Source organism: Gopherus flavomarginatus, chromosome 12 (assembly GCF_025201925.1).
Source record: "Gopherus flavomarginatus isolate rGopFla2 chromosome 12, rGopFla2.mat.asm, whole genome shotgun sequence".
Taxonomy (NCBI): Eukaryota; Metazoa; Chordata; order Testudines; family Testudinidae; genus Gopherus; species Gopherus flavomarginatus.
Window position 1 is genome coordinate 2,136,859 of NC_066628.1, and position 68,682 is coordinate 2,205,540.

At 61.1% G+C, this 68,682-nt stretch overlaps 3 protein-coding genes and 1 long non-coding RNA gene across 7 annotated transcripts; 1 reads left to right on the forward strand and 3 right to left on the reverse strand.

The window, feature by feature from the left end:
- Positions 1–7,391: 7,391 nt before the first annotated feature.
- On the reverse strand, positions 7,392–13,352 carry LOC127032384 (antigen-presenting glycoprotein CD1d-like). 2 transcript variants are annotated; one of them, XM_050919635.1, is made up of 6 exons: positions 12,960–13,352; positions 12,438–12,716; positions 9,739–10,020; positions 9,039–9,335; positions 8,130–8,229; positions 7,929–8,049 (listed from the first exon to the last, which is right to left on the reverse strand). In XM_050919635.1, the coding sequence occupies exons 1-6, from the start codon at positions 13,006–13,008 to the stop codon at positions 8,010–8,012; spliced, it is 1,047 nt and encodes a 348-aa protein (XP_050775592.1). In that variant the 5' UTR covers positions 13,009–13,352; the 3' UTR covers positions 7,929–8,009. The 2 variants fall into 2 exon arrangements, with proteins under 2 accessions (XP_050775591.1, XP_050775592.1); XM_050919634.1 differs by lacking the exon at positions 8,130–8,229 and having other exon boundaries at positions 7,392–8,049.
- Positions 13,353–14,837: 1,485 nt separating this feature from the next.
- On the forward strand, positions 14,838–18,491 carry LOC127032426 (uncharacterized). Of its 2 annotated transcripts, XR_007768806.1 has the most exons (3): positions 14,838–15,498; positions 16,088–16,339; positions 17,120–18,491. It is a non-coding gene; the product is annotated as an uncharacterized LOC127032426 (long non-coding RNA). The 2 variants fall into 2 exon arrangements; XR_007768805.1 differs by lacking the exon at positions 14,838–15,498 and having other exon boundaries at positions 15,804–16,339.
- A 13,397-nt stretch (positions 18,492–31,888) lies between these two features.
- On the reverse strand, positions 31,889–36,818 carry TNF (tumor necrosis factor). 2 transcript variants are annotated; one of them, XM_050919666.1, is made up of 4 exons: positions 35,904–36,818; positions 35,249–35,291; positions 34,352–34,411; positions 31,889–33,785 (listed from the first exon to the last, which is right to left on the reverse strand). In XM_050919666.1, exons 1-4 carry the CDS (start codon positions 36,081–36,083, stop codon positions 33,349–33,351), a joined length of 720 nt encoding a protein of 239 aa, XP_050775623.1. In that variant the 5' UTR covers positions 36,084–36,818; the 3' UTR covers positions 31,889–33,348. The 2 variants fall into 2 exon arrangements, with proteins under 2 accessions (XP_050775623.1, XP_050775622.1); XM_050919665.1 differs by having other exon boundaries at positions 34,352–34,414.
- A 7,664-nt stretch (positions 36,819–44,482) lies between these two features.
- LTA (lymphotoxin alpha) lies at positions 44,483–46,233 on the reverse strand. Its single transcript, XM_050920899.1, has 4 exons — positions 46,081–46,233; positions 45,347–45,392; positions 45,138–45,203; positions 44,483–44,889 (listed from the first exon to the last, which is right to left on the reverse strand). Exons 1-4 carry the CDS (start codon positions 46,231–46,233, stop codon positions 44,483–44,485), a joined length of 672 nt encoding a protein of 223 aa, XP_050776856.1.
- Positions 46,234–68,682: the final 22,449 nt, after the last annotated feature.

Consider the following 68,682-nt stretch of genomic DNA (forward strand, 5'->3'; position numbering starts at 1 on the left):
ACTGGGACAAGCACTTACCCCGCCTGCTGTTCGCATACAGGGAAGTGCCCCGGGAATCAACTGGGGTCTCTCCTTTGGAGTTGCTGTACGGGGGAGTGAGGCGACCCCTGGACTTGCTGCGGATGAATGGGAGGGGAAGGCCTCCCCCCTGGAAAGTCGGGGTGCAGTATGTACTGACCTTCCGGGAAAAGCTCGCAGAGCTCGTGCGCTTGGCCGGGGAGAATTGAGCCAGGGCCCAAGGGAAGCAGGTCTGGTACGGCTGCCCAGCGCGTGCCCGTCCCTATGGCACAGGGCAGCAGGTGATGCTCCTCACCCCCGTGAGGAAGAACAAGCTCCCGGCTGCCACGGACGGGCCCTTTCAGGTCAGCCAGCAGCTGAACGAGGGAGCCATGTGGTGGAGCTGGCTCTCTGGGAACCATGTCAGCGTGGTGATGCCGTACTGGGACAGGGAGAAGCTGGTGCTGGCGTGTGGGGCCAGCTGAACGAGGGAGCCATGTGGTGGAGCTGGCCCTTTGGGAACCATGTCAGCGTGGTGACGCCGTACTGGGACAGGGAGAAGCTGGTGCTGGCGTGTGGGGCCAGCGGGCGGAGCAGGGAGAGGATCCCCTGGTGGGACTCCTCCGAGACAGGGGCTGGCCCTTCGCTGCGATGGGCTCCCTTCTCCGACCCGCTAACCCCGGCCCAGCAGGCGGAGATCCGAGGGGCAGCTGTTCTCGCACCGGCCTGGGCTCGCTGACCTGGCTGTCCCTAGGAGTCCACCCTCCGGTAAGATGCTCCTAGCTTCAGGATTACGACATGGAGGGGGTCCCCGTTAAGGGGAGTGCCAACATGACAGCCAATGCTTTGTCCTGGAGATGGTCCGGAACTGCCCCAGGCCACTGGCTAAGTGACCCTGCTCAGTTCGGTTTTAGAGGGGGGAGAGATGTGACAAACTGGGTTTCATTCATCTCGTTATGCTGCATGTGAGTCTTACTGTCCTACATTAATACAGTGTGTGCCTCAGTTTCCCTGTGTGCTGCACCAATACCTTGGGGTGGGAATTGGGGGTGTGATTTTGCTGGAGTGGGGGTGCAGGACCCTCTGGCTTTCCCAGGACCCCGCCTGGGTGGACTCGCTGTGGGAAGCACACGGTGGGGTGGGCAAGGCTGAATGCTCCAGGGTCAGACCCAGGTGAAGCCGTGTGGGCTTCTTGCCCTGAGGACAGGCGGCCCCGAGAGGAGGCTCCCCAGAGTCCTGCCCGGCTTCGCGGGGAGCAGTTCCTGAGCATCGCCCGGGGTCTCCGTGACCAGAGGAACCCGGATTTCTTTGGGGTTCGGATCCTGTTGGGAGCTGGGTGTCTGGGGGCTGGAGACAGGGGACCGGCTGATGCCACCGGCTTGGAGGAGTTTTATGACCCAGTTGTTTCAGTGACAGCTCTGGGGAGGGTCGGCCGGTGCTGAGGCCAGGGCCATCGGGGCCCCCCACCCCTGTGCTGTTCAGGGCAGCGGCAGCCCGGAGAGGGGGACCTGCACCCCCAGAGCAGGGATTGAGAGGGGGGCTGGGCCGTGAGTGATGGGTCCTGGTTAAGCCCCACGGCCCCAGGGCGGGACTGGCTGGCTCGGGGGCAGGGAACGGGATACGGGGCCTCTCCCCTGCCGGTGGCGCCAGCCCGGTCCCTGCCCCACCCCAGAGGGGCCGTGTCTGTGCCGGGCCAGGGGCTGTGCAGAGCTGCGGACTCACCCCTGCGGCGCCTCCTGCTGGTGCTGTGCGGGAAGTACCGTTCCAGCTCCGGAGCCCCCTGCAGGCCGCCGATCCGCCCCGGCCCCATGTCCCTCCCTGGCAGCACCCCACTGCTCTGGGTCTCCCCGCCCTGGGGAACCCCCATCCTCACCCCCTCAGTCCTGGCTACTGCCCGGTCTCCATCCGGACCCCACGCTCCCTGGGGCGCCCCCGCCCCCCCTCGGTCTCCATCCAGCCCCCCCGCCCCTGGGGAGCCCCCGCCCCCCCTCGGTCTCCATCCAGCCCCCCCGCCCCTGGGGAGCCCCCGCCCCCCTCGGTCACCATCCAGCCCCCCCGCCCCTGGGGAGCCCCCGCCCCCCTCGGTCACCATCCAGCCCCGCCACCCCCTGGGGAGCCCCCGCCCCCCTCGGTCTCCATCCAGCCCCCCCGCCCCTGGGGAGCCCCCGCCCCCCTCGGTCTCCATCCAGCCCCCCCGCTCCCTGGGGAGCCCCCGCCCCCCTCGGTCACCATCCAGCCCCGCCACCCCCTGGGGAGCCCCCGCCCCCCTCGGTCTCCATCCAGCGCCCCTGCCCCTGGGGAGCCCCCGCCCCCCTCGGTCTCCATCCAGCCCCCCCGCTTCCTGGGGAGCCCCCGCCCCCCTCGGTCTCCATCCAGCCCCCCTGCCCCTGGGGAGCCCCCGCCCCCCTCGGTCTCCATCCAGCCCCCCCGCTCCCTGGGACGCCCCCGCCCCCCTCGGTCACCATCCAGCCCCGCCACCCCCTGGGGAGCCCCCGCCCCCCTCGGTCTCCATCCAGCCCCCCCGCTCCCTGGGACGCCCCCGCCCCCCTCGGTCACCATCCAGCCCCGCCACCCCCTGGGGAGCCCCCGCCCCCCTCGGTCTCCTCCAGCCCCCCCGCCCCCTGGGGAGCCCCCGCCCCCCTCGGTCTCCTCCAGCCCCCCCGCCCCCTGGGGCGCCCCCGCCCCCCTCGGTCTCCATCCAGCCCCCCCGCCCCTGGGGAGCCCCCGCCCCCCTCGGTCTCCATCCAGCCCCCCCGCCCCTGGGGAGCCCCCGCCCCCCTCGGTCTCCATCCAGCCCCCCCGCCCCTGGGGCGCCCCCGCCCCCCTCGGTCTCCATCCAGCCCCACCGCCCCCTGGGGCGCCCCCGCCCCCCTCGGTCTCCATCCAGCCCCCCCGCCCCTGGGGAGCCCCCGCCCCCCTCGGTCTCCATCCAGCCCCCCCGCCCCTGGGGAGCCCCCGCCCCCCTCGGTCTCCTCCAGCCCCCCCGCCCCCTGGGGCGCCCCCGCCCCCCTCGGTCTCCTCCAGCCCCCCCGCCCCCTGGGGCGCCCCCGCCCCCCTCGGTCTCCATCCAGCCCCCCCGCTCCCTGGGGCGCCCCCGCCCCCCTCGGTCACCATCCAGCCCCCCCGCTCCCTGGGGAGCCCCCGCCCCCCTCGGTCTCCATCCAGCCCCCCCGCTCCCTGGGGAGCCCCCACCCCCCTCGGTCTCCATCCAGCCCCCCCGCCCCTGGGGCGCCCCCGCCCCCCTCGGTCTCCATCCAGCCCCCCCGCCCCCTGGGGAGCCCCCGCCCCCCTCGGTCTCCATCCAGCCCCCCCCCCGCCCCTGGGGAGCCCCCGCCCCCCTCGGTCTCCATCCAGCCCCCCCGCCCCCCCCCACGCTCCGCCCCCGCCCCAGGGCGGGACCGGCCGCCGCCTCCTCATTCCCCGCCCAGCGCTTCTCCCTTGGCCCCGCCCCTCCGGCAGGGCAGCCAATGGGAGGCTCCGCCGAGGGTCAGCGTCACGAGTTTCCGGGCAGAGTCAGCTGGGGCTGCACGCGGCAGCGAGGAAAAGAGGCGGGAAACGGGCGGGGCGCCGGAGCGAGGCCTCAACGGCCACTGAGAGCGCGGCAGGGGAGGGGCCACGTGTCACCCTGCTGGGTTGGGGGAGGGGCCAGGTGTCACCTGAGGGAGGGGTCGGGGGAGGGGCCACGTGTCACCCTGCTGGGTTGGGGGAGGGGCCAGGTGTCACCTGAGGGAGGGGTCGGGGAGGGGCCACGTGTCACCCTGCTGGGTTTGTGCAGCTCCAAGCACCAGCCCAGAGGGCTCGTTTCCATCCTTCTCCCTCCTAGGGGACAGAGCAAGGGCCTGGGGTCAGGCTGCAGGACTGGCCCGGCGCCTGCAATGGCCCCATGGCCGCCCGGGGGCAGCGCTGCCCCCCAGTGCAGATGGCGGCAGAGCAGGACACCCAGCAAGGGGCCGGGGCCCAACCCCCTTTGTGCTGGGGGACTGGTGGGGTGGGGCTCAGGGGAAGGGTCGGGGCTGGCCACCAACAACCCTGTCCCGGCTCCCTGGGTTTGGAGCCGCTGGCAGCCCTGCCCCACACTGTGAGCGTCCGTCAGCGAGTCCCCCCGGCTGGGCACCCCCGAGAGACGTGTACCCCAAAGGGGGCAATGCCCCCGGCGTGGGCAGGGACTCAGGCAGCCTGTCACAGCGGGCGGGTTTCTTAGGTGATTGGCACAGAGCAGGGGTCCCCAACGCGGTGCCCGCGGGCGCCATAGCACCCACTGGGGCGTCTAAGTGCGCCCTCATACTGGCCGGCGGACAAGCATCCGCCGAAATGCCGCCGACGCCCCTGGATGATGCCACTTCTCGGTGGCATTTCGGCAGATGCTCGACCGCCCCCATGGCCCCCCTTGGCGGGTGGTTGGGGACCACTAGCACAGAGCATAGGAAGCCTCTGCAAAGAGGCAACGGCCATTCCCCCCACACCCCCCAGGGAACAATGCAGCCTGGTCTCTCCCTCCGTCCGGACAGGGAACAACCAACCTCCCCCCCAGCTTGGAAAGAAGGTGCCAGCTGGGTTCTTTGAGCCGTTACAGGGCAAGGTTCAGTCCAGCTGCCCAGGAGGGATCAGCGGCTGCCCCCACCTGTCTGTTTCTGACACCCCCATGCGCACACAGTCATGCTGCAGAACAGGGTGTGTGTGGGCCGGGCGAGTGCTGGCCCCACACTGGGGATAAACTCCTCCTGGCATTGGCAGCGCTGCGTCCACACTGGGGATAAACTCCTCCTGGCATTGGCAGCGCTGCGTCCACACTGGGCTGCCGGCGGAGCCGCACTGCTCGGGCCCTGCCGTGCAGACACAGCCCGCGGTAGCAGGTGTCTGGATGGGAATCTGTCCATCTCTGGGTGTGGCTCTGGGCTGCTGCACACTCACCGCTGCTGTAACCGGCCAGACCCCACTCCCCTCCTACACTGGGGACAGAACCTAGGAGTCCTGGCTCCCACCCCTGCTCTAACCACTGGACTCCAGCCCCCTCCCAGAGCTGGGGCAGAACCCAGGAGTCCTGGCTGCCACCCTTGCTCTAGCCCACTGGACCCCAGCCCCCTCCCAGAGCTGGGGCAGAACCCAGGAGTCCTGGCTCCCACCCTTGCTCTAACCCACTGGACCCCAGCCCCCTCCTAGAGCTGAGGCAGAACCCAGGAGTCCTGGCTCCCAGCCCCTGCTCTGACCCACTGGACCCCAGCCCCCTCCCGGAGCTGGGGCAGAACCCAGGAGTCCTGGCTCCCAGCCCCTGCTCTGACCCACTGGACCCCAGCCCCCTCCCGGAGCTGGAGCAGAACCCAGGAGTCCTGGTTCCCAGTCCCCTGCTCTAACCAAATGGACCACAGCCCCCTCCCGGAGCTGGGGCAGAACCCAGGAGTCCTGGCTCCCAGCCCCTGCTCTAACCCACTGGACCCAAGAGCTGGGATTGGACCCAGGAGTCCTGAAACCCTCACCCCACTCAAACTCACTTCCCCTCCCCAGCCAGGACTATTATCGCTGTGTTACCGCAGGGCCGAGGAGCCTGGCCGTGCCCAGGCCCCCCTTGTGCTCGGTGCTGCACAGATGCAGAACAAAAAGACAGAACCTATCCCTGGAGCCTGGGTCCCTCACATCCAGCTCTGGGGGGGCCCTGCCCCCAGCAGCTCTCTGCCCAGCCAGTGACTTGGAGCGGCCTCCTTGGCGCCCCGCGGGCCGTAGTCTTGTCAGGGCTCCCTGGGGGTAGCTGGGCCAATGTCCCACGGGCAACCCACTTGCTACCCGGGCACCCCAGTTCAGCCTGAACGCCCTGCCAGGGCCCTCCTGGTGCCCACGCCACCCCGGGACGGGTTCGGTCACAGAGATCCCCTTGGGACCGTCACCTGACGTGCTGAATTTACCTCTGAGCCTGTTTCCCTGCCAGCCTGGGACTCCAGAACCCTGCCCTGGTGAGCCCGACACGCCAGCCTGCTGCAACCCAGACCCAGGCCTGGGCCACCCCCAAACCCGCAGGCTTTAACCAAAAACTGCTCAGCAAGTCCCCTGTCTGCAGCACTCGGACACCCAGCTCCCAGCGGGGTCCAAACCCCAAATCAATCCCAATCAATCAAAAGTATAAAGAGGAGGATTTCAGCGGCTCCAGGTAATAGCAACCAGAACAAAGTGAGTCACCAATAAAACAGAACACGCAAGTGTGAGCCTAACACATGAAGACAGTGAACACGGGTAAATCTCACCTGCCGAGAGGGGCCAAGAAGCTTCTTTCCCAGGCCACACTCCTCTGTAGCCTGGGCCCTTCCCTGCCCCGGGGCAGTCCTTGCTGGCTCCAGCCGGGATCCCAGGGGAAAAGCAGGGGCGGTCTCATGACTGGCCCCCTTTGTCCTGCGCCCCCCCCCCTTTTATAGTGTCGGCCCAAGGCGGGAATCCTTTGTCTCCGGGCCCCACCCCCATTTCTAAGTGCCAAGCCCCAGGTTCAATATGGATTCCAGAACCAGGTGACATGGCCCCATGTCTGGTGACACTTCCTGCCCCCCTGGCTGCACACGGGGACCCAGCAAGGCCTGGAGTAAACAGCTGTTTGCCACCCATGGGCCTGGCCAATGGGAGCCAGCAAGATTCCAAGCCCCCATTACCGGCCCCCACTTGGCATAAGTACAGTCGGAGCCCAGGGTCATCGTTCCCATTCCTCGGTAGGGACACAAGCCTGACCCGCTGTGACGGTGCTGCCCTTGGGAGCCAGCTGAGGTCACTCAATCAGGGTGAACTCAAACAAAATGGGGCAGAGAAACCCCAAACGCTGGTGGTTATTCCAATACTTAGATTTACCAACCAGCACAAAACAGCTTCTATAGTTCCTTACTGGTCACTTAGAAGTCCAAACCACACAGTTCCCTTAAAGTGCCCAGCCTCAGGCCTCCGTCCAGACACACACGTCAGATACGATGATGATTCCTGAAAATCTTCTCTCATCATATAAAAGAAAAGGTCCTTCCAATCCCAAAGGATCGGCCACACACCCAAGTTCAATTATCACTTAGATCTTACCCACAATACATGCTACAGCCAATTCTTATTAACTAAGCTAAAATTTATTAGAAAAGAAAAGAGAGAGAGTGTTGGTTAAAAGATTAATAGACATATAGACTTGAATTCAATTCTTGAGGTTCAGATACATAGCGGAGATGAGCTTGTAGTTGCCAAAAGTCCTTTTAGAAATAGTCCAGATGTTATAGTCCGATTTCCATATTCAGGGTGGCTCCAGTCAGTGACTGGGGATCTCAATCCTTGTGGCTTAAGGTTTCCCCCTCTTGAAACCCAAAGCAGATCTGAGATGAAGCAGGATCGTGTCCCAGGTTCTTATACATTTCTAGCAGCCTTTCGGCCTCAGAAAACTTAACTCCTTCTCCCAAACGTCCTGGCAATTAGCACAGGGTAATTTATCCATGAAACAGTTTAGACACAGGTTATCACAACCTTCAAAGAGACACAGACAATAACACTATTTCACTCAAGTATCATCTTAAATGTTAATATTCCTGTTTTGATCTTTGAATTGACGCTCTAGCAATAGACAAGACTTGTTTGCTGACATCCCAAGACCTGAGCAAACATCTCCCCTTCTACCTCTAGCAATGCCGGCTGCATTTCAAAGCTCTGTTCATTTGCAGATCTTCCTAACCAGTTCTCAAGGTTCAGCCATGGGTCAGGTCAGTCTGTGAGTTAATTAACGCTTTCTGGCCCTGTCACCTTTCACTGGGATATTATTTTATACTGATAATGTCACACCCCCTCCCACCAGTGCGATGCCCCCACACAGCAGATTGGAAGCTCTGTAACGAGACCTGGATCCCAGCAATCCCACAGCGCCCCAAGTGTCCAACGCCCCCTGAACGTCCCAGAGGGAGGAGAGTCCCACCCCACACCCCGGGCCCCGATCCCACAGCACTTTGATCCAGCCCCAAGGTCCATGTCCCCAGGGAGGGGCCGATCCCCATGTCCGGGCCGGCGCTGCCCCCTCAGGGCCTGGGCTCCCCTGGTCTAACGTCCTGACAGCCCCTGGAAGGAGAGAGCAGAGGGGATGGGTTAGGGGGTGCAACGGCCCCACCCACCCCCACCCCAGAGAGGGGAGGACTCACCTGCGTCTGCTCCACCTCAGCACCGCGGCCACGGCGGCTACGGCCAGAACCCCCAGGGTGATGCCCACGGCCAGGCCGGGGCCCCAGGGCCTGCTCTGCTCTGTAAAACGGGGGGTGCCGTGCTGGGACCGGGGACAGGGGTGTGGACCCTGTTCCCTCTGCCTCCCCTGCAGCCTCCCCTGTACCTCCCACACCCAACCTACTGCCCTCAGCCCCCCACCCTGTTCCCTCTGCCTCCCCCGCAGTCTCCCCTGTGCCCCTCACCCCCTGGCCCTCAGCCCCCCACCCTGTTCCCTCTGCCCCCCCGCAGTCCCCCCTGTGCCTCCCACCCCCGACCTACTGCCCTCAGCCCCCCACCCTGTTCCCTCTGCCTCCCCCGCAGTCTCCCCTGTGCCCCTCCCCTCCTGGTCCTCAGCCCCCCACCCTGTTCCCTCTGCCCCCCCGCAGCCCCCCTGTGCCTCCCACCCCGACCCACTGCCCTCAGCCCCCCACCCTGTTCCCTCTGCCTCCCCCACAGTCCCCCCTGTGCCTCCCACCCCCCGGCACTCAGCCCCCCACCCTGTTCCCTCTGCCTTCCCCGCAGTCCCCCCTGTTCCTCTCACCCTGACCCACAGGCCTCAGACCCCCCCCCGCTTAGTTTCCTCAGCCTCTCCCACTGTCTCACCCCTTCTCCCCCCACCTTCCCACCCACTCAGCTTCCCCCCACTCTTGTTCTGCCCCCCATCCCAATCCTGTCCTGTTCCCCTCAGTTCCTCCATCCTGCTACCCTGACCCACCTCCACCGCCCCCACGTATCCCCTCGACCTCCCTGCGCCCCAATCCCACTGCCTGCACCCACCCGTCTCACTGAGGACATGCAGGAAAAGCCCCCAGAGACCATGACCCCCCCCCTCAGGGACGTGCACCTACCCCAGGGGATCAGCAGGCTCTGGCCCCCCAGGCTGCTGTGCTGCACCCGGCAGGCGTAGCTGTGCCCGGCGCCCGGCTCCACGGCCAGGGAGCTGCGCAGCTGGTAGGTCAGGTCCGCGTTGGGCAGGATCCCGCTGGAGTTCAGCCGCCCGCCCGGTGCCACCTCCTCCCCGTCCTGCAGCCAGGCCACGCGGACGGGCCGGGGGTAGAAACCGGTGACCCGGCAAACCAGCAGTACCGGCGCGGGGGTCCCGGCTGTGGGAGGTGCTCGGGCAAACACCACGGCGACCGGCTTCTCTGAGACAGGAGGAGACAGACGGGGCGGGGGAGAGGGGACGATTCAGCCTGAGCCTCAGAGACTCACTAGCCAAGCCCAGCTCCACTCCCTGGGGTCAGGCGTTGGCCCTGCTGTCCTGCCAGACCCCAGTTCTGCTCCCTGCAGTTACCAGTGGTGACAGAATCCCCTTCACTTCCTGTCCTAAACTGCTGTGCAGTGCGGCTATGAACAGCTAATGTGCTCCACCCCAGATATAGCTACATTTGTACACCAGGCAAAGGGGCCCTGGATAACCAGCCCCCTGCCCACCCCAGAGCTGGCTGCATATGAGCACTGGGTGTGGAATCCGTGTGTAAACAGCAAACACACCCTACCCCAGAGCTGGCTGCATCTCAGTGAGCAGCAAGTGGTGTCCAGCCTCACCTTGCCTCGCCAGAGACTCTTTCCCATGCTGGACAGAGCTCTTGAGCGTATTGACACACGTTATTCTCAGGAGAAACTGAAGCGCGATGGTTGCAACCTTATCCAGGTTGAGAAGGTCCAGGATATAGATCGTCAGTTTGTCCTGCCGGCGAGCGACCCATTTGCCTGCCTCCATGTCGAAGCTGATGAATTTCTCGCCGTTCAATCCGCCATCATAGAATCCCCTCGAGGTGCCGTTGGGATGGAGCTCGCAGCCGAGGGAGCCCTGGGTAACAAAGGGATCTGGAACAGGAAGGGCAGGGGGATGAGGATGGGCGTCCAGAGGTCCCAGGTGGTGCCAGAAACAGAGAGTGGGGAGGAGTAAGGACATAACATCAGGTGCAATGAGGATATTGGGCCACAGGATAGTGGTGGGATTGTGAGGTGACCCTGGCTGGAGTTAATTTTTAACGGGCATAGTCATAAGAACATAAGAACGACTGTACTGGGTCAGACCAAAGGTCCATTCAGCCCAGTATCTGTCTACCGACAGTGGCCAATGCCAGGTGCCCCAGAGGGACTGAACCTTACAGGCAATGATCAAGTGATCTCTCTCCTGCCATCCATCTCCACCCTCTGACAAACAGAAGCTAGGGACACCATTCCTTACCCAGCCTGGCTAATAGCCATTAATGGACTTAACCTCCATGAATTTATCCAGTTCTGTTTTAAACCCTGTTATAGTCCAAACCTTCACAACCTCCTCAGGCAAGGAGTTCCACAGGTTGACTCTGCGCTGCGTGAAGAAGAACGTCCTTTTATTTGTTTTAAACCTGCTGCCCATTAATTTCATTTGGTGACCCCTGGTTCTTGTATTATGGGAACAAGTAAATAACTTTTCCTTATCTACTTTCTCCACATCACTCATGATTTTATAGACCTCTATCATATCCCCCCTTAGTCTCCTCTTTTCCAAGCTGAAAAGTCCTAACCTCTTTAATCTCTCCTCAGATGGGACTCATTCCAAAGCCCTAATCATTTTAGTTGCCCTTCTCTGAACCTTTTCTAGTGCCAGAATATCTTTTTTGAGGTGAGGAGACCACATCTGTACACAATAGTCAAGATGTGGGTGTCTCATGGATTTATATTCGGGCAATAAGATATTCTCTAGCCCCTTTTTAATGATTCCTAACATCCTGTTTGCTTTTTTGACTGCCTCTGCACACTGCGTGGACATCTTCAGAGAACTATCCACGATGACGCCAAGATCTTTTTCCTGATTAGTTGTAGCTAAATTAGCCCCCATCGTATTGTATGTATAGTTGGAGTTATTTTTTCCATGTGCGTTACTTTACATTTATCCACATTAAATTTTATTTGCCATTTTGTTGCCCAATCACTTAGTTTTGTGAGATCTTTTTGAAGTTCTTCACAGTCTGTTTTGGTCTTAACTCTCTTGAGCAGTTTAGTATCGTCCGCAAACTTTGCCACCTCACTGTTTACCCCTTTCTCCAGATCATTTATGAATACATTGAATAGGATTGGTCCTAGGACTGACCCTTGGGGAACACCACTAGTTACCCCTCTCCATTCTGAGAATTTACCATTAATTCCTACCCTTTGTTCCCTGTCTTTTAACCAGTTCTCAATCCATGAAAGGACCTTCTCTTTTATCCCATGACAGCTTAATTTACGTAAGAGCCTTTGGTGAGGGACCTTGTCAGAAGCTTTCTGGAAATCTAAGTACACTATGTCCACTGGATCCCCCTTGTCCACATGTTTGCTGACCCCTTCAAAGAACTCAAATAGATTAGTAAGACATGATTTCCCTTTACAGAAACCATGTTGACTATTGCCCATCAATGTATGTTCTTCTATGTGTCTGACAATTTTATTCTTTACTATTGTTTCAACTAACTAGCCCAGTCCTGACATTAGACTTACGGGTCTGTAATTGCCGGGATCACCTCTAGAACCCTTTTTAAACATTGGCGTTACATTAGCTAACTTCCAGTCATTGGGTACCGAAGCCGATTTAAAGGACAGGTTACAAACCTTAGTTAATAGTTCTGCAACTTCACATTTGAGTTCGTTAAGAACTCTTGGGTGAATGCCATCGGGTCCCTGTGACTTGTTACTGTTGAGTTTATCAATTAAATCCAAAACCTCCTCTAGTGACACCTCAATCTGTGACAGTTCCTCAGATTTGTCACCTACAAAGGACGGCTCAGGTTTGGGAATCTCCCTCACATCCTCAGCCGTGAAGATTGACACAAAGAATTCAAGACTGAAGCAAGTCCAATTGGCTTGAAAATCGCTGCATTATACTGGTGCCTGAGGCAGAGTTTGCGGTGCAAATTTGGGGTCCCTTGGTCACGGGGTTGCTGAGATACAGATCCCCACCCAAATGACCTGCTTTCCAAGGCTCAGTGTACATGTCAGGAAAGACCAGGAGCCTCGGCTCAGGGAGTGGGACACGGGGCCCTTCCCCTCTAGGGAGTGCAGGCTACAGTCTGGCCCCAGACCTGGCTGGCTGACTCGGGGGTGGAGAATGGGACACGGGTGTTTCCCCTCTGGGGGACGCCGGCTCCAATCAGCCCAAGGGCCAGGGACTGGCGGTCTTGGCCCCAGTGACACACTCAGTTGCTGCGATGAGTGTGTCAGTTCTCAGCTCCCTGGGTGGGTGGGGGAGGGATCCCCTCACACCGCTCCATACTCACAGCCCATTCCCTGCTGCTGAACTATCCTGTGCACAGTCCGGTTGAAACTGAACAGGGAGCGATGGATCAGCAGCTCCAGGTCCTGCCACTCCTTCGGGGTCAGGCTCCGCTCGACCCAGGGCTGCAGGAAGCGGATCTTGCAGGTGCTGCAGGCCAGGGAGTTGGTCTCCAGGTCGCCCAGCAGGGCCCTCCCCGCCATGTCCGTGGAGCTGGCATTGTGGAAGACTTCGATGTGGAGCACCCGGAGGCTGACAGACGCTAGCGGGACAGGAGGGGAAGCTGGGGCAGGGGGCAGAAAACAAGTGCAGGACAAAGTGGGTGGGGAGAGAGATTAATGAGTCTCTGTCCCGTAAACAATCCTGCCCTATGGGGTCTCCCTGCTGATTCCTAACCTGCCTCCCCCATCCTACTCCCCCAGCCAGGGTCACTAGCCCAGCGTGGTACTTCCCTACCCTGGCCCTAGGATTGCACCATCCCCACACATCCCTGGGAGCAAAAACAGCATGGGGGGTCCCCACTTACCGGCCAGGGCCCCCCATGCCCAGGGGAGGAGCAGCAGAGGGGGCAGCATCCTGGCAGGAAAAGGGAGATCCGGGCTCTGGTGGGCGTCAGGGCAGTGGGACGAGGGGCCCAGGATCCCAATGCGCTTTCACTTCCTCCGCAGCCCACACCCCTCTGCCAACTTCTCCCTTTGTCTGTCTCTGCTCAGCTCTGCGCCCGCAGCTGCCAGCCCCAAGCCAATCCGGGCAGAGAGAGTCGGGGAGCGGGGGCAGCGTGGGAGGAGGAGCCCCGGCAGCAGGATCAGAACTAGGCCCTGTCCCCGGCAGACTCAGGGTGTGTCCACACTGGCACTAAAACCACCCCCCAAAGGACATGAGCATCACCGAGGAAAAGTGCCAGTGTGACCAGCGCGCCTGCCAGCCAAGCCGCTGCCGCTTGTGTGGGGTGGAAGTTTTTTGTCGACGAACAGCAGCTACACTGTGCACCATCCCTCTCCAGCCTCCAGCCCTGCCTCCCCCTGTGGAGGGCTGGCACCTGCACTCTCCGCTCGCCCCCTCTGCATCGCAGACGCGACAAAGGCTCCTTTGGACGCCTGGGACAGGGCTTTAAAAAGAGACGGTGACAGCAAACACAGGACATACTGTCACCTAGTGCCAGGGGAGAGACCCCTGCTGCCCTCCCACCCTGTCCTCTTCTGCACCCACCCCGCCCCTTGCAGCACAGTCCCTAGTGCCGCCCTGCGGCAATGGGGCAGCCCTGACTGCCCGGGTGTAACAGTAGGATTTAAGGTTTGTATTTTGTATAATTCTGTGTCTGAGCTGATTTCAAGGCAGGAACAGACCTTTGAGGGTCACCACTTTGTTGTAGGCCTAGCACTCTAAAAGAAATAAAAGAATGCCGGATCGTTTTCCTCCGCATTGCAACCTGATTTCCTGTTCACAATGCTCTGTGCAAATCAGTTCTGTGCTGGGGTGAATGAGGAACGTGTGGGTGAAGAGATCTGTGTGAAGGCCGTCGCTGAACCAGGTGTTCGAGGGAGGAACCGGAGACAGACGCAAGGGCGTCAGGAGGCTGGAACACGGATGGGATACCTCTCAGCAGTCTTTTCAACAATCACAGTGCATGTCTTTCCCCTTTCACAATTCTCCACCCAACATGTTATGCTTCTAAGAAGCACAGGGGATCTTTTTCAGGGGAAACGGCGATACGCCGCGTTTACTGAAGATACGTCCAATCACACACCCACATGCTGCCCCGCCAGTCGCTGTTCTAGTTACCGGCCCAGAGTGCGGATCGATCCAGTGACCAGCGAAGTTGATCAAGGGTCCGGAGGAGTCGGGTTCCCTCCGTTGAGACACAAGGAGGCAGATTGACGACTCTAAAGCTGAGAGGCACCTGTCAATGGGGACAGGAGAGCTGTGATCACACCCAGCCTGGGGGAACTGCCTGAGAGACTCCAGGAAAGAACGAGATGAGGGATGAGAAGGACAATTTCAGAAAACAAGCCTTTGTCAGACAACAACTGATCGCAGCATGACTCTGAAAAACTCATTGCCCCAGTGAAGGAAGATCACTATATCAACAGGGGCCTTGCCATGAAACGTTGAGTTCATCCTGCCAAGACTTCCCCGGAGCATCGTGTCTCGACCGATGGACCCGGCTCCCCCTTACCCTTGATCAACCTCGCTGGCCACTGGATTGATCTTAAGGAACCTTAATGCTTTATAAAGTTCAATATCTTTTTAAAAACCAAAGTGGTGGCTGCAGCTGGGCAATCAAACCCAGGAGAATGGGGAGAGATTCTGGATTTGTTTTTTGGTAACAAAATAGCAGCTAAGAGCTGTAGTAAAAAAATAAGAAATTAAAAAAGACAGCGCCCCTCTGGAGCAACAGCTGTAGAACTGATAAATGAAATTGTTTTTAATTTATTAATGTAACTTCTGTTCACCATCCACACTACACTTGCCTACACTGTAACTTCTGTTCCATATTGTAATTCAAACCCCATTTTAAAACACTCACTCCATTTTGTAAAAGCTTCCTCCAACCTTCATTTTTGCAAACCCTGCTGTAATCTTATTAGTTTAGTTTAGATGTGTGAATGAGGTATGTGTGGATGATGGAATCAACCTCCAGCCCCAGCCCGTCCTGATGAGATAAAGTTCAAATACCAATGGCTGAAGACCTAGACAACAGCCCTAAACAAAGTAAGAAGCATCCACCCTAAAAAGAAAAGGACAACAGAACAACAGAGGGAAGATCAAAGCCAAGTTCAAGGCTGAAAGTCAGGCCTGCAATTGACGGGTGATCAATCCAAACCCAGAGGCAGCATGACACAGCAAGACCTAGAGACTTTGAATCCAAACTAAAAGCCTATAAAAGAGAAGGGTGAAATGAGAGACTCTGGGTAACATTCTGCTGCCAACATGGAAGGACATCGGTGCAGGCCCAGCAGAGACCCAGCTCGGCCTTGTGCCCAGCTTTCCTGGCCAGTTACCGCCACAAGCTACGAACCCAAGCTACAAAATCAAGCTATGAACTTAAGCTATCTTCAGGACTGGTAACTATGCAGCAGCTGCAGAACATCTGATGGATGTGTGTGTGTGTATGTGTGTAGGTATTAGGTATAATGTGTGTGTATAAAAATTAAGATATTAGTTATTAGTCATAAATCAAATTGTTATCATAATAAATGTGGTATCTTTGTCTTGCCCCCTGAAAAGATCCCGTGTAGTTTTGTCTGTACAACACAGCAGGGGTGACGTGCACCGAAAAACACCCTTAGAAACACTGAGCGGGAACGTGGCCCTGGGTTATCAGACTGTGACGGTGATAAGGGTACATAAAAACTCTGTCAGACAAAAGGAACGGCTCCACCATATGTCAGACTGGATCTGGCTCAGATAAGGGTACAGACGTTAAACTCTGGAAGGAATGTGCAGTTTCCCCAGGACGTGCGCAATGTGTATTGTAGAAGGGGGAAAAGAAATGCAAACAGAACATGCTACTTGATTAAAACCCCATTAGGGCTACCAAAGGAGCCCCAAAGGCTGAGTTTCCTTGGTCAGCTCGCTGGGTGTTTTGGAAGCAGGAGTTGAAAGTGAAAAGTCCTCAGAACTCGGATGGAAGTTGCCTGTGTCCCTTTTTAGACGGAGGCTCTGAGCTCTGCGGAGGGTTGTGGAGCCAAAGGCCGGCCAGAAAGCGTCTGTGTGGATGCAAATCGCCTGACTGGTAAAGAAAGAAAAGAACTGCCCAGAGACGGCAGCACCAAGGAGCTGCGGATAAAGGACAGACCTGGTCCGCAGACAAACCACCCGGAACCCAAGGGCTCAAATTCTGACCCTCCAGAAGAAGGTGAGAAAGAAAGTCAAACCTAAAGCTGAAAAAGGAACAGGGTGAAGGTAAGTGGAAACGCAGTGCGCCGTGCTGAAATCTAAAGGTGGGTACAAAAGGGGGCTCCTTGTATGTGTGACACCCCCACCTTTTAATTCACCAACCCCCAAGGATATAATTCCGGGTATAACGAGATACCTTTCAGAAATGTAACGCTAATGTTAATATAAATGAAATGTTAATAAATACCCCGGTAACAACGTAAAGTGTATCATTAAAAAAAATTAAAAACCTTGAAGGCCATATGGTAATGATGCTTCTTGGCTGTCACCTGTGAATAAACGTAAAGCTTAGCACAGCAGAAAAAACCTTATGAGCTTGGACTGCTGTATAAGAAGGGAAACTGAGGCACACCACTGTGTGAATGTAACAACTGACCAGTGGGATAATTTCCCCTAAATCCTTAAAAGGTAGAAGCCATTGAAACCCAGCCTGCCTCTACACAAAAGCACAGGAAATTCAGGGGGGAAGTCCTCTGTTTTGCCTGCAATCAGCAAGAGTATTTGTAAAAGGAAGGGATTTTTTTAAGCAAAAACCTGCCACCCCAAAAGGGGTAGAAACATGTTCTTTTTGTTTTTCAAAAAATCAGAAAAAGCAGCTAAAAAGCAACCCAGAACACCGTGGATCTGCTGTCACAACAAAAACTGCGTTTTATCTTTTGTCTTGTGGTGTTTGTCCTGTTGCTAGCATTGTTGTGTATTATGTTACCAAAAAGCACAAAATAAAACAAAACACCCCTACTGCATTAGGCAAAAAACAATGACTGAGCATTTTAACTGTATTTACAGAAACCAGAGCTGCAGAAGGGCGGAGGCCGAGGAAGGCCCGTCTGTTACCAGGGACACATCCTCAGGCAGCAGACGCCATATTAGGAAGGACTGGTTTTAAAGCAGGAATTGGAAAGACTATAAAGCTGGAGGTAATTAAAAATAAGTTTCTTGTCACAACTGCAAAACAGTCTCCTTCCCAAGCAGGCAGATACGTAGGAGATAAAACGGCCTTGGCCACAGGACGCAGGGATGCGAATTCTTAGTTTAGCGTCACTTAAGCACGAAATGTTTTGGGTGACATCTGGGAATGTTCGGGGATTAACGCAACTTTTAAAACAACAACAGAAGTCCTTGTTTAACACCTACAGATGTAAATGAGGGCAATGTGTTTCCAGCGTGGTTAAGCCTCATTTGTCATTAGGTAAAATGAGTGTTAAAATTGTTCACCAACAGTCTACAAAAACAGAAACATAAAAAGTGGCCCCGTTCCCAAAATTGACCATGGGATCCTTTGGGCTACCCCAGGTTATGGGTCAGTGGGCTAACCCCCCCCAAAGAATGATTGGCCACCCTTGGGTGTACAGAGTAAAACCCTCAGAAATGAGTGTGCTTGTCACCTGTCACCACAAAACCATGTAGCAAAAATACCTGATTGGAAACGTGTGTAAGACAAACTAAAAAATGGAACACATGTTTTGTACAGCGGCCAACGTGTAAGTGTTACATGCTGGAACACAGGATTTGGGGAGGATGCAAGTATCAGCCAACCCGCAGTGGATGAATGTAGGTGTAATGCCCGTGTGTTAGATACTAGCAATCACACGCACTAGTGCCCAGAGACGGGAGAAGCACAGAGCACTGTTACTGCCACCCCGGTTAATTTTTCTGTTTTCCAACCGACACAGAGGGCTATAGAGAAGCGCGCCATTCAAAGATTACGTGCCAATGGAGACATGCTAAAAATGGCTAAGTCTGAAAGAGGACGGGCAGCCTGTCCCTGGTGCGATGTTTTCCCAGGCTGGCCACCGCCCTCTAAGGGCAAATTGTCTATTATGTTTCACCCATTACTAGTTGGGTTAATAGTGTCCTGTCTTTGCTTGCTAGGAACGTGTTGTACGTGTTGTTGGACAAAAAGAAAGTTTGTTAAATTACAACCACAAGCTCAAATGGCCTCTCAGTATATTGCTATGAAATAGTTGTATCAAATAAGACCCACTCGAGGATTGTTCTTGAGGGGTCAAAAGGGGGACGTGTAATAGTAGGATCTTATGTTTGTATTTTGTATAATTCTGTGTCTGAGCTGATTTCAAGGCAGTGACAGACCTTTGAGGGTCACCACATGGTTGTAGGCTTGTCGAAGTAAAAGAATGCCGGATTGTTTTCCTCTGCATTGCGACCTGATGTTCCTGTTAACAATGCTCCGTGCAAATCAGCTGGCTGTTGGGTGTGAATGAGGAACGTGTGTTAAGAGACCCATGTGAAGGCCCTCGAAGGAACCGGAGACAGATGCAAGGGCGCCAGGGGACTGTAAAACGCTCCATTGAAACATCAATGAAGAGCAAATTAACAACTCTAAAGGCACCTGTCAATGGGGACAGGAGAGCTGTGACCACACCCAGCCTGGGGGAACTCCCTGAGAGACTCCAGGAAAGAACAAAATACAAAATAAAAACAATTTCAGAAAACAAGCCCTCGGCAAACAGCAACTGATCGCAGCATGACGCTGCGGAACTCATCGCCCCAGTGGAGGGAGATCACTATATAACCAGGGGCCTTGCCATGAAACGTTGGGTTCGTCCTGCCAAGACTTCCCCGGAGCATCGTGTCTCGACCGACGGGACCCGGCTCCTCCTTACCCCTGATCAACCTCGCTGGCCACTGGATCGATCCGCACCCTGGGCTGGTAACTAGAACAGCGACTGGTGGGACAGCGTGTGGTGTGTGACCGGGTGCGTCTGCTAATCGTTGTATCTTCAGTCAATGCGGCATATTGCCTTTTCCCCTCAAAAAGAGCTGGGGGGGCAGGGCTGGGCTGTCAGGGGCTGTGGGTCAGGAGTGAGGGGCACCGGCAGAGCTGGGGGGCAGGGCTGGGCTGTCAGGGGCTGCGGGTCAGGAGTGAGGGGCACCGGCAGGGCTGGCGGGGCAGGGCTGGGCTGGCAGGGGCTGCAGGTCAGGAGTGAGGGGCACCGGCAGGGCTGGGAGGGCAGGGCTGGGCTAGCAGGGGCTGCAGGTCAGGAGTGAGGGGCACCGGCAGGGCTGGCGGGGCAGGGCTGGGCTGGCAGGGGCTGCAGGTCAGGAGTGAGGGGCACCGGCAGGGCTGGGAGGGCAGGGCTGGGCTGGCAGGGGCTGTGGGTCGGGAGTGAGGGGCACTGGCAGGGCTGGGAGGGCAGGGCTGGGCTGTCAGGGGCTGCGGGTTGGGAGTGAGGGGCACCGGCAGGGCTGAGGGGGGCAGGGCTGGGCTAGCAGGGGCTGTGGGTCGGGAGTGAGGGGCACCGGCAGAGCTGGGGGGGCAGGGCTGGGCTAGCAGGGGCTGTGGGTCGAGAGTGAGGGGCATCAGCAGGGCTGGGTTAGCAGGGGCTGTGGGTCGGGAGTGAGGGGCACCGGCAGAGCTGGGGGGGCAGGGCTGGGCTAGCAGGGGCTGTGGGTCGAGAGTGAGGGGCATCAGCAGGGCTGGGTTAGCAGGGGCTGTGGGTCGGGAGTGAGGGGCACCGGCAGAGCTGGGGGGGAAGGGCTGGGCTGGCAGGGGCTGTGGGTCGGGAGTGAGGGGCACCGGCAGAGCTGGGGGGGCAGGGCTGGGCTAGCAGGGGCTGTGGGTCGAGAGTGAGGGGCATCAGCAGGGCTGGGTTAGCAGGGGCTGTGGGTCGGGAGTGAGGGGCACCGGCAGAGCTGGGGGGGCAGGGCTGGGCTGTCAGGGGCTGCGGGTCGAGAGTGAGGGGCACTGGCAGAGCTGGGGGGGCAGGGCTGGGCTGGCAGGGGCTGTGGGTCGGGAGTGAGGGGCACCGGCAGAGCTGGGGGGGCAGGGCTGGGCTGGCAGGGGCTGTGGGTCGGGAGTGAGGGGCACCAGCAGAGCTGGGGGGGCAGGGCTGGGCTGGCAGGGGTGGTGGAGGAGCCAGGTGGGACAAGGGGGCCATTGGGTTGGTGACCCCAGGGCGGGGGGCAGCTAGGAGAAGGCAGTGAGGTGTAAACGGGACTGGACCTCAGCCCGGCTAAAGAGTCCTGGAGCTGGAGTGGGGGGTGGACCGGGGTCACCTGCCAGCTGCTTGGGAAGTGGCACCGTGGGGCTGTGAATGGGGAGACAGTCCAGGATGGCTGGAGACACCCTGGGGTGCCCGGGGCAGGGTAGGGGGAGTGAACGCAGGTCACCATGCATGGGGCCAAGTGACAAGAAGCAGAGCCAGTGCAATGGGGCTGACGGAGACGGGCTTTGATCCCGTGTCCCTGCGCTTGGAGCTGTACACAGAGCCGGCTGCAGCCAAGTCCCAGCCACCCACGGCCCCGCCTGCCTGGCCTGGCGTCCAGCTCTGAGCCCCGGGGGCAGGTGCTGCGGGGAGGCCGGACTCCAGGCCCTGGCAGCTCTCGGGCTCAGCCGGCCCCTGCGCAGCTGCTGGGGATGGTGGGGGGCTGTGGGGCAGACGGAGGGGGTGGGGGGATCCTTCTGCTCAGAGCCACCAGGGGGCGCCAGGGGCCAGTGGCTCGGTTCGAGACAATGGGGCTGTGAGCCAGCAGATGGCGCCAGCGTATAACTCTGCCGGTGCCCCTCACTCCCGACCTGCAGCCCCTGCCCCCCAGCCCTGCCCCCCAGCTCTGCCGGTGCCCCTCACTCCCGACCTGCAGCCCCTGCCCCCCAGCCCTGCCCCCCAGCTCTGCCGGTGCCCCTCACTCCCGACCTGCAGCCCCTGCCCCCCAGCTCTGCCGGTGCCCCTCACTCCCGACCTGCAGCCCCTGCCCCCCAGCCCTGCCCCCCAGCTCTGCCGGTGCCCCTCACTCCCGACCTGCAGCCCCTGCCAGCCCAGCCCTGCCCTCCCAGCTCTGCCGGTGCCCCTCACTACCGACCCGCAGCCCCTGCCAGCCCAGCCCTGCCCCCCAGCTCTGCCGGTGCCCCTCACTCCTGACCTGCAGCCCCTGCCAGCCCTGCCCCCCTCCCCCAGCTCTGCCGGTGCCCCTCACTCCCGACCTGCAGCCCCTGCCAGCCCAGCCCTGCCCCCCCACCAGCTCTGCCGGTGCCCCTCACTCCCGACCTGCAGCCCCTGTCAGCCCAGCCCTACCCCCCCAGCTCTGCCGATGCCCCTCACTCCCGACCCACAGCCCCTGCCCCCCCCAGCTCTGCCGGTGCCCCTCACTCCCGACCTGCAGCCCCTGCCAGCCTGGCGCAGCCCCCCCATTAGGCCTCATAGTTAGAGCAGGAGGGGCCTGGAGCCAGGACTCCTGGGTTCTCTCCCAGCTCTGGGAGGGGAGTGGGGGCTGGTGAGTTAGAGCAGGGGGGCTGGGCGCCAGGACTCCTGGGTTCTCTCCCAGCTCTGGGAAGGGAGTGGGACTTCATGGTTAGAGCGGGGGTGGGCGCTGGGGCCCGGATGCCTGGGTTCACCTACCCTGGAAACAGAAAGCAGTGAGTTATGTCACTCCAGTGAAAGGGGTTTTCACCTGAACCCAGATCCCTTTGAGTCACCAGGCACTGGGGAAAGTCTCCCCTGACCCAGTTTCTGAGACCCCCTCTCGGTCCCGGGGTGGGGGAAACTGGAGGAATCGAGCCACCGCGGGGGCCGAATCTCGCTCTGCCTCTGCTCCCTGCCCCGGTGTGAGACTCAGCCCTGCGCTGCCCCCTGCTGGGGGATCCGCCCCAAGCGGGGCGCTAGGGGCTGGTCTGCAGGGAGCGAGGGGGGCAGCAGGGGGCGCTGTCCCCGGGCAGTCAGGGCTCCCCATTGCCCCAGGGCAGCGTTAGGGGCTGGTCTTCAGGGAGCGAGGGGGGCAGCAGGGGGCGCTGTCCTCGGGCAGTCAGGGCTCCCCATTGCCCCAGGGCGGCGCTAGGGGCTGGGCTGCAGGGAGCGGGGGGGGCAGCAGGGGGCGCTGTCCCCGGACAGGCAGGGATCCCCATTGCCCCAGGGCAGCGCTAGGGGCTGGGCTGCAGGGAGCGGGGGGGGGGGCAGCAGGGGGCGCTGTCCCCGGGCAGTCGGGGCTCCCCATTGCCCCAGGGCAGCGCTAGGGACTGGGCTGCAGGGAGCGAGGGGGGGGCAGCGGGGGGGGCTGTCCCCGGGCAGTCAGGGCTCCCCATTGCCCCAGGGCAGCGCTAGGGGCTGGGCTGCAGAGGGGCGGGAGGAGCGGGGGGCTCTCCCCAGCCAGTCAGGGCTGCCTCAAATCTTCACGTTCCTAAAATACTGGATCCAAGATTCCCACTTTGCTCTCGGTTCCCAGCTGTTTATACGGCACAGGAAACCAGCCCACGCGTCCCACCTCAGAGCCAGCCGCAGCTCAGTGCGGGGCCGAGGGTCCCCAGATAACCCGCCCACGCTCCCCACCGCCGAGCCAGCTGCATCTCAGTGCCAGCTGAGGGGTCCCCGTATAACCCACCCCAGAGCTAGCTGCATCTCAGTGCCGTCCGAGGGGTCCTCGTATAACCCACCCCAGAGCCAGCTGCATCTCAGTGCCGGCCGAGGGGTCCCCGCATAACCCACCCCAGAGCCAGCTGCATCTCAGTGGTGGCTGAGCGGTCCCTGTATAACCCACCCCAGAGCCAGCTGCATCTCAGTGCTGGCTGAGGGGTCCCCGTATAACCCACCCCAGAGCCAGCTGCATCTCAGTGCCGGCCGAGGGGTCCCCGCATAACCCACCCCAGAGCCAGCTGCATCTCAGTGGTGGCTGAGCGGTCCCTGTATAACCCACCCATGCGCCCCACCCCAGAACCAGCCATTCACCTATAACAGCGGCTCATTGGGGGGTGGGGGGTGGCTGAGGCATTCGAAGACGCTTTTAGGATTGTGAATTCCCCCTCCCCGCTTACCCAGAAGCCTGAGTGAATCCTGGAGCAGGAGGTGCCTAACCGCAGCCCTTCCCGCACCCCCAGCCCCCGCGCAGTCACCCCACAACCCCTGGGCTGGGGTTGTGCAGAGGAGGTGAGATGGAGTTTGCTTCTAGGTACCATGTCCGGGGGGTGGGGGGGAGGCCGGGAGGCAGCCGGGGGATTTCGGGCGCATGCTCGGCGCAGGAAGTGGCAGAGACGACTCGGTGCATCAGTTTCGGAGCCAGCGGATGAGAGAGAAAAAACCACCAAGGAGATAAACTGGCCACAAGCCAGCAGAGACCTGCTGAGACGTGGGGCCCGGTCCCTGAGCCAGCCGGGGCCCGCCCTGGGGCCGGATCGGCGCCCCTAGAGGGCACAGGCCCCACGTCCCATTCCCTGCCCCTCTGCCCCAGCCAGTCCCCGCCGTGGGGCTGGATCAGGGCTGGTATCCCCCCAAAATGTCTCTGCCCTGAGTTAGCCCAATTCCTGGCGGGACCCTGCCCCTAGCCCCAGCGTGGGGGGTGCTAGCCACACGCCCCAGAATAGCAGCCGCGGGTGGAAGCGACGGGCCCGTTTCTGTTCCACCCGCCCGGCTGCTGCGCTCAGGGAGTTTTCCTACCGAGTGTGTGTGAAATAGAACCCAGGAGTCCTGACACACTCACCTCCCCCCGCTGCAACCCAAGGCCTTGTTCCCCTCCCAGAGCCGGGGAGAACCCAGGAGTCCTGGCTCCCAGCCCCCCATATTCTAACCACCAGCCCCTACTCCCCTCCCAGAGCCGGGGAGAACCCAGGAGTCCTGGCTCCCAGCCCCCCATATTCTAACCACCAGCCCCTACTCCCCTCCCAGAGCCGGGGAGAACCCAGGAGTCCTGGCTCCCAGCCCCTCATATTCTAACCACCAGCCCCTACTCCCCTCCCAGAGTCGGGGAGAACCCAGGAGTCCTGGCTCCCAGGCCCCTGCTCTGACTCACCAGCCCCCACGCCCCTCCCAGAGCCGGGGACAGAACCCAGGAGTCCTGGCCCCCAACCCCCCCATATTCTAACCACTAGGCCCCACTCCCCTCCCAGAGCCGTGGAGAGAACCCAGGAGTCCTGGCCCCCAGCCCCTCCTGCTCTGACCCACCAGCCCCCACTCCCCTCCCAGAGCCGGGGACAGAACCCAGGAGTCCTGGTTCTCAGCACCCCCATATTCCAACCACTAGGCCCCACTCCCCTCCCAGAGCCGGGGAGAGAACCCAGGAGTCCTGGTTCTCAGCCCCCCCATATTCCAACCACTAGGCCCCACTCCCCTCCCAGAGCCGGGGAGAGAACCCAGGAGTCCTGGCCCCCAGCCCCGCCCCCTTTCACCTGCTCCCTGGCTCGGCGTAGAGGGTCTCCCATCGGCTCTGCGCTGTGGTTGTTGCGTTACTCGGCGGCGTGGTTGTGTTTGGCCGCTTTGCGTTGTGGTGTCGGACGGCGGCGTGATCCCGCGCCAGCAATGGGAGGGTTGTGTGGCGGGGGGCTGTGGGGAGGCTGTTCAGTGGTGCTGTGAAGCACGGTTGTGTGGCACTGTGGTTTGTCCCTGTCCCGTGGGGACGGCGCATTGTGTCTTGTTGCGTTGGGCTGGGTTGCGAGGCAGCGTTGCCCTGTTGTGCTGCTTTGTCGTTGTGTTGCGTTGCGTTGCCATGCGGCGTGCACGGTATTAATGCGTGATGCTGTGAGTTGTGTGTTGTGGGGGTTGGGTTAGTTGTGTAAAGCACGGTTGTATGTGGGTCAGGACTCCTGGGTGCCATTTCCCACCCAGCCCCAGGGCTGCCCGAGGGGAGCCCCACGTTTCCGGCCTCCCGGCGTGGAAGGAGCCATGACGCAGGCATGACACAGGCTGGGCTGGGGGTGAGGAGGCCAAAGTGACGAAGGACGTGAACCCAGGCTGGGGGTCACGTCCGCTCCCCAGGCTTCCCAGCAGCAACCCACACGCCCTGACCCACTTTCAAGGACAGGTCAGAGCAGGGGGGGTTGGGTGCCAGGACTCCTGGGTTCTCTCCCCGGCTCTGGGAGGGGAGCAGGGCCTAGTGGTTACAGCTGTGTGTGTGTGTGTGTGTGTGTGTGTGTGTGTGTGTGTGTGTGTGTATGCGCGCGTGCGCTCCTGGGTTCTCTCCCCAGTCCTGGGAGGGGAGTAGGGGCTGGTGGTCAGAGCAGAGGGGCTAAGAGCCAGGACTCCTGGGTTCTCTCCCCAGCTCTGGGAGGGGAGTGGGGGCTGGTGGGTCAGAGCAGGGGGGGCTGGGAGCCAGGACTCCTGGGTTCTCTCCTCGGCTCTGGGAGGGGAGCAGGGCCTAGTGGTTACAGCTGTGTGTGTGTGTGTGTGTGTGTGTGTGTGTGTGTGTGTGTGTGTGTGTGTGCGTGCGCTCCTGGGTTCTCTCCCCAGTCCTGGGAGGGGAGTGGGGGCTGGTGGGTCAGAGCAGGGGGGGCTGAGAACCAGGACGCCTGGGTTCTCTCCCGGCTCTGGGAGGAGAGGGGGGGCTGGTGGTTAGAATATGGGGGGCTAGGAGCCAGGACTCCTGGGTTCTCTCCCCAGCTCTGGGAGGGGAGTGGGGGCTGGTGGGTCAGAGCAGGGGGGGCTGCGAGCCAGGACTCCTGGGTTCTCTCCCGGCTCTGGGAGGGGAGTGGGGGCTGGTGGGTTAGAGCAGGGGGGGCTGGGGGCCAGGACTCCTGGGTTCTCTCCCGGCTCTGGGAGGAGAGTGGGGGCTGGTGGTTAGAATATGGGGGGCTGGGAGCCAGGACTCCTGGGTTCTCCCCGGCTCTGGGAGGGGAACAAGGCCTTGGGTTGCAGCGGGGGGAGGTGGGTGTGTCAGGACTCCTGGGTTCTATTTCACACACACTCGGTAGGAAAACTCCCTGAGCGCAGCAGCCAGGCGGGTGGAACAGAAACGGGCCTGTCGCTTCCACCCGCGGCTGCTATTCTGGGGCGTGTGGCTAGCACCCCCCACGCTGGGGCTAGTGCTGCTCGGCGTGGGGCCAGGGCACCGCGGGGAATTGGGCTGACTCAGCCTGGAGACGTGAATCCACTTTTCTTCGGGGCACCAGCCCCGATCCAGCCCCAGGGCAGGGCCGGGCTGCAGGGCCACCCAGAGGATTCAGGGGGCCTGGGGCAGGGCTGGGTCTTTGGCAGCAATTCGGCAGCGGGTCCTTCACTCCCCAAGTCCTGCGCTGCACTGAAGGACCCGCTGCCGAAAACCTGGAGCCCCACTTGCCCCCCCGGGTGACCCTGCTGGCTGGTTCAGGGGGGTGGGGAATGGGGCAGGGGCCTGTCCCCTCTGGGGGGTGCTGGCTCCCACCTGGCCCCACAGCGCGGAAGTAGCCATGACACAGGCAGGGAGCTGGGTCCCTCTGGGAATCCAGCCCCGAACCCCTGCCCAGGCGCCCTGGACTCGCGCTGCGGCTGCTGCTGGGTGTGAGGAGGCCAAAGTGACGAAGGCTGAACCCAGGCTGGGGGTCACGTCCGCTCCCCAGGCTTCCCAGCAGCAACCCACACGCCCTGACCCACTTTCAAGGGCAGGTCAGAGCGAGGGGGCTGGGAGCCAGGACTCCTGGGTTCTCTCCTGGCCCTGGGAGGGGAGTGGGGCCTAGTGGTTACAGCTGTGTGTGTGTGTGTGTGTGTGTGTGCGCGCTCCTGGGTTCTCTCCCCAGCCCTGGGAGGGTGTGGGGGCTGGTGGTTAGAGCAGGGGGGGCTGGGAGCCCGGACTCCTGGGTTCTCTCGGGGGGGAGGAGCAGCGCGCTGCGGCGGAGTGAGAGGAAAGCGGAACTGACCCACTTTCGGTGCTGCGAGCGCCCAGGCGGGTAGAAAGTTACCGAGCAGTTTCCACGAGCCGGGGGAAGCCCCAATAGGAACCTCCACCTCCAGCGGCAGAAAGCCAGGAGCGGCCCCCGAGCTGGGGGGAGCCCCTCACTCCCGACCCGCAGCCCCTGCCAGTCCCAGCTCTGCCCCCCTGAGCTCTGCCGATGCCCCTCACTCCCGACCCGCAGCCCCTGCCAGTCCCAGCTCTGCCGGTGCCCCTCACTCCCGACCCGCAGCCCCTGCCAGTCCCAGCTCTGCCCCCCCCAGCTCTGCCGGTGCCCCTCACTCCCGACCTGCAGCCCCTGCCAGCCCAGCCCTGCCGGTGCCCCTCACTCCCGACCCGCAGCCCCTGCCAGTCCCAGCTCTGCCCCCCCGAGCTCTGCCGGTGCCCCTCACTCCCGACCCGCAGCCCCTGCCAGTCCCAGCTCTGCCCCCCCGAGCTCTGCCGGTGCCCCTCACTCCCGACCCGCAGCCCCTGCCAGCCCAGCCCTGCCGGTGCCCCTCACTCCCGACCCGCAGCCCCTGGTAGCCCAGCTCTGCGCCCCCACAGCTCTGTGGGTGCCCCTCACTCCCGACCCGCAGCCCCTGCCAGCCCAGCCCTGGGCCCCTCCCCCACTCAGATCTCTGCCCTGGGCTTGTGCGACTCATTCTGTTGCTCAGCTTGGAGATTTCCGCAAATATGTGTGGAGAAGCCAAAGTTACCAAACCACCGGTTTCAGTTTTGGTGCCGAGGTGGAGGCGTGGGTGTGGGGGAGCCCCGGGCTGGGCTAGTGGGGGCTGCGGGTCGGGAGTGAGGGGCACCGGCAGGGCTGGGACAGACAGACAGACACACACGTGGTTTAGCCCCCATGGCGGGAAATGGGGGAAATGGGCCTGGCCCTGCCCACAGGCTGAGTTTCTCCCCACTGTTGTTTTCAGTGGGTGATTGTTATTGTAGGGTCTCTCTGGGGCCCCTCACACTGGCCTGTGGTGGTGTCTGGGGGGTGGGTTGTTATTGGAGGGTCTCTCTGGGATACGCATCTGTTATTGGAGGGGTTTCCCCTGGCTTCAGGCATCCAGGTGGGGGTGGGGGTGCCAGTGGGGGCCCCCGGCGGCTGATGGGGTGGGCAGTGAGGAGGGGGTGGGAGTTGGAGCCGCAGTCGAGAGTCAGCCGCCCGCCCCCCAGCGATGTCGTGTCCCGGGACAGACACAGACGGACTCAGAGTCTAACAGCCCCCCCCCCGCCCCGCAGGAGCCCCCCCGCACCTGCCCCCTCAGCCTCGCACAACTGCCCCACCCCCACAGCTACGCCCTCAGCTCCCGCCACTGCCCCAGCCCCGTAGAACCCCCACGCCCAGTCCCCACCGGAGCACCCCCCCACCCCCTGCCTTCCCCCCTCTGGGGGAGCCATCCATGAGTGACCCCCAACCCGCTCCCCCTGTGCCCCACGCCCCCGAACTCCCTCCCCCGCCCAGCTCAGCAGGGCCTGGCCGGAGATTCCCTAATTGCACATGAGACAAATCTCGGGATGCTCAGGCCCGGGGGAGCCCGGAGAGGCCTGTGGGGGCGGCCGGGATCGGGGGGGGGGTTCCCCTGGGAGATACCACATAGCAACTGCGGGCTTCCCCAGCGCCTGGTGCCCCTCACTCCTGACCCACAGCCCCTGCCAGCCCAGCCCTGCCCCCTCAGCTCTGCCGGTGCCCCTCACTCCTGACCCACAGCCCCTGCCAGCCCAGCCCTGCCCCCTCAGCTCTGCCGGTGCCCCTCACTCCTGACCCACAGCCCCTGCCAGCCCAGCCCTGCCCCCTCAGCTCTGCCGGTGCCCCTCACTCCCGACCTGCAGCCCCTGCCAGCCCAGCCCTGCCCCCCAGCTCTGCCGGTGCCCCTCACTCCTGACCCACAGCCCCTGCCAGCCCAGCCCTGCCCCCCAGCTCTGCCGGTGCCCCTCACTCCTGACCTGCAGCTCCCTGCCAGCCCAGCCCAGCCCCCCCAGCTCTGCCAGTGCCCCTCACTCCTGACCCACAGCCCCTGCCAGCCCAGCCCTGCCCCCCCAGCTCTGCCGGTGCCCCTCACTCCTGACCCACAGCCCCTGCCAGCCCAGCCCTGCCCCCTCAGCTCTGCCGGTGCCCCTCACTCCTGACCCACAGCTCCTGCCAGCCCAGCTCTGCCAGTGCCCCTCACTCCTGACCTGCAGCCCCCTGCCAGCCCAGCCCAGCCCTGCCCCCCTAGCCCTGCTGGTGCCCCTCACTCCCGACCCGCAGCCCCTGCCAGCCCAGCCCAGCATTCCCCAACTGCCCCTTCCCACACCCTGTATAGTCATGGGGAACAGTGTGTTTTGGAGCAGGGGATGAGGCGGATGTGAAGGGGGCAGGCGCATTTGGGGGACACGACTTCTCTTGACACATCAACCACTAAAGCAAAAGCAGAAGGAAATATGTAGCCTCAAGACCCAAAAATAACCCAGGGCCTTCCGCTGGGTAGCTACAATATAACCCAGGAGTCCGGGCTCCCAGCCCCCCCTTCTCTTACCACCAGCCCCCACTCCCCTCCCAGAGCCAGGGAGAGAACCCAGGAGTCCTGGCTCCCAGCTGCCCCTGCTCTAACCCACCAGCCCCTACTCCCTTCCAGAGCCGCGGAGAGAACCCAGGAGTCCTGGCTCCCAGCCCCCACTTCTCTTACCACCAGCCCCCACTCCCCTCCCAGAGCCAGGGAGAGAACCCAGGAGTCCTGGCTCCCAGCCCCCTGCTCTAACCCACGAGCCCCCACCCCCTTCCAGAGCCAGGAGAGAACCCAGGAGTCCGAACTCCCATGCATTAACCACTTGGCCCCGCTCCTCCCTAGCACAGCCAACCCATGGCTCGGGCCTTCTTAAAACCCCAGCCGGGATCTCTCAGCGGATGTGACTCAGTGGATTGGGTGAGGCAAGAGAGGGTTATTTGCCAAGGACTAAATTTAGCATCCTTAGAAAGCAGGGAGTGGGTTGGGAGCACGCGGAGACGGTGAGCCAAGAGGCATCCGCCTGGAGCTTTGCTTGGGCGGAGATCAGCCCGGAACGGCCAGGGCTGGTCGTGTGGGGTCGGGGGTGAGGGGAGATTGATCCTCTACGATAGAGTAAGAGACTCGTAGGCCTGGAAGGGGCCTGGGGAGGCGTCTGGTCCGGGCCCTGCACGCCATGTTCTCCAGACCGTCCCCGCAGGGCTCTGGCCAACCTGCTCTTAACAACCCCCCACGACGCGACTCGGCAAGTTATTCCAGCGCGAACCACCCGGCTGCCTCGTGTCCAGCCTGAACCTGAGTTAAGCCCATTGCTCCTTGGCCTGGCCTCAGCGGGGACCTCCCTTCTCCTCCTAACGACCGTGCAGGCGCCCGAAAACTGTGATCTCGGCCCCTCGGGCGCCTCCTCTCCAGACTAAACCAACCCAGTTCTTCCCACCTGCCCTCGCGGCTCAGGGCTTCTGGACCTTTCCGCCTCTTCGTCGCTCCTCCCTGGACCTTCTCCAGTCTGTCCCCATCTCTCCTGAACCGCGGTGCCCAGAACTGGACCCAACCCTCCAGCCGAGGCCGGAGCAGAGCAGCAGAATCACTGCTCGTGTCTGGCTCACGACCCTCCTGCTAACACAGCCCAGAAGGACGGTCGCTTTTTTGGTTACACCGTTGGCTCATATTTAGCTTGTGATCCACCCGGACCCCCAGCCCCCTGTCCGCAGTGCCCCTTCCTGGGGGTCACTGCCCATTGTGTGTGCAATGGATTGTTCCTTCCGACGTGGAGCACTTTGCATTTCTCCTGACTGAATTTCATCCTGGTTACTTCAGACCATTTCTCCAGTTTGTCCAGCTCAGTTTGAATTTGAACCCTACCCTCCAAAGCACTCGCCACCCCCCCAGCTAGGTATCGTCCACACACTTTATCAGTGGACTGTCTGTGCCATGAGCTAAATCACCGAGGAAGATATTGAAGAGAACCGGACCCAGAACCGATCCCTGCGGGACCCCACTCGTTATGTCCTTCCAGCCTGACTGGGAACCGCTGAGAGCTGCTCTCTGGGAGCGGTTTTCCAGCCAGTTTGGAAAAGAGACGACTAAGGGTGGAGGGGAGATGTCAGGGGTCCATAGACTCATGCCTAGTGTGGAGAAAGTGACTCAGGAAGTGTTCTTTGCTCCTCAGAACATGAGAACTAGGGGGGACCCAATGAAATGAAGAGGCAGCAGGTTTAAAACAAACCAAAGGGCGTATTTCTTCACACGACACACAGCCAGTCTGGGGAACTCCTCGCCAGAGGGTGCTGTGAAGGCCAAGACTCTAACGAGGCTCCGAAGGGAGCTAGATTCCTGGAGGATCAGTCCATCGATGGCTAGTTGCCAGGCTGGGCAGGGATGGTGGCTCTGGCCTCTGCCAGAAGCTGGGAGCATCCAACAGGGGATGGATCACTTGAGCATTGCCTGTTAGCTTCACTCCCTCGGGGGCACCTGGCATTGGCCACTGTCACCAGACAGGACACGGGGCTGGATGGACCTTTGGCCTGACCCAGTACGGCCGTTCTTGTGTTCTTAAGTGTCTGCAAATTGATTGGTTGATTATTTGCTCCATTATCTTAAAACTGGAAGAGACCTCGATCTTGTGGGTACTGAAGTTAAGCTGAATCGTCAAGGAGGAGAGGGACATGGAGAGCAGGGAAGCCCCCTGCTCTGTGTCTCTTCTCCAGGGACGACATTAGAGCATAGCAGAGAGCAGGGGTTATTAGGCATTTGTGTGATATGGGAGAGGCCAGATACCGCGCTAGGTGAATCTTAGATCAGGTTTGGAAGGGACCTCCGGAGGTATCTAGTCCAACACCCTGCTCAAAGCAGGGCCAATCCCCGGACAGAGTTTTGTCCCAGATCCCTAAGTGGCCCCTCAAGGATTGAACTCACAACCCTGGGTTTAGCAGGCCAATGATCAACCCACCGAGCTGTCCCTCCCCCTGGTCAGCCTGAAAGAGACACAAGCCCAGTTCAAATCTCCATTTCCAAGGTTTATTGGTTGGCCTGGTTCACAGGCTGTTTCAATCAAAAGACTAACAGCTGTTCCCTCCCCGCACAGTGGAATAAACACACAATAAATAACCACAATAAATAAAATAAACCACAATACACACGAGAAAACCAGGAGTGGCGAGAGACTCGGCCCGGCAAACATTCGACGAGTTAGATGCGGGAGCCCCACCCCCAGCGTGTGACATTTTAACATAAAACATAAGACGACTGAAATCCCCGAAGAGACGTGAGATCAGGGATTCGACAGGAAACTGTATCTCAGATACAAATATCTCTTCCCCTCACAATGAGAACATCATTCCGTGGAGTAACCCAGGAGTCCTGGCCCCTGGCCCCCCTGCTCTAACCACAGGACCCCACTCCCCTCCCAGAGCCGGGAAGAGAACCCAGGAGTCCTGGCTGTGTGTAATATACATCCATATAGCCAGCTAGGGTCATATATACACCATATACGTAACGGGACCCTATACTGAATCTGTACCGAAGAGGCCAGTGTGTAGTCCAGCCACCACAAAGCACTTGCAGCAACATGGCAGGTTGGTGTGAGGTTGTGTTGCGGCTCAGGTCAAAGAGTAACACAATGTCACACCCTCCGCCAGCTTGATTTGGAGGATGGCTCTCTTGTTGGAAAGAAGATTTTGTCTCACACACACACACTGAAAATCTGGGTGTTTTGTAAACACACAAACTCCCAGAATTGCCAAAACTTGGTGTGGGTTTGGGTCAAACACCCACAGGCAACATCCGTGTTTGTGTGTGTGTACACAAAACTGTCTATTATCTGCAGCTGTGTGATACAAATACACAAACATTGCCTGCGGTTTTGTGGGTCTATGTGTAGACACACCCACTACCCCTTTCTGATGTGTATACAGAATATTAGAATTTGTGGACGGACACACACACACGCACAATGGCCTATAGTTGTCATAGGTGTGTACAACACACACAAAAATCTCTCTGTGCACCAGCACAGCTTTGTTAACCCCAATAAATATAAATACATAAATAAATAAATTATTAGCCACAATAATTAGCCATAATAACCATAAAAATAATACATATTAGTTAACACAACATTTTTGTAGGTCAGCGGCTCTGACCTGGTTCTTGTTTTGTTTTACCAAAATGCAACCCAATGCCCCATCCTGACCGCCACCGACAGGCCAAGTCTAGAGAGATTGTCGTCTGCTCTGGTCCCTTGAGGTGGGCACATGGGACATATTGGCAGAGAGGCATAAAGGACGTCCAGAGAGGGCTTCTGATCATCTCTGATAGTCAGTTTGATGTGGTGGGATGCGGGGTGGTAGTCTTGGTTTTGGAGGCCAGTTGGGTAGGAGGATTGAAGGGTTGACCGAGGATGGAAGATGGTGGGTTGACCAAGGATGCAGGATGCATTGGCCAAGGATGGAAGACAGTGGATCATTATTGGGGAGCTCCTAATTCCAATGCGATCACCCCAAAATACACCTGCCCATTGCTGTCCAGATCTAAATATTGGGCCGAGTCGATTTCAGAGGAGATCTCGTCGCCTTTCATCAACTGGAAGACAGCTCCTTGGTAGATGGACTCGAACCACACCCCCTCCTTATTCTCAGCAGCCTTGGACCCCTCGCAGAACGACTTGATGGCCATCAGCAAGGGAACATTTTCTGGGTACTCGACGGAGTAGCGAAAGATGGTATGCCGGAGAGGAATGGACTCCTCCGGACATTTGTCTCCCTTGAAGACCACCTGGGAGTAGATGAAGTAGAGGCCGTCGGACGGGACCACCAACTTGTTGTTTACCAGCGTCATCCCGTTCTGCATCATGGTGTGTGCCACTTTGTCAGTCCAAATCAGCTCTTTGGAGTCACTGGATGCTGGGAGGGACAGAAGAAGACAGACGTGGTCAAAACCCAGCAGGATCATTCCCTATGGTCCAGCTATGAGTGGTCAAACCCTACCTGGATTGTCCCCCATGATCAATATACCCAGGCTTCGACCTACATCATCCCCCCAAAATGATAACTCTTGATCCTAACCCTAGTCTCTCCCCTGTAGTCAATCTACCTAGGCTTTGGCCTACAACACAATCCAGTGATGGCGTGCCTAATCCTTGACAACACTAGGCCAAAACCTAGAGGGATTGAACCCCCTGCTGTCTGGCATCTCCCGGACTTTGGCCTACAACTTCCATGTAACCCAAATCTTTGGCCTCCATCACCCCGAAAGACAGGGCCCTTCCCCTCTGCGTTTATGTCTATGAGTAGATGTGCACCGGTGGCTGTGGAAATGTGTGCTCGTGGATGAGTGTGTCTTTGTGGAAGTCTTTGTTTGTCTGTTGCCTGCTTGAGACATAGAAACCCCCAACCACAAGCATCCCCCTCACCCACGTAGGGCCCAGTTCCTCAAACCCTCCCCCATCTCAGCTGTAAATTCCTCTTACCTACGACGTGAGCAGCTGGCTTTTTCAGCGACTGGGCTTGCAACTTCATCGTCATAGGACCTGCTTCAGAAAGAACAAATGGACGGTCAGACAGATCTTCCCTGGTTCACCTGCCCTCCCCACACCTCCCCTGGCTAATGACCCCATCTTCTCTAGATCAGCTTCAGAGAGCCCCGGCTCAGTGGAAGGCCCCCAGGCTGGGGGGCCAGGATTTAAACCCATAACCTTGCAGTCCCTAGGTTGGGGAATCTCTGATCGCCTCCCGCTTGGTCACTACAATGCATGGAAGAGGAGAACTGGGATAGAATTGTGTTGGATGCGGAAGATGGACAGATTTTGGTGGGAATGGGTCAGGTCTGGTGGCTCCCGGGAGGGGAGTTAAGGTGATATTGGGGTGGTATCTTTGCTCCAGATGTTCCAGTCTCCCAACATTCAGTTGCTCTCCGTGTTTTGGAGGAGCGGAGCCACCTTCCCGAAGATTTGGGGAGGTCCATAAGCTCTCGGGGACAATCACCGTCTGCGGAGGCACAACATCTGGAGCGAGATCCCAGATGTGGCCAGAGCGAGCTGAGATGTGCAGGGCGATGTTTTCCCAAAGGGGCCAGCAGCATTGTCCGTTCTGTTCCCGTCCACCACGTCAGATTCAAAACACCTTCAATGACCGTGATTTTACAGGGAAATCCCGAGCCGGCAGCCTCGGAAAAAACCCGGAGGCATCTCAGGTCAGGCAATGGGACAGAACTATGGACACCAGTTGCAATTTGCTGGCCCTTTTGGGAAGATGATTGAGGGCCAGTAATTAGATCTGTGGTAAATCTGGCAAGAGAAATTTCATCTGGGGAGGGGAGATTCGGCTTAGAGGCTAATGTTGGAAAATAAAGCTTGGGAAATACTTACTAAGTTGTTGTGTGTGGCCCGAACTCCTGGGTTCTTTGGGATCCTGGCAAAGAGACAGAGAGAGGAGAGTTGAGTACAGAGGTTACAAAGTCAAAGCCGGAGCATGTGTCAGGTGCTGTGTGTACCACACCCTGCAAGAAGCAGAGCCGCTCACATCATTACACATGGCACAGGCAGCGGACAAGACAAAACATAGCCCAGGGAGCCAGGCACATGTGAGTGAAATGAGAAATACAGACAGCACAAAACACACACCCAGACGAAAACACAGTCACCAGATAGATACATGGCGTCCAGGCAAAACACACCTGGAAAGACAGACAGACAAAACCCACACCCGACGCGTTCGCAGGCAAACGGGCAGAGAAATACAAAGAGACACACAACTCAACGCAGGCCAGACTGCAATTGTGTGGTTAAAACCACACAAACGTCCCCGGCCACGAGGACACACATGCTTGCACACAAGCGTCCGAGCCGCACACGTGCGGACAAACCACACATGCACACATCAGAGCCACAGGCGGGGAGCTGAAACCCACCCACAGACAAAGACACACTCCAGCAGACACACAATTGGCGGCAGATGGCCACAGATCGCGTCAGGCTCCCTGGCTCGGGCGGGTTACGCCCTCACCCCGGCGTAGCTGCTCACCTGGCTGACCAAGGGCCCCCCATTTCTGAAATGCAGCAGGGCGAAGACGGCCGTGGCGCCGACCAGCAGCAGAAAGGAGCAGATGCTGAGGCATTTCCAGCGGCTGTTGGCGGGTCGCGACTCCCGCACCACGATAACGCCCCCCTTCTCGATGTCGCAGACCAGACTTTCGGTGCTCATGGCCGCGGGTTTGGCTGGGCTCGGGGCAGGGATCTCCAGGGTTAGTTTCCTGCCGGGCGAAGTAAGCAGCTGGGGCTGGGCGAATTCCCGGGATTTCAGTGACGCCGGCAGGCGGATGGAGCCGATTTCCCCGGATCGAAGGGGTGAATTTAGCTGGTTTCCCTAGGCAAATTCAGCTGATTCCACGGCACGAATTCAGCTGTGAAACAGGCGAACGTGGGGAATTTCACCTGAGCTGCCGGGTGAATTGAGCCGATTTCAGAAGGCGAATCGAGTTGATTTCCCCGGAGCGGAGCGACGAATGGGAGTGGATTTCACCCTCGGAGTCTGGTCAGTTTCCCCGGCGTGGATCTCAGTCGTGCCTCAGTTTCTTTCCCCTTTGCCTGGCCGGCAGCTCTCGTCCTGGGGTGATTGAAGCGTGGAGAAGTGTGGCAGCCTCGAGGCGTCGGCTCCTATTTATAGGCCTCCTGCCTGCACTTCGGATCCGCCCAGCCGCCTCCCCCATGACACGGGAGGAAATTTTCGAGCTCCGAAGCTGCCGCCCACAGAGAAGGAAGGAAAGACGAGAATCTGCGATGGCGAAAGGCGGGAAGAGGAAAAACCTGAAAATAGAAGGCGTCAAAAGCAGAAGTGGGACCAGTGTCTGGAACTGTGGTTTTGGGGAGCGAGGAGGTGTGAATCCAGCTCTGGAGAGGGCGGGGGAGCCCCCCGGGGATACCGGGGTCCTCACCTCCTCGCCGCGCTGGGACCTGGCGTCTGGGCGTCTCTGACGGGGGGGGTCAGACGGTGACTTGGGGGGTCAGGCGTGGGGGGACTGGCTGCCCCCCCAGTGAGGCAACGGGGGTGGGAAAAGGTTGAGAGTGAGGGGCCTTGAGAAGGGTGTGTGGGGGGTGTGTGTCTGTGTCCTGTTGTGAGTGCCCGTCTGGCTGTGTGCAGGGCTGTGTGTAGTTGTGTGTGTACACAGTTGTGTGAGTCTCCATGGGTGTCTTGTATGTGGGTCTGTGCATGTGTGTGTAGTTGTGCATGGATCGCTGAGTGTGTGGCTAGTTGTGCATGGGTCTGTGTGTGTGTGTGTGTAGTTGTGTGGGTTACTGTGTGGCTAGTTGTGTGTGAGTCTCTCCGTGTTTGTGTGTGTAGTTGTGTGTGGATCTCTCTGTGTGTCCAATCGTGTGTGGGTCTCTGTGTGTGTGTTGGTGTGTGTGTGGTTGTGTTTGGGTCACTTTGTATGCAGTTGTGTGTGTGCCATTGTGTGTGTTTGTGTAGTGGTGTGTGAATCTTGTGTGTGTGTGTGTGTGTGTGTGTAGTTGTGCATGGGTCTGTGTGTGTGTGTGCAGCTATGTGTGTGCAGTTGTGTGTGGGTCTGTGTGTAGCTCTGTGAGTGTCTAGTTGTGTGTAGTTGAGTGTGTGTAGTTGTGCAGCTGTGTGTGTGTAGTTGTGTGTGGGTCTGTGTGTATGAGTATGGGTCTGTAGTTGTGTGTGTACCTGTGATGAATGTGGGGCTGATCAGCTCGGGGGGAACCCACCAGACCCCCCACCCCAGCCCTAGAGATGAGACTGGCTGGATCTAACCCACAGCTGCTCAGGGAGCCAGGGTCTCCCCATGGGGTTATCCGGGGGGCTGGCTCTCAAGGCTGGCAAGTGTGGGGGGCTCTGTAGTGGGGACCCCTAAACCCCACGACAGGGTGGGAAGTCGAAACGCCTTTGCAAGGCGTCTCACCGCCTCGTCCTCCCCTGGGGGAGCTTAGGACGCTCAGATCTTAGTGTCAGCAAATGTTGGGGGCGGGTTGTCAGGTGCGGGGGGGACAAAGCCACTAGGGGTGAAGGGCTGCATCTAGGCCTCTCCTCTGACCCCCACCCCAAGCCGGGGGGGTCATTATTTGGGGGCTTAAATTTTAGCACCAGCAAAAAAAATGTTGGGGTGTGTGTGATCAGAGACAGGGGAGACTGTGGGATGGCGAGCCCCCCCAGACGTAACAGCTGGCTAGGGAGGGGGTCAGACTGGGGGGGGAGTGTAGGGTGGGAGGAGAGTTTGGAGTATAGACGCCCCTCCCCTGGTCCCCCAAGTGATCCAGCGACAGGCAGAGCTAGTGGGCGAACAACCAGAGACACAGTCAGAAGCTGGGGGGCAGCGGTGGGATCTGGAGGGATCAGGGTTGGGGGGGCTGTTTCCCAAGTCTCCCCCCGCCCCCGCCTCCCGCCACACAGGAAAATCCGAGCGCCTGAAAGTTCAGGCCTCGTGAAACAAGAATCCAGCTTGGAGTTTTCAGCCACTTTCTTCTGCTTTCGCTTCCACCGCCAGGAGGCAAAGTGAAAACGGCCGTTCAGGCTGCGCTTCGGTTTTGGTTCTGCCTCGTCCTGGGGTCGGGGGGGTCCTGTTCCCGCCCCCCTGAGCCAGCCGGTTCCTGCCCCATTCCCGCCCCCCTGAGCCAGCCAGTCACTGCCCTGGCGCCGGGTGGGAGCCGGCGCCCCCTAGAGGGGACAGGGCCCTGCCCCACTCCCTGCCCCGCTGAGCCAGCCAGTCCCTGCCCTGGGGCCGGGTGGGAGCCGGCGCCCCCTAGAGGGGACAGGCCCCTGCCCCACTCCCTCCCCCCTGAGCCAGCCAGTCCCCTGGGTACAGGGGGAGCCAGCGCCCCCTAGAGGGGACAGGGCCCTGCCCCACTCCCTGCCCCGCTGAGCCAGCCAGTCCCTGCCCTGAGGCCGAGTGGGAGCCGGCGCCCCCTAGAGGGGACAGGGCCCTGCCCCACTCCCTGCCCCGCTGAGCCAGCCAGTCCCTGCTCTGGGGCCGGGTGGGAGCCGGCGCCCCCTAGAGGGGACAGGCCCCCTTGCAATGGGGCCGAGTGCAGGGAGGAGCCGGGCTGGGCCGGTCCCTCTGCCAAGGCTGAGCCTGAGCTGCCCCCTGCTGGCCGCCCTGGGGAACGGCAGGACTCGGCTCCGGGGTTCCCAGGGTGGTTTGTCTTTGCCCCAGAGGATCCCGGCCCCACGGTGCTCCTGCCCCCCCACCCCATCAGTCGGACAGATAGAGCTAGCCACCCCCATGCCCCTCTTCTAGCTAGCAGGCCGTCTACACCTCCGTCCCTCCATCCGTCGCCAGACACCCCATCCATCCATCCCTCCATCCATCGCCAGACACCCCATCCATCCCTCCATCCATCACCAGACACCCCATCCATCCATCCATCCCTCCATCCATCGCCAGACACCCCATCCATCCCTCCATCCATCACCAGACACCCCATCCATCCATCCATCCCTCCATCCATCACCAGACACCCCATCCATCCCTCCATCCATCACCAGACACCCCATCCATCCATCCATCCCTCCATCCATCACCAGACACCCCATCCATCCCTCCATCCATCACCAGACACCCCATCCATCCCTCCATCCCTCCATCCATCGCCAGACACCCCATCCATCCCTCCATCCATCACCAGACACCCCATCCATCCCTCCATCCCTCCATCCATCGCCAGACACCCCATCCATCCATCCATCCCTCCATCCATCACCAGACACCCCATCCATCCCTCCATCCATCACCAGACACCCCATCCATCCATCCATCCCTCCATCCATCGCCAGACACCCCATCCATCCCTCCATCCCTCCATCCATCCATCCATTCACCCCCACGCCCCTGTTCTAGCTATCGGGCCGTCTATACACCCCTCCCTCCCTCCACTCGCCCCCCCACATCCTCCATCCATCCCTCACCCCGCTGTCCCTTCCTCCCTCCCTCCCTCCCTCCATCCACTCACCCCCATGCCCCTCTTCTAGCTAGTGAGCCATCTACACACCCCTCCGTCCCTCCATCCATCGCTAGACACCCCATCCATCCATCCCTTCATTCACCTCCACGCCCCTATTCTAGCTAGCAGGCCGTCTACACACCCATCCATCTATCCATCCATCACCAGACACCCCATCTATCCATCCCTCCATCCCCCCATCTCTCCATCCGTCGCCAGACACCCCATCCATCCATCCACCCATCCATCCATCACCAGACACCCCATCCATCCCTCCATCCATCACCAGACACCCCATCCATCCATCCCTCCATCCATCACCAGACACCCCATCCATCCCTCCATCCCTCCATCCATCACCAGACACCCCATCCATCCATCCCTCCATCCATCGCCAGACACCCCATCCATCCATCCACCCATCCATCCATCACCAGACACCCCATCTATCCATCCATCCATCCACTCACCCCACTCCTCCATCCATCCATCCACTCACCCCCACACTCCTCTTCTATCTAGCGGGCTGTCTATACACCCCTCCATCCCTCCATCCATTGCCAGACACCCCATCCATCCATCCACTCAGCCCCACATCCTCCGTTTCTCCCTCCATCCACCTGTCTCTCTGTCTCTCCATCCATCACCAGACACCCCATCCATCCCTCCATCTCTCCATCCATCACCAGACACCCCATCCATCCATCCACCCATCCATCCACCACCAGACACCCCATCCATCCCTCACCCTGCTGTCCCTCCCTCCCTCCATCCGCCAGACACCCCATCCATCCATCCATCCCTCAGCTCCACATCCTCTGTCCCTCCCTCTGTCCCTCCATCCACCCATCCAACTCTCCCTCCATCCCTCCATCCATCACCAGACACCCCATCCATCCATCCATTCAACCCCACTCCTCCATCCATCCATCCACTCACCCCCACGCCCCTCTTCTAGCTATCGGGGCGTCTATACACCCCTCCCTCCCTCCCTCCATCCACTTGCCCCCCCCACGTCCTCCATCCATCCCTCACCCCGATGTCCGTCCTTCCCTCCTTCCAGGCACTCAATCCCATACTCCTCCATCCCTCCCTCCCTCCTTCACCCTACTGTCCCCTCTGCCCCCCACATCCTGCTCTGGCCAGGCTCCGAGGTGACCCCTTTCCCTTCATGGCAAACCCGCTTGGCTGGCACATGCCCTAGGCCCTGGCACATCCCCCCACCCGGGGGTCCCATGAAGGTGCCGGCGAGCAGAGGCCTGGGTGGTGTGGAGCCGGGGGGGAGAGGGAAGCCTGGGGGCCGACACTCGCTGGGTCCCGGGGCTGGGTTTGCAGCCGCTCACGGGCCAGCGCCCCCCACTGGGGGCGGGCGGCAGGTGGTCAAGCCCGAGATAGCAATGTCCACCGCCCCCCCCTCCCGGCGATCCCCACCCCGGGGCCGGTTACCCCGAGCAGCTGCTCCTGGGGACAGGATCAGGGGCCGGCCACAGACAGCCAGGAAGCCGGCGCATGAGTTGGTCGTGGCGACACCAGCTGCCAGCTCGGGCGCCGAACCGGGCCAGGTCCATGGAGGAGCCGGTGCTCTCGCCGGCGGGGGGCCGACCGGGCAAGGGGTGGGTGTCGGGCACTGCCGGGGTCCGGGCCTCGCCGGCCGGTCCAGGAGGGCACCGCCGGGGTCCGGGCCTCGCCGGTCGGTCCAGGAGGGCACCGCCGGGGTCCGGGCCTCGCCGGTCGGTCCAGGAAGGCACTGCCGGGGTCCGGGCCTCGCCGGCTGGTCCAGGAGGGCACTGCCGGGGTCCGGGCCTCGCCGGTCGGTCCAGGAGGGCACTGCCGGGGTCCGGGCCTCGCCGGCTGGTCCAGGAGGGCACTGCCGGGGTCCGGGCCTCGCCGGCCGGTCCAGGAGGGCACTGCCGGGGTCCGGGCCTCGCCGGCCGGTCCAGGAGGGCACTGCCGGGGTCCGGGCCTCGCCGGTTGGTCCAGGAGGGCACTGCCGGGGTCCGGGCCTCGCCGGCCGGTCCAGGAGGGCACTGCCGGGGTCCGGGCCTCGCTGGCCGGCCCAGCAGGGCACCGCCGGGGTCCGGGCCTTGCTGACCGGTCCAGGAGGGCACTGCCGGGGTCCGGGCCTCGCTGGCCGGTCCAGGAGGGCACTGCCGGGGTCCGGGCCTTGCCGGCCGGCCCAGGAGGGCACAGCAGGTGAGGGAACCTCTGGGAAAGTGTCCAGCCAAAACTAGCCCTGCGCCAGCGCCGGAGCCGGGGCGAGGAACTGAAAACGGAAAATGCCGTAAACCCCCCGGGGAGGTTTCCGAAGAGCCCCTGGTGAGATTCACCCCCAAGGCCGAGAGAGAGAGAGAGAGAGAAGATGGGGCTGGCGGGAGGGAGCTGCTGTCACACCCCGGCGGTCGGGGGCACCAGGGGCTGCTCCGGACAGGGGGAGGAAGCCCTGGCCCCCCCCCGGATTACGGAGCCTGGCGGGAAGCCAAGGGGGGCAGTTGCTGCCCCGGGTGTGGGGGGAAGGAAGCTTGGGCTGGTCAAACCCGAGGGGGGGCCACGTGCTGGAGATGGGCAGGGCCGGGAAGGGGGCCGGGCACCAGGAGGTCTGGTGGGGCTTTGAGACCCTGGAAGCGGGTACAATACGGTGACCAGCCGGGGGGGGGTCACAAAGAGAGAGCCCCCTGAGTCCAGGGGCAGGGTCAGCGCTGGGAAGGGGCACCTGAGCGCTCATGCCCAGACTCAGCCACAAGGGGGCGCCGGGGCGGAGGAGGGTGCTATTTACCCCTCATCACACACGAATTAACCAGCAGCAGGTTTAACACCAACAAAAGGAAGGTTTCACCCAAGGCACCGTTAACCTGGGGAACTCCTCGCCACAGGATGGTGTGACGGCCAAGACTAGAACAGGATTCAAAGACAAGCTAGAGAAGTTCCTGGAGGACGGGTCCCTCGATGGCTAGTAGCCAGGCTGGGCAGGGATGGTAGCCCGGGCCTTCGTTTGCCAGACACTGGGAATGGGCAACAGGCTGGATCACTTGATAACTGCCCTGGTCTGTTCATTCCCTCTGGGGCACCTGGCACCGGCCGCTCTTGGAGACAGGACACTGGGGTAGACGGACCGCTGGTCTGACCCAGTCTGGCCGCTCTTATGTCTGCCCTCAGCACCTTGCCAGGGAGATCGGCGTCGTTGCACCAGTGGGGAAACTGAGGCACAGTGGGGTGGAGAACCCAGGCGTCCGGGGTGGGGGTGTCCCAAACTAAAGCGCTGCCCATTAGGATGATCTTGATCTTGTCAGAGCTGGGGGCTGTCCCAGCCCAGGGGAGCCCCTCCCCCTTTGGGGGGCTGTGCCAGTCAGGGAGCCCCGCCCACTGGGGAGGTGTGTCCCAGCTGAGCCAGTCAGATCCACCCCCCCTTGACAAGCCCCTCTCCCAACCCCCCCTCACTATTTGTGGGGTGCGAGCGGGGGAGGGGATTTGAACCCTTCCGGCGAAGAGAAACGAGATGACACCACCAGGGAGACCAGGCACGAGTCCAGCTTTAATTCACTGACAGGCCACAAATAAATACATTCGGGGGGGGCCGAGAGGGGACCCTGCCCCCCACGGCTGCCCCCATCATAAATAAATAATTTACAATACAGCCCCATAAATAAATAGCTCTGCCTCCCCCGCCCCCCAATTCCCCCAATCCACAGCCCCCCCGCTGGGGGTGGGGTCCTGGGCACCCCCAGGAACACAGAGATGTACCCCAGTAACTTGGGGGGGTCACCTGCCCCCTGAAAACTCTCAGGCAGGTCTCCTGTCAGTGGTCCTGCCCCAGCTCCAAGAGGGGGAGCTTAGGATGAAAATACATTTTGGGGTGCTGTGGGGGGCTGAAAAAGCTGCACCTCAGAAGTGCTCTCTCTCTAACAATGTGTGGGGTGTTGCATTCACCCACACACCCCCAAATCCAGGAGGACATTATGACCACCTAGCAAGGAGCACCCCTATAATTGGGGGGTGTCTATTCCCTGAACCCCAAAATATCTCTGCATTTCCCCCCAATCAGTGTCACTGTGGTCCCACTTTTGAAGGGGAACAGCTGCAAGAAACTATCCTGAGTCCCCCAGAATCTCACCTACACCCCAAATCTCAGCTCCATTGCTTAATTAAATCAAAAGGGACCCCGATAAAGTTGGGGTGTCTAATCTTGAACCCCTCCAAAAACTCAGCTGCTTCCCCCTTCCACTGGGGGGTGGGGTTAATCCAGTCACCCCAACATGGCAGAGCAGCCTATAAACTAAAATTGAGGGCACCCCAGATAATTTAGGGGTACAGCTGACCGCCAAAATATTCTGAGGATTCCCCATTAAAGGACTGCTATTAAAATCCCCCCAAATCCTAGTGCACCCAGAGCATTAAATGGGGCTGTGTGTGTGCAGAAAATTTGGGGGTGCATTAACTGGAACTCCCACAATACTTTGAGGCTCTTCTTAAACTGCATGGCTCTTCTTCCACCTCCAACCCCACACTGCAGAGCACTGATCCCAGGGGTGCCCCATCAATAAGTGCACCCTGATCATTTTGGGGTACAGTAAAGTGACCCCCCCTGCACCAGCCCAGCAGCTCCAGCCCACCCTCAGTGCATAGGGGGGACCCCACCCCAAACCCAGCAGGTCACAGGGCGAACGCCCCAAAGGACAGAGTGCCCTGGCCTGCCAGCAGATGCGCCTCCCCCTCCGTCTGCGTGGACAGCCGGTCCCCCTGCTGCAGGGCAAAGGCTGCCCCCTGGTGGAGGGAGCGGTACCAGGGCCCCCCGCCGGGGCAGGCCGTTTTGTGGGCGCTCAGGATGGGGACGTCTCGGGGGTAGGTGTCGGAGAAGAGCAGCACGCGGTGCGCCAGGACCAGGGGCTCGTCCCCCGCGGGGCAGGCGGCCCCCAGGAAGGACGCCTGGAAGTAGACGAAATACATGCCGGAGGCCGGCACCACCAGCGAGTCGTTGGCCAGGCGGAAGCCGCCCCGGGTGAAGGAGGCGTCGACGTCGCTTCGCCAGCGGAGCCGCGTGCCGGAGGGGCCGGGGTGCCCTGCGAGGAGGGGGAGAGAAAGGAGAGGGGGGATTCAAACCAGCGGCCGAAGGGCTCAGCCACCTGGTGGGTGGATCCGACCGCAAACGGCCGAGAAAAACCAGACATTGGGGGGGGACACATTGTTTCTACCATTGTTCTAAGCGGCACCCGCAGCGCGGCCCGATTCCGGCCTCCGCCAGCAGGGGGCGGCGCAGAGGGGCCCCACAGAGCAATGGAGGGAGCATCCGCCCCGTCCAGCGACTCACCTACGAGATGGGCTGCGGGCGCGTGGGTCCGGTCGGCGCGGTGCCCCAGGGCGGGCCAGGGGGCGACTGTTGGGAAAGACAGAGACGAGTCATTGCCATGGCCGAGGACAGGCCCGGGGGAGGGGGGCAGAGCCGGACACCTGGGTTCCCTGGAATGGATTCCAGACAAGAGTCCAGTCTGGGGTTGGCTTGGGGAAGGAGGTGCTTACCGGCCTCTGCAGAGCCTCTGACCCCCCATCCAGCCTCATCTTCCACCTGCAAATGAGGGGGGGATACTATGATAAAGCTCTGCCGGTGCCCCTCATTCCCGACCCGCAGCCCCCTGCTAGCCCAGCTCTGCCAGTGCCCCTCATTCCCGACCCGCAGCCCCTGCTAACCCAGCCCTGCCGGTGCCCCTCATTCCCGATCTGCAGCCCCCTGCCAGCCCAGCCCTGCGCCTCCCAGCCCTGCCGGTGCCCCTCACTCCCGACCCGCAGCCCCCGCTAGTCCAGCCCTGCCCCCCCAGCTCTGCCGGTGCCCCTCACTCCCGACCCGCAGCCCCTGCTAGCCCAGCTCTGCCGCTGCCCCTCATTCCCGACCCGCAGCCCCTGCCAGCCCAGCTCTGCTGGTGCCCCTCATTCCCGACCCGCAGCCCCCTGCCAGCCCAGCCCTGCTGGTGCCCCTCACTCCTGACCCGCAGGCCCCTGCCAGCCCAGCCCTGCGCCTCCCAGCCCTGCCAGTGCCCCTCACTCCCGACCTGCAGCCCCTGCTAGCCCAGCCCTGCCGGTGCCCCTCACTCCCGACCCGCAGCCCCCGCTAGCCCAGCCCTGCCGGTGCCCCTCACTCCCGACCCGCAGCCCCTGCTAGCCCAGCCCTGCCAGTGCCCCTCACTCCCAACCCGCAGGCCCCGCTAGCCCAGCCCTGCCGGTGCCCCTCACTCCCGACCCGCAGCCCCTGCCCCCACCTGTCTCTGGGAGTACCCGTACAGCACGGTGCCCAGCAACGCCCCCAGCAGGAGGAAGCAGGTGCCACGAAGCACATGCCAGCAGAGATCCCTGCGGCTCTGGGGCCCCAGCTGCAGCAGGAGGGGCCCGGCCTGCTCTGACTGGGGCTGCATGGGGGGGGGCTGAGCTGGGAGCCGGGGGGCTGGCGGGGAGAGCGGAGCCGGCAGAGCTGGTGGCTGAGGCAAGGCGGCCGGAGGAGCCTGTGATGAGGCAGCTGCCTGGCTCGGCTCTTTATAGGGGAAGGAGGCCTCAGGCGAGCTGAGGTCACCGGGGAACCCCGGCGTTCGGGGAACAGGCGCGGATGTAATCTCGCAAGAGAGACAGAAACAGAGAGAGAGAGAGTCTGATTCACGTCCTCTGGCCCCAGGCCTCAGACGCACAGATGGGGGGGGGGTGCCTGGGGGGAGAGAGAGAGAGATACATAGATAGATAGCGGGGATTTATGTAGATAGATAGATAGATAGAGGGGGTGTGTGGGGATAGATAGATAGATAGATAGATAGAGGGGGTGCCTGGGGATGGATAGATAAATAGATAGATAGAGGGGGTGTCTGGGGATAGATAGATAGAGGGAGGGAGGGAGTGTTGGGATGGATGGATGGAGGGGTTGGCTGGCTGGGTTGTGTGGGGATGGATGGATGGATGGATTGTGTGGGGATGGATGGAGGGTGTGTGGGGATGGATGGATGGATAGATAGATAGTGGGGGTGGATGGATGGATGGATGGAGGGGGTGTGGAGACGGAGGGATGGAGGGAGAGGGTATCAGGATGGATGGATAGATAGATAGTGGGGATGGATGGATGGATGGAGGGGGTGTGGAGATGGAGGGATGGAGGGAGAGAGGGAGGGGGTATCAGGATGGATGGATAGATAGATAGTGGGGATGGATGGAGAGGGTGTCGGGATGGATGGATAGATAGTGGGGGTGGATGGATGGATGGATGGAGGGGGTGTGGGGATGGATGGAGGGAGAGAGGGAGGGCATCAGAATGGATGGATAGATAGATAGTGGGGATGGATGGAGGGTCTGTGGAGATGGATGGATAGATAGATAGATAGAGTGGGTGTGTGGGGATGGATAGATAGATAGATAGATAGATAGATAGATAGAGCGGGTGTGTGGGGATGGATAGATAGATAGATAGCTAGATAGATAGAGGGGGTGTGTGGGGATAGCTAGATAGATAGAGGGGGTGTGTGGGGATAGGTAGATAGATAGATAGATAGAGGGGGTGTGTGGGGATAGATAGGTAGATAGATAGATAGATAGAGAGGGTGTGTGGGGATAGATAGATAGATAGATAGATAGAGGGGGTGTGTGGGGATAGATAGATAGATAGATAGATAGAGGGGGTGTGTGGGGATAGATAGATAGATAGATAGATAGATAGATAGATAGATAGATAGAGGGGGTGTGTGGGGATAGATAGATAGGTAGATAGATAGATAGATAGATAGAGGGGGTGTGTGGGGATAGATAGATAGATAGACGGGGTGTGGGGGGATAGATAGATAGAGGGAGTGGTTGGGGATAGATAGATAGATAGAGGGAGGGAGGGAGTGTTGGGATGGATGGATGGAGGGGTTGGCTGGCTGGGTTGTGTGGGGATAGATGGATGGATGGATTGTGTGGGGATGGATGGAGGGTGTGTGGGGATGGATGGATGGATAGGTAGATAGTGGGGGTGGATAGATGGATGGATGGAGGGGGTGTGGAGATGGAGGGATGGAGGGAGAGAAGGAGGGGGTATCAGGATGGATGGATAGATAGATAGATAGTGGGGATGGATGGAGGGGGTGTCGGGATGGATGGATAGATAGTGGGGGTGGATCGATGGATGGAGGGGGTGTGGGGATGGAGGGAGGGAGGGAGGGAGGGGATGTCAGGCTGGATGGATAGATAGATAGTGGGGGTGGATTGATGGATGGAGGGGTTGGCTGGCTGGCTGGTTGGGGATGGATGGATAGAGGGGATGGATGGATGGATGGAGGGGGTGTGGGGATGGAGGGAGGGAGGGAGGGGATGTCAGGCTGGATGGATGGATAGATAGTGGGGGTGGATTGATGGATGGAGGGGTTGGCTGGCTGGCTGGCTGGGGATGGATGGATAGAGGGGATGGATGGATGGATGGATAGAGGGTGTGTGGGGAGGGATGGATGGATGCAGGTGTTGTGTCAGGATGGATGGATGGATGCAGGGGTTGTGTTGGGATGGCTGGCTGGCTGGATGCATGGAGGGGTTGTGTGGGGATGGACAGATGGATGGAGGGTGTATGTGGGGATGGGTGGAGGGATGGATGGATAGAGGAGTTTGATGGATGGATGGCGGGTGTGTGGGGATGGATGGATGGTTAGAGGGGTTGTGTGGGGGTGGGTGGATGGATGGAGGGGATGGATGGATGGAAGGGGTGTTGGGATGGATGGATGGATAGATGGTGGGGATGGATGGAGGGGTTGTGTGGGGATGGATGAATAGAGGGGTTGTGTGGGGGTGGATGGATAGAGGGATTGTGTGGGGGTGGATGGATGAATGGAGGGGATGGATGGATGGAGGGGGTGTTGGGATAGATGGATGAATAGATGGATGGATGGAGGGGTTGTGTGGGGATGGATGGACGGATAGAGGAGTTGTGTGGGCATGGATGGATGGATGGATAGAGGGGTTGTGTGGGGGTGGATGCATGGATGGAGGGATGGAGGGGGTGTTGAGATAGATGGATGGATAGATGGTGGGGATGGATGGATGGATGGATGGAGGGGTTGTGTGGGGATGGATGGATGGAGGGAGGGGTTTGATGGATGGATGGAGGGATTGTGTGGGGATGGATGGATAGAGGGGTTGGATGGATGGATGGATGGCGGGTGTGTGGGGATGGACAGAGTGGATGGATGGATGGATGCAGGGGTTGTGTCGGGATAGATGGATGCATGGAGGGGTTGTGTGGGGATGGACGGATTGATGGAGGGGTGTGTGGGAATGGATTGATAGATGGAGGGAGGGGATGGATGGATGGCGGGTGTGTGGGGATGGATGGAGGGGATGGATGGATGGGGGGAGTGTTGGGATGGATGGATGGATATATAGTGTGGATGGATGGATGGAGGGGATGGATGGAGGGGATGGAGGGGGTGTTGGGATGGATGGATGGATAGAGGGGTTTGATGGATGGATGGATGGCGGTTGTGTGGGGATGGATGGATAGAGGAGTTTGATGGATGGATGGATGGATGGATGGATGGAGGGAGGGGTTTGATGGATGGATGGATGGTGGTTGTGTGGGGATGGATGGATGGAGGGGATGGATGGAGGGAGGGAGGGAGGGGTTTGATGGATGGATGTATGGATGGTGGGTGTGTGGTGACGGAGGGATGGATGGATAGATGGCGGGTGTGTGGGGATGGACGGATGGATAAACGGCGGGTGTGTGGGGAGGGACGGATGGATGGATGGATGGATAGATGGTGGGTGGGTGGGGATGGATGGATGGATGGCGGGTGTGTGGGGATGGACGGATGGATGGATGGATGGCGGGTGTGTGGGGATGGACGGATGGATGGATGGATGGATGGATGGATAGATGGTGGGTGTGTGGGGATGGACGGATGGATGGATGGATGGCGGGTGTGTGGGGATGGACGGATGGATGGATGGATGGCGGGTGTGTGGGGATGGATGGAGGGGATGGACGGATGGATGGAGGGAGGGGTTTGATGGATGGATGGATGGCGGGTGTGTGGGGATGGATGGATGGATGGTGGGTGTGTGGGGATGGATGGAGGGGATGGACGGATGGATGGAGGGAGGGGTTTGATGGATGGATAGATGGTGGGTGTGTGGGGATGGATGGATGGAGGGTGTGTGGTGACGGAGGGATGGATGGAAGGATGGCGGTTGTGTGGGGATGGATGGATGGATGGATGGAGGGGTTTGATGGATGGATGGATGGATGGCGGGTGTGTGGGGATGGACGGATGGATGGATGGCGGGTGTGTGGGGATGGACGGATGGATAGATGGCGGGTGTGTGGGGATGGATGGATGGAGGGGATGGATGGATGGATGGATGGATGGCGGGTGTGTGGGGATGGACGGATGGATGGATGGATGGTGGGTGTGTGGTGACGGAGGGATGGATGGATAGATGGCGGGTGTGTGGGGATGGACGGATGGATGGAGGGAGGGGTTTGATGGATGGATGGATGGCGGGTGTGTGGGGACGGATGGATGGATGGAGGGGATGGATGGATGGATGGATGGTGGGTGTATGTTGACGGAGGGATGGATGGATGGATGGCAGGTGTGTGGGGATGGATGGATGGAGCGGATGGATGGATAGATGGTGGGTGTGTGGTGACGGAGGGATGGATGGATGGATGGATGGCGGTTGTGTGGGGATGGATGGATGGATGGAGGGAGGGAGGGGTTTGATGGATGGATGGATGGATGGCGGGTGTGTGGGGATGGACGGATGGATGGATGGATGGCGGGTGTGTGGGGATGGATGGATGGATGGAGGGGATGGAGGGATGGATGGTGGGTGTGTGGTGACGGAGGGATGGATGGATAGAGGGCGGGTGTGCGGGGACGGATGAAGGGAGGGGTTTGATGGATGGATGGATGGCGGGTGTGTGGGGATGGACGGATGGATGGATGGATGGTGGGTGTGTGGTGACGGAGGGATGGATGGATGGATGGCGGGTGTGTGGGGATGGATGGATGGATGGATGGATGGATGGTGGGTGTGTGGTGAGGGAGGGATGGATGGATAGATGGCGGGTGTGTGGGGATGGACGGATGGATGGATGGAGGGGTTTGATGGATGGATGGATGGCGGTTGTGTGGGGATGGATGGATGGAGGGGATGGATGGATGGTGGGTGTGTGGTGACGGAGGGATGGATGGATAGATGGCGGGTGTGTGGGGATGGACGGATGGATGGAGAGAGGGGTTTGATGGATGGATGGATGGCGGGTGTGTGGGGATGGATGGATGGATGGTGGGTGTGTGGTGACGGAGGGATGGATGGATGGATGGCAGGTGTGTGGGGATGGATGGATGGAGCGGATGGATGGATGGATGGAGGGTGTGTGGTGATGGAGGGGATGGATGGATGGATGGCAGGTGTGTGGGGATGGATGGATGGAGTGGATGGATGGATGGATGGAGGGTGTGTGGTGATGGAGGGGATGGATGGATGGATGGTGGGTGTGTGGTGACGGAGGGATGGATGGATGGATGGCAGGTGTGTGGGGATGGATGGATGGAGCAGATGGATGGATGGATGGAGGGTGTGTGGTGATGGAGGGGATGGATGGATAGATGGCGGGTGTGTGGTGACGGAGGGATGGATGGATGGAGGGAGGGGTTTGATGGATGGATGGATGGATGGCGGGTGTGTGGGGATGGACGGATGGATGGATGGATGGTGGGTGTGTGGGGATGGACAGATGGATGGACGGATGGCGGGTGTGTGGGGAGGGACAGATGGATGGTGGGTGTGTGGTGACGGAGGGATGGATGGATGGATGGTGGGTGTGTGGGGATGGACGGATGGTGGGTGTGTGGGGAGGGACGGATGGATGGTGGGTGTGTGGTGACGGAGGGATGGATGGATAGATGGCGGGTGTGTGGGGATGGATGGATGGATGGATGGATGGTAGGTGTATGGGGATGGATGGATGGATGGATGGATGGATGGATGGTGGGTGTGTGGTGACGGAGGGATGGATGGATGGATGGATGGCGGTTGTGTGGGGATGGACGGATGGCGGGTGTGTGGGGATGGATGGATGGATGGATGGAGGGTGTGTGGTGACGGAGGGATGGATGGATGGATGGATGGCGGTTGTGTGGGGATGGACGGACGGATGGATGGATGGTGGGTGTGTGGGGATGGACAGATGGATGGATGGATGGTGGGTGTGTGGGGATGGACGGACGGATGGATGGATGGCGGGTGTGTGGGGATGGACGGACGGATGGATGGATGGTGGGTGTGTGGTGACGGAGGGATGGATGGATGGCGGGTGTGTGGGGATGGACGGACGGATGGATGGATGGTGGGTGTGTGGTGACGGAGGGATGGATGGATGGCGGGTGTGTGGGGATGGACAGATGGATGGATGGCGGGTGTGTGGGGATGGACGGATGGATGGATGGATGGCGGGTGTGTGGGGAGGGACGGATGGCGGGTGTGTGGGGATGGATGGATGGATGGATGGAGGGTGTGTGGTGACGGAGGGATGGATGGATAGATGGCGGGTGTGTGGGGATGGACGGATGGATGGATGGATGGTGGGTGTGTGGGGATGGACGGATGGAGGGGTTTGATGGATGGTGGTTTTGTGGGGACGGATAGATGGATGCATGGCGGGTGTGTGGGGACGGATGGATGGATGGATGGATGGATGGATGGATGGTGGATGTGTGGTGATGGAGGGATGGATGGATAGAGGGCGGGTGTGCGGGGACGGATGAAGGGAGGGGTTTGATGGATGGATGGATGGATGGTGGGTGTGTGGTGACAGAGGGATGGATGGATGGATGGCGGGTGTGTGGGGATGGACGGATGGAGGGAGGGGTTTGATGGATGGATGGATGGCGGGTGTGTGGGGATGGACGGATGAAGGGAGGGGTTTGATGGATGGATGGATGGCGGGTGTGTGGGGATGGACGGATAGGTAGATGTGTGTGGGGATAAATCGATTTCTAATCCATGCCCCCTATTACAAGCTGTGGGAGGTAGGTAGGTCAGCTAGGGAGCTGCTGCCCTCCTGCCTGGGGGAGCCCTGTTTCCCCTTTCGTTTGGTCCCACACGTCCATCCCCCAAGCCACGAGTCTCCAGAAATCGGCAGGCGGTGCCAGGAGAGACACTGCCCAGGGCCGGGCACCCCGGCACCCTGTGCCCGAGACGCAGGTCCCACGGCCCGGCTGGGGAGACGCAATGGCTCCAACAGCCCATTCTCTGGGGGTCAGACCCCCCCCGTGATCCCCTTGGGGCAGTGGGACCCCCAGTGTCACAAGGGATCATTAAACCCCAGCCGGGGCTGGGTCTCAGGGCTCCCTGTATAACTCGCCCCCAGGCCCACCCCAGAGCCAGCTGCATCTCAGCACTGGGTGAGGGGTCCCCAGGTAACCAGCCCCCTATGCCCCACCCCAGAGCCAGCTGCATCTCAGCACTGGGTGATGGGTCCCCAGGTAACCAGCCCCCTATACCCCACCCCAGAGCCAGCCGCATCTCAGCACTGGGTGATGGGTCCCCAGGTAACCAGCCCCCTATGACCCACCCCAGAGCTAGTCGCATCTCAGTGCAGGGCCAGGGGTCCCCAGATAACCAGCGCCCCACCCCACCCCAGAGCTGGCCGTGAGGGGAGGCAGAGGCTGGGGGTCCCCGGGTAACCGGCCCCCCACCCTGCCCCAGAGCCGGCCGTGAGGGGAGGCAGAGGCTGGGGGTCCCCGGGTAACCGGAGCAGACGCTGAATCAAGGTCCCAACCACTCAGCCTTGGCTGGGCCCCAGGGTGCGTGTCTGGAGCTGTGTGTGTAGGGAGGGGATGGGGGGGATGGGGCGGCAACTCGGCTTCCCAGCCCCTCCCAGCCAGTGACCCCCCCGCCCCGCTCTACAGACACCCTCAGATGGGACCCACAACAGCCCCACCACATACACATCAACGCAGACACAGACATGCACCCCCCAGGCACGCGTGCACGCACACTGGGCCACAGCATACCACACACCCACACAGCACACACACAAACTCATACAACACACCACACCCCACAGACAGACACCACACAGAGAGAACACACCGTGCCCCCCTACACCACACAACACCACACCACACAACATGCATTCAAACTCCCACACACCCAGCACAAACAAACACACACAAACTGATGCACACGGAGAGAATACACCACATAACACACGGAGCCAGCACACACACACACACAGAGAACATACCGCACCACAACACACCACACTCAGAGCACGCACACACACACACAAGACTTATAGAGAATACACCACACCACATGCATACAAACTCATACACACCCAGCACACACACATGCACAGACAACAAGCCACACAACACACACACACACACACACAGAACACCCCCCCGTACAAGTAGAACACACACACTCACACACACACCCCTAGAGAACACACACACACAGACACACACACACACACACCACCCCTCCAGTACAAGTAGAACACACACACTCACACACACCCCTAGAGAACACACACACACAGACACACACACACAAAACACCCCCCCAGTACAAGTAGAACACACACACTCACACCCCCCCAGAGAACACACACACACAGACACACACACACACACCACCCGTCCAGTACAAGTAGAACACACTCACTCACACACACACCCCTAGAGAACACACACACACAGACACACACACACACACACACACCACCCCTCCAGTACAAGTAGAACACACACACTCACACACACACCCCTAGAGAACACAGACACACAGACACACAGACACAAAACACCCCCCCAGTACAAGAAGAACACACGCACTCACACCCCCCCCAGAGAACACACACACACAGACACACACACACACATCACCCCTCCAGTACAGGTAGAACACACACACTCACACACCCCTAGAGAACACACACAGACTCCCTCCCATGTTCCCAGTGAGTCTCAGTTTGGGGGGGTCCCTGTGGGTGCAGGTGAGGCCCCCCTCAGCTCCCCGATCCGCAGCCCCCGCCCCCCGCCCCCCGTCTCTCTCTCTCTCTCTCTCCATCTGGGCCCGTTTCCTTCCCTCCTTCCTCCCTACCCGTAACTCAGCCGGGGCTGGGGCCAGGCCAGGGCCGATTCTATGTACCCCCCCCGCCCCCGCCTCCTGAATTCCCCTGGCGCTGCCTTTCTCTGAAGGGGAAAGCGGTTGAGGTGAAGAAGGGAAGGAAACAGTCACAGCGAAAGAGGGGCGGGCGGGCGGTTAACCGGCGGGGGGGGGCAGTTGGATGGGTGCCCGTGGCACGAGGAGCCCAGAGGCCATGGCGGGTGGCCAGGATCCCCCCGTGTGCAAGGGGGAGTTACTGGTGTGCAAACAGAGGGAGGGGTGAGGTTTAACCGGGCAGGGTTCTGTCGCACACGTGCAAACCCGGAAAAGCGTGCAAGGTTTGTTCCGGTGCCATGGTCCCTCTGCCGGCAACATCGAGTGTCACCCGTGCATGTGCAGGCCACCCACGTGCAAACACAGGGGGCTGAGCGTGCCCAGGCTGGGCATTCTGGACCCGCAGCCAGGGCTCTGGGCGTGTGTGATGGCTGGGAAGGTGCCCGCATGTGGGTGCTTTACAGGAACACGAGGGGCTGTTTGTTGGTGAACGCTGGTGAATTTTGGGTGTGCAAAGAGGTGCAAAGACAGGTGTGCAGGGCGTGCAAAGGGGATGAGGACTACACGCTGAGGGAATCTCTGTCTGCATGCAAAAGGCGAGGTTCAGCCATGCCAATGGTGCTTGGCCACACGTGCGACATGGGGTCACGTGAAGGACGTTTCCATCGGTGCAAACAGTGCACCGACACTGGTGCAAAACCACGTCCCCCCAGTGTGTATCACTCCCTGCTCAGCTGGCACGCACTAAGAACACAGATTATCACGGGGCAGGGGACAGCCCCCCCCCACAACTCACCACCTGCAATCACAACCACCATCGGCTTCCCCCCTACCCCCCTCACCTGCTGCGCCAGAGACCCAGTCCCTGTCAGGTTGCTCCAAGCACAGACCCCCCCCCCCCACGCCCCCGGCTCGGCCCGACCGTCCCCCGCCCACTAAAGCCGCATCCTGTCCCTCTCCGAAAATCAGCAGCTGCTGCACGGCAACCAGCCAGGCCCTGGGCCCCGGCCCCGCCGTGCTGCAGCCGGTGGCTTTTCTCGGGAACTCGCTCGGGCCGCGTCGACCCCGTTGTTGTTCCCCACAACTCCCCCGCCCGCCCCGGGCCTGGCTCACCACTAAAACCAAAGGCCTGCCTGAGCGTGGCCTGGCGAGACGCTCGAGCCTGGGCTGATGGCCCCCTCGCCCCCGCCGTCTTGGCCCCCCACACGATGGGACTCGCTGGAGGTTACGTGATTTACGGGAACCCACCACAAGCTGCACTTGGCCTGCGCAGAGCTGACCCCAGATGGGCACCGGAGATAGGACAGGGCCAAGGAGCAGATGGGGGCCCAACCACGCGCCCCAGACGAGCCGAAGGCGACCTTGGGGAGAGGAAGTGATCGCAAACCACACCTGACCTGGATAGCGCCAGCCTCAGCTGGTCCCCGGCGATTTGTCAACAGGAGATCGCGGCTGCGAAATCGCCCCAGGCGCCCTGGTTTGAAGGACGGGCAGAGCAAGTCGGAGCAGTTCAGCCGCTGCCCCGTGTCCAGGGCTGGTGACCGCAATTCAGGCTGGGAAACCGGAGATGATCGGCTCTGAGAAAACAGAGAACGATCACAGGGTCGGAAAACAGACGCTCCGTCCAGCCGAACACAGAGACAGATAAGGGGGTGACGTGATCCCAGCCCAGAAGCGCCCACACGTGATCACGGGCTCTGCGATCTAGCAGCCAAAGCCCCAGCCCGTGGCTGGAAGTCGCCACTGGACAAGTTCAGCTGCCAGTTTTTAACAGAGAGGGGGATGAACCACTGAACAATTCCCCGGGTGGATTCTCCATCCTAACTCAGGCCAGGCTGGTTTTCTCGATCTGCCCTCGCTCGACTAGGCCCGAATTCAGGGAAGTCCTCGGCCCTGCGTTATGCAGGAGGTCCCGTCCGGACGTAGAGTCTACGAATCCTTATCTGCAGGAGCGCCGGGAGCGCCGATCCCAGACCAGGCTGCAGCGCAGCCGTCAGAACAAAGGCCCGTTTGTTAGCGCTAGAAAAGAAAGTCTCTGCTGTTCCCGAACGTGGAAGAAATAGGAGATGGTTAATCCCAAGTTTGGTTGGATCTAGTGTTCGGAAGTTGTTTCAGGCCAAAGCCTGACGGGCAGTGCCCCATCTCATGGCCCTGGGGCGGGGGGTGGTGGGATTAGTCTACGTAGTTTATGGAAAGCCACCAGACACCTAACCTAGGTCAGGCACAGAGCGCGGAGATCGAATCCCTCTAACTCACCTTGAAAGCAACCTGGGTCCGGGCAGCCCTGCTCTGGAAATGGCCACCCCAGACAGGTGATGTGGGGAGCTCAGATGTTTGTACCCTCGGGGGACCCACCACAAACCCAGCCTAGCCCTAGGCGGCTCTGCTCCAGAGGGGCCCCCAAAGACCAGTCAGACACAGCGGTTTGGTCCATGTAGCTTCAGGGAACCCGCCCCAAACGCGAGCTAGACCCAACAAAGGGGCAAGTCACGGAGCTGGGCTGGGTGCGACCTTGCAGATCTGCTGGGGAGGCGGGAAGGGTCACGATGTCCTGGCAGAGCCGGACCAACCACTGTTTCAACCGCTGTTCCAATCGGCACCCGCAGCCGGTGGGATTAGGGCCGGAAGAGCCGCTCCTGGGACCCCAGGCTGGGAGCTGCTGTGGGAGGAGGATGCGAGGGCTGGTGACGTCTCCTGGCACGGAGAGATCTTGACTCATCAGGGAGTCTATAGGGTGAGGCAACCAGGTTGCATAACCTGCGGCGTCTCTTCCACTCCCATCTGTGATATTTTTGGCTCTGGGATGCAGTGGGGTCACTTCTGCTTCCGGCTCTGGCGGCCGAGAGGTGGAAGAGAAAAATCTCCGACCGACATGATGGGTGGAAACAAACATATCATGGAATTTACGTCCCGACCCGCAGCCCCCAGGACGGATGGTGCCCCACAATCCCAACCCGCAGCCCCTGCTAGCCCAGCCCTGCCCCCCCAGCTCTGCCGGTGCCCCTCACTCCTGACCTGCAGCCCCTGCCAGCCCAGCCCTGGGCTCCCCCAGCTCTGCCTGTGCCCCTCACTCCCGACCCACAGCCCCTGCTATCCCGGCCCTGGGCTCCCCAAGCTCTGCCTGTGCCCCTCACTCCCGACCCGCAGCCCCTGCTAGCCCAGCCCTGCCCCCCCAGCTCTGCCGGTGCCCCTGACTCCTGATCTGCAGCCCCTGCCAGCCCAGCCCCGGGCTCCCCCAGCTCTGCCGGTGCCCCTCACTCCCGACCCGCAGACCCTGATGGCCCAGCCCGGGGCTCCCCACCCCCAGGCCAGGCCAGCAGCGGTTGAAGCCGTTGGCAGGGGTGACTCACAGGCCGGGCTGAGGTAAAGCGGGAAAAGCCCTCGCGGAGGATGCGGTTTGGGGTGAACGGCCTCTGTCCCCAAGTGATGCCAGAAATAGAGGCAGACGTTTCACTTTGTGTCTATGCAAAGCAGCCCAGGCTCAGGGGACAGGACAGAGGAGAATCTCCTGCCTTCAGAACCCCCATTTCTGACCTCCTCCGGGTCAGACCCACGGGCCCATCTAGCCTGGTATCCCGCCTCCTCCGTCCCACCCCTGGGCCCATCTACCCTGGTATCCTGCCTCCTCCCTCCCACCCCGGGTCAGACCCTGGGCCCATCTAGCCTGGTATCCCGCCTCCTCCCTCCCACCCCGGGTCAGACCCTAGGCCCATCTACCCTGGTATCCCACCTCCTCCCTCCCACCCCGGGTCAGACCCTGGGCCCATCTACCCTGGTATCCCACCTCCTCCCTCCCAAGCTGGGTCAGACCCACGGGCCCATCTATCCTGGTATCCCGCCTCCTCCCTCCCACCCCGGGTCAGACCCACGGGCCCATCTATCCTGGTATCTCGCCTCCTCCCTCCCACCCCGGGTCAGACCCTGGGCCCATCTACCCTGGTATCCCGCCTCCTCCCTCCCACCCCGGGTCAGTCCCACGGGCCGATCTACCCTGGTATCCCGCCTCCTCCCTCCCACCCCGGGTCAGACCCACGGGCCCATCTACCCTGGTATCCCGCTTCCTCCCTCCCACCCCGGGTCAGACCCTGGGCCCATCTACCCTGGTATCCCACCTCCTCCCTCCCACCCCGGGTCAGACCCACGGGCCCATCTACCCTGGTATCCTGCCTCCTCCCTCCCACCTCGGGTCAGACCCATGGGCCCATCTACCCTCGTATCCTGCCTCTACTACCCACCCCGGGTCAGACCCATGGACCATCTACCCTGGTGTCCCGCCTCCACCCTCCCACCCCGGGTCAGACCCACGGGCCCATCTACCCTGATATCCCGCCTCCTCCCTCCCAAGCTGGGTCAGACCCACAGGCCCATCTACCCTCGTATTCCACCTCCTCCCTCCCACGCCGGGTCAGACCCACGGGCCCATCTATCCTGGTATCCCGCCTCCTCCCTCCCACCCCGGGTCAGACCCACGGGCCCATCTACCCTGGTATCCCGCCTCCTCCCTCCCACCCCGGGTCAGACCCACGGGCCCATCTACCCTGGTATCCCGCCTCCTCCCTCCCACCCCGGGTCAGACCCACGGGCCCATCTACCCTGGTATCCCGCCTCCTCCCTCCCACCCCGGGTCAGACCCACGGGCCCATCTACCCTGGTATCCCGCCTCCTCCCTCCCACCCCGGGTCAGACCCAGGGGCCCATCTACCCTGGTATCCCGCCTCCTCCCTCCCACCCCGGGTCAGACCCAGGGGCCCATCTACCCTGGTATCCCGCCTCCTCCCTCCCACCCCGGGTCAGACCCACGGGCCCATCTACCCTGGTATCCTGCCTCCTCCCTCCCACCCCGGGTCAGACCCACGGGCCAATCTACCCTCGTATCCTGCCTCTACTACCCACCCCGGGTCAGACCCATGGACCATCTACCCTGGTATCCCGCCTCCTCCCTCCCACCCCGGGTCAGACCCACGGGCCCATCTACCCTGGTATCCCGCCTCCTCCCTCCCACCCCGGGTCAGACCCTGGGCCCATCTACCCTGGTGTCCCGCCTCCTCCCTCCCACCCCGGGTCAGACCAACGGGCCCATCTACCCTGGTATCCCGCCTCCTCCCTCCCACCCCGGGTCAGACCCATGGGCCCATCTACCCTCGTATCCCACCTCCTCCCTCCCACGCCGGGTCAGACCCACGGGCCCATCTATCCTGGTATCTCGCCTCCTCCCTCCCACCCCGGGTCAGACCCTGGGCCCATCTACCCTGGTATCCCGCCTCCTCCCTCCCACCCCGGGTCAGACCCACGGGCCCATCTACCCTGGTATCCCGCCTCCTCCCTCCCACCCCGGGTCAGACCCACGGGTCCATCTACCCTGGTATCCCGCCTCCTCCCTCCCACCCCGGGTCAGACCCTGGGCCCATCTACCCTGGTATCCCACCTCCTCCCTCCCACCCCGGGTCAGACCCACGGGCCCATCTACCCTGGTATCCTGCCTCCTCCCTCCCACCCCGGGTCAGACCCATGGGCCCATCTACCCTGGTATCCCGCCTCCTCCCTCCCACCCCGGGTCAGACCCTGGGCCCATCTACCCTGGTATCCCTCCTCCTCCCTCCCACCCCGGGTCAGACCCACGGGCCCATCTACCCTGGTATCCTGCCTCCTCCCTCCCACCCCGGGTCAGACCCACGGGCCCATCTACCCTCGTATCCTGCCTCTACTACCCACCCCGGGTCAGACCCATGGACCATCTACCCTGGTATCCCACCTCCTCCCGCCCACCCTGGGTCAGACCCATGGACCATCTACCCTGGTATCCCGCCTCCTTCCTCCCACCCCGGGTCAGACCCTGGGCCCATCTACCCTGGTGTCCCGCCTCCACCCTCCCACCCCGGGTCAGACCCACGGGCCCATCTACCCTGATATCCCGCCTCCTCCCTCCCAAGCTGGGTCAGACCCACAGGCCCATCTACCCTCGTATCCCACCTCCTCCCTCCCACGCCGGGTCAGACCCACGGGCCCATCTACCCTGGTGTCCCGCCTCCTCCCTCCCACCCCGGGTCAGACCCACGGGCCCATCTACCCTGGTATCCCGCCTCCTCCCTCCCAAGCTGGGTCAGACCCACGGGCCCATCTACCCTCGTATCCCACCTCCTCCCTCCCACGCCGGGTCAGACCCACGGGCCCATCTATCCTGGTATCCCGCCTCCTCCCTCCCACCCCGGGTCAGACCCACGGGCCCATCTACCCTGGTATCCCGCCTCCTCCCTCCCACCCCTGGTCAGACCCACGGGCCCATCTACCCTGGTATCCTGCCTCCTCCCTCCCACCCCGGGTCAGACCCACGGGCCCATCTACCCTCGTATCCTGCCTCTACTACCCACCCCGGGTCAGACCCATGGACCATCTACCCTGGAATCCCACCTCCTCCTGCCCACCCGGGGTGAGACCCATGGACCATCTACCCTGGTATCCCGCCTCCTCCCTCCCACCCCAGGTCAGACCCACGGGCCCATCTACCCTGGTATCCCGCCTCCTCCCTCCCACCCCGGGTCAGACCCTGGGCCCATCTACCCTGGTATCCTGCCTCCTCCCTCCCACCCTGGGTCAGACCCACGGGCCCATCTATCCTGGTATCCTGCCTCCTCCCTCCCACCCCGGGTCAGACCCTGGGCCCATCTACCCTGGTATCCCGCCTCCTCCCTCCCACCCCGGGTCAGACCCACGGGCCCATCTACCCTGATATCCCGCCTCCTCCCTCCCAAGCTGGGTCAGACCCACAGGCCCATCTACCCTCGTATCCCACCTCCTCCCTCCCACGCCGGGTCAGACCCACGGGCCCATCTATCCTGGTATCCCGCCTCCTCCCTCCCACCCCGGGTCAGACCCTGGGCCCATCTACCCTGGTATCCCGCCTCCTCCCTCCCACCCCGGGTCAGACCCACGGGCCCATCTACCCTGGTATCCCGCCTCCTCCCTCCCACCCCGGGTCAGACCCACGGGCCCATCTATCCTGGTATCCCGCCTCCTCCCTCCCAACCCGGGTCAGACCCACGGGCCCATCTACCCTGGTATCCCGCCTCCTCCCTCCCACCCTGGGTCAGACCCACGGGCCCATCTATCCTGGTATCCTGCCTCCTCCCTCCCACCCTGGGTCAGACCCTGGGCCCATCTACCCTGGTATCCCGCCTCCTCCCTCCCACCCCGGGTCAGACCCACGGGCCCATCTACCCTCGTATCCCGCCTCCTCCCTCCCAATCTGGGTCAGACCCACGGGCCCATCTATCCTGGTATCCCGCCTCCTCCCTCCCACACTGGGTCAGACCCACGGACCCATCTATCCTGGTATCCCGCCTCCTCCCTCCCACCCCGGGTCAGACCCTGGGCCCATCTACCCTGGTGTCCCGCCTCCTCCCTCCCACCCCGGGTCAGACCCACGTTCCCATCTACCCTGGTATCCCGCCTCCTCCCTCCCAAGCTGGGTCAGACCCACGGGCCCATCTATCCTCGTATCCCACCTCCTCCCTCCCACGCCGGGTCAGACCCACGGGCCCATCTATCCTGGTATCCCGCCTCCTACCTCCCACCCCGGGTCAGACCCTGGGCCCATCTACCCTGGTATCCCGCCTCCTCCCTCCCACCCCGGGTCAGACCCACGGGCCTATCTACCCTGGTATCCCGCCTCCTCCCTCCCACCCCGGGTCAGACCCACGGGCCCATCTACCCTGGTATCCCGCCTCCTCCCTCCCACCCCGGGTCAGACCCACGGGCCCATCTACCCTGGTATCCCGCATCCTCCCTCCCACCCCGGGTCAGACCCTGGGCCCATCTACCCTGGTATCCTGCCTCCTCCCTCCCACCCCGGGTCAGACCCACGGGCCCATCAACCCTGGTATCCCGCCTCCTCCCCCGCAACCCCGGGTCAGACCCACGGGCCCATCTACCCTCGTATCCCGCCTCCTCCCTCCCAAGCTGGGTCAGACCCACGGACCCATCTATCCTGGTATCCCGCCTCCTCCCTCCCACCCCGGGTCAGACCCTGGGCCCATCTACCCTGGTGTCCTGCCTCCACCCTCCCACCCCGGGTCAGACCCACGGGCCCATCTACCCTGATATCCCGCCTCCTCCCTCCCAAGCTGGGTCAGATCCACAGGCCCATCTACCCTCGTATCCCACCTCCTCCCTCCCACGCCGGGTCAGACCCACGGGCCCATCTATCCTGGTATCCCGCCTCCTCCCTCCCACCCCGGGTCAGACCCTGGGCCCATCTACCCTGGTATCCCGCCTCCTCCCTCCCACCCCGGGTCAGACCCACGGGCCCATCTACCCTGGTATCCCGCCTCCCCCTCCCACCCCGGGTCAGACCCACGGGCCCATCTATCCTGGTATCCCGCCTCCTCCCTCCCAACCCGGGTCAGACCCACGGGCCCATCTACCCTGGTATCCCGCCTCCTCCCTCCCACCCTGGGTCAGACCCACGGGCCCATCTATCCTGGTATCCTGCCTCCTCCCTCCCACCCTGGGTCAGACCCTGGGCCCATCTACCCTGGTATCCCGCCTCCTCCCTCCCACCCCGGGTCAGACCCACGGGCCCATCTACCCTCGTATCCCGCCTCCTCCCTCCCAATCTGGGTCAGACCCACGGGCCCATCTATCCTGGTATCCCGCCTCCTCCCTCCCACCCCGGGTCAGACCCTGGGCCCATCTACCCTGGTGTCCCGCCTCCTCCCTCCCACCCCGGGTCAGACCCACAGGCCCATCTACCCTGGTATCCCGCCTCCTCCCTCCCAAGCTGGGTCAGACCCACGGGCCCATCTACCCTCGTATCCCACCTCCTCCCTCCCACGCCGGGTCAGACCCACGGGCCCATCTATCCTGGTATCCCGCCTCCTCCCTCCCACCCCGGGTCAGACCCACGGGCCCATCTACCCTGGTATCCCGCCTCCTCCCTCCCACCCCGGGTCAGACCCACGGGCCCATCTACCCTGGTATCCCGCCTCCTCCCTCCCACCCCGGGTCAGACCCACGGGCCCATCTACCCTGGTATCCCACATCCTCCCTCCCACCCCGGGTCAGACCCACGGGCCCATCTACCCTGGTATCCTGCCTCCTCCCTCCCACCCCGGGTCAGACCCACGGGCCCATCTATCCTGGTATCCTGCTGTGATGCAGTAGGGACTGTCTGTGTGGGGAGTGGGAGAGCAGGGGAGGACTTTAGGGGATGGACGATGCCAGAGCCTGTAACCTGAGCTAGGTAAGGGAGGGGAAAGGTCAACACCTTTGCCCGGGAAGGGGACAAAGGAAGGGAGCGGCAGGAGGGAAGCAGTTTGAGTTTGGGCTTGGGGCTGTGTGGGCGGAATTCAGGGTATCCTAGCTGGGATCCAAGCACCCTGAACCCCCAGAAGGACTCGGTGGAGGGGTCCTGACTGTGCCTGCAAGCTCTGCTGTAACCTGTGTTCTTGTTGTCCCAGAAACCTTCTGTTTTACTGGCTGGCTGAGAGTCACTGTGGGTCCCAGGAAGAGGGGTGCAGGGCCGGACTCCCCCACACTGCGTGACAACTGGTGGCAGTGGTGGGATATACTGCACCCCGTGAACAGCGCTTCCTGCAGTAAGTGACTGGGGAGCAGTAAAACGAAGGGGTGATTAACCCCTGGGAGTGTGTGCCCAGTGAGAAGGACTTTGCAGTAACAGGGTCCCCCGGGGGATTGCAGCGAGCGGTCCCAGGGGCGGAGGAGTCTGCAGCTCGACCCTGGCAGAGAGGTGGTGACCTCAAGAAGGGCTGGTGCACTAGGGGTCCCCCTGGAAACCGTGGGGAGCGGCGAGCACCCCGGCCTGTGAGTGGCCAGCAGGAAGATGTATGCCAAGCGGCGCAAGTGCGACCTGCTGGAGCTGTGCAAGCAGAGGGGGCTGCGCCCGGGGAGGCTCAGCAAGGACCAGCTGATTGCCCAGCTGGAGCAGGGAGACCGCATGAATGAACGGAGCCCTGTCTCTGAGGGAAGCAGCCGGGCAGATGCGCTGCTGACAATTTTCAGCCGGGTGGGGTTCCCCAAGGAGGTCTTAACGGACCAGGGGTCCAACTTCATGTCGGCCCTGCTCCGGTCCTTATGGCAGAAATGTGGGGTCCAGCACAACTGGGCCTCAGCGTATCACCCCCAGTCCAACGGGCTGGTAGAAAGGTTCAACGGGACGCTGAAGATGATGCTAAAAACATTTATGAACCAGCATCCGCAAGATTGGGACACGTACTTACCTCACTTGCTGTTTGCGTACAGGGAGGTACCCCAGGAATCTACCGGGTTTTCACCTTTCGAACTGTTGTATGGAAGGCGGGTGAGGGGGCCCCTAGACCTGATGAGGGACGAATGGGAGGGGAAGGCCTCTCCCGAGGGAGAGTCAGTGGTGGAATATGTCCTGACCTTCCGGGAAAGACTGGCAGAGCTCATGGGCCTGGCCAGGGAGAATCTGGCCCGAGCCCAGAGGAGGCAGAAGGTCTGGTATGACCGCACGGCACGGGCCCGTACCTTTGCCACCGGGGCAGGTGATGGTTCTCATCCCCGTGAGGAGAAACAAACTCCAGGCCGCCTGGGAAGGGCCCTTCAAGGTTATCAAGCAACTGAATGAGGTAAACTATGTGGTGGAGCTGTCAAACCGGGCACATCACCGTCGGGTGTACCATGTGAACATGATGAAACCATACTATGACAGGGGGAATGTGGTGTTGGCCGTGTGTGGACATTGGGAGGGGCAGGGAGATGACCCCTTAGTAGATCTATTCCCTGGGACAAAAGCTGGTTCCCCTCTGGAGGCGATTCCCCTCTCTGAGCAACTGACCCCGGGCCAGCACGCTGAGATCAGAGGGGTGCTGCATCTGTACCGACAGCTGTTTTCCAACCAGCCTGGACGCACTAATTTGACTGTCCACCGGGTGGACACCGGGTCACACCCCCCTATAAGATGCTCCCCTTTTCGGGACACTGGGAAAACTGCCCAGGATCTTGAAAGAGAGGTCAGGGACATGCTGGCTTTGGGGGTGATCCAGCCGTCTTCCAGCCCTTGGGCCTCGCCAGTGGTGCTAGTCCCCAAGAAGGATGGGTCAATCCGGTTCTGTGTGGACTATCGAAAGCTCAATGCCATCACCGTATCTGATGCCTACCCTATGCCCAGGCCTGACGAGCTCTTAGACAAGCTGGGAGGTGCTCGGTACCTCACCACTATGGATCTTACCAAAGGCTACTGGCAAGTGCCGCTGGACGCAGATGCCAGGCTGAAATCGGCCTTTATCACCCCTCTGGGGCTCTGTGAGTTTCTGACCCTGCCCTTCGGCCTCAAGGGAGCACCGGCCACCTTCCAGCGCCTGGTGGATCAGCTACTGAGGGGGATGGAGAGTTTTGCCGTGGCGTATATTGACGACATCTGCCTCTTCAGCCAGACCTGGGAGGAGCACATGTCCCAGGTTAAACAAGTCCTGGACCGACTCCGAAAGGCTGGGTTAACAGTAAAGGCTGAGAAGTGCAAGGTGGGGATGGCTGAAGTATCTTACCTGGGCCATCGGGTGGGGAGCGGCTGCCTGAAGCCGGAACCAGCCAAGGTGGAGGTGATCAGAGACTGGCCTGCTCCCCAGACCAAAAAGCAGGTCCAGGCCTTTATTGGGATGGCGGGGTACTATCGAAGGTTCGTGCCCCACTTTAGTGCCATAGCTGGCCCCATCACTGAACTGTGCAAAAAGGGGAAGCCAGACAAGGTGATCTGGACTGAGCAGTGCCAGGAGGCTTTCTGGGCGCTGAAGGAGGCTCTGGTTAGCGACCCAGTTCTGGCAAACCCAGATTTTGACAAACCCTTCATGGTGTTCACCGATGCCTCAGACACGGGACTGGGGGCGGTGTTAATGCAGGAGGATGAAAAGGGGGAGAGACACCCCATCGTGTACCTGAGTAAGAAGCTGCTACCCCGGGAACAAAGCTACGCGGCCATCGAGAAGGAATGCCTGGCCATGGTGTGGGCCCTTAAGAAGCTAGAGCCATATCTCTTTGGGCGACACTTCACCGTGTACACCGACCACTCTCCCCTGATGAAAGGAGCCAACGCCAAGCTCCTGAGGTGGAGCCTGCTCCTGCAGGACTATGACATGGACGTGGTCCATGTGAAGGGAAGTGCCAACCTGACAGCGGATGCGTTGTCCCGGAGAGGGGACCCTGAACTTCCCCAGGTCACTGGGCAGAGTGACCCCGCTCAGTTCAGTCTCGAAGGGGGGAGAGATGTGATGCAGTAGGGACTGTCTGTGTGGGGAGTGGGAGAGCAGGGGAGGACTTTAGGAGATGGACGATGCCAGGGCTGTAACCTGAGCTAGGTAAGGGAGGGGAAAGGTCAACACCTTTGCCCGGGAAGGGGACAAAGGAAGGGAGTGGCAGGAGGGAAGCAGTTGGAGTTTGGGCTTGGGGCTGTGTGGGCGGAATTCAGGGTATCCTAGCTAGGATCCAAGCACCCTGAAAGCCCAGAAGGACTCGGTGAAGGGGTCCTAACTGTGCCTGCAAGCTCTGCTGTAACCTGTGTTCCTGTTGTCCAATAAACCTTCTGTTTTACTGGCTGGCTGAGAGTCACTGTGGGTCCCAGGAAGAGGGGTGCAGGGCCGGACTCCCCCACACTCCGTGACACCTGCCTCCTCCCTCCCACCCCGGGTCAGACCCTGGGCCCATCTACCCTGGTATCCCGCCTCCTCCCTCCCACCCCGGGTCAGACCCACGGGCCCATCTACCCTGGTATCCCGCCTCCTCCCTCCCACCCCGGGTCAGACCCACGGGCCCGTCTACCCTCGTATCCCGCCTCCTCCCTCCCACGCCGGGTCAGACCCACGGGCCCATCTATCCTGGTGTCCCGCCTCCTCCCTCCCACCCCGGGTCAGACCCACGGGCCCATCTACCCTGGTATCTCGCCTCCTCCCTCCCACCCTGGGTCAGACCCACGGGCCCATCTATCCTGGTATCCCGCCTCCTCCCTCCCAACCCGGGTCAGACCCACGGGCCCATCTATCCTGGTATCCCGCCTCCTCCCTCCCACCCCGGGTCAGACCCACGGGCCCATCTATCCTGGCATCCCGCCTCCTCTCTCCCAACCCGGGTCAGACCCTGGGCCCATCTACCGCGGTATCCCACCTCCTCCCTCCCAACCCGGGTCAGACCCATGGGCCCATCTACCCTGTTATCCCGCCTCCTCCCTCCCACCCCCGGTCAGACCCACGGGCCCATCTACCCTGGTATCCCGCCTCCTCCCTCCCACCCCGGGTCATACCCTGGGCCCATCTATCCTGGTATCCCACCTCCTCCCTCCCACCCCGGGTCAGACCCTGCTCCTATCCACCCTGGTATCGTGCCTCCTCCCTCCCACCCCGGGTCAGACCCTGGGCCCATCTACCCCGGTATCCCACCTCCTCCCTCCCACCCCGGGTCAGACCCACGGGCCCATCTACCCCGGTATCCCACCTCCTCCCTCCCACCCCGGGTCAGACCCTGGGCCCATCTACCCCGGTATCCCACCTCCTCCCTCCCACCCTGGGTCAGACCCACGGGCCCATCTACCCTGGTGTCTCGCCTCCTCCCTCCCACCCCGGGTCAGACCCACGGGCCCATCTACCCCGGTATCCCACCTCCTCCCTCCCACCCCGGGTCAGACCCTGGGCCCATCTACCCTGGTATCC

Excerpts from the sequence above, each read along its gene's own strand:
- TNF (XM_050919665.1), bottom strand. The coding sequence starts at position 36,083 with ATGAGCACCGAAAGTCTGGTCTGCGACATCGAGAAGGGGGGCGTTATC. Across the intron at positions 35,292-35,903 it reads GGGGGCCCTTGGTCAGCCAG|GATCCCAAAGAACCCAGGAG; the intron begins GTGAGCAGCTAC and ends TCTCTTTGCCAG. Across the intron at positions 34,415-35,248 it reads GGGCCACACACAACAACTTA|CAGGTCCTATGACGATGAAG; the intron begins GTAAGTATTTCC and ends TTCTTTCTGAAG.
- LOC127032384 (XM_050919634.1), bottom strand. The coding sequence starts at position 13,008 with ATGCTGCCCCCTCTGCTGCTCCTCCCCTGGGCATGGGGGGCCCTGGCC. Across the intron at positions 12,717-12,959 it reads GGCATGGGGGGCCCTGGCCG|CTTCCCCTCCTGTCCCGCTA; the intron begins GTAAGTGGGGAC and ends CCCCTGCCCCAG. Across the intron at positions 10,021-12,437 it reads TCAGCAGCAGGGAATGGGCT|ATCCCTTTGTTACCCAGGGC; the intron begins GTGAGTATGGAG and ends TTCCTGTTCCAG.
- LTA (XM_050920899.1), bottom strand. The coding sequence starts at position 46,233 with ATGCAGCCCCAGTCAGAGCAGGCCGGGCCCCTCCTGCTGCAGCTGGGG. Across the intron at positions 45,204-45,346 it reads CAGAGGCTCTGCAGAGGCCG|TCGCCCCCTGGCCCGCCCTG; the intron begins GTAAGCACCTCC and ends CTTTCCCAACAG. Across the intron at positions 44,890-45,137 it reads GCCCGCAGCCCATCTCGTAG|GGCACCCCGGCCCCTCCGGC; the intron begins GTGAGTCGCTGG and ends CCCTCCTCGCAG.